We start from the raw sequence: 60,805 nt of genomic DNA, 5'->3' as shown, positions 1-60,805 counted from the left end.
TACAAGAAGAAAATAATTTAGAATTTATTTGTATTTAATAGTCCCTTTTATTATGAGTATTTGGAAGAGTAAGCCTCACCTGGCTGCTGCTGCTGCAGCTGCTGCCGCTGCCTCTTTATTACGCAGCTGGCGCATTATACGCAACATGCGACAAATCTGACGCAGTGTCATCTTCGGTGCATGGCAGACCAGATGTGGGGGAAGAGCCCCTCTGGGCCTTCGGTAACTGAAAAGGGATATGTAATCACCATCAGGCCCCCTCCCAAAGAGCTGAACACTGCCACTGCCATAGCAGGATGCAAACTGAAAGAAAAACAAGAACAAAGATAGAAAATAGTTTAGCTTGAAATCAACATTTGGAGATCTTTTATATCAATTAACCAGTTGATAACAAATATTTCCCAAGCTTCTGGTTTCAAACCAAGAACACGATTAATTAACTACATCCTAAGAAACCAAATTCTTTTTAACACACACACACACACACCGACTCTATACAACAAGCTTGAAGACACACAGATTGTTTTACTTGACACTTGATCGGCCCAAAGCACAGACACGATACATCCACACCAATAGCGTTGATAGAACATGACCCAGTCGAGAATAAAGATAGCTCCAACTAACTGAACTGAGAATAAGATTCATCATGTTAAGTGATCCAAGGCATGTCTTTTATTTCATTAGTATCACTACCCAAAACACTATTGTAATCAATAGCACACACAAAAAAAAATACCTTTTAACACCTAAAGCATCTTTTAAATTAATCTAAAATCTAAATCTGTCTTCCAAAATGATTTCAGGTGTGCAGCACAAGATGTTTCTTAAATTTGGACTATCTTTTATTGAACCCCAGCCATGTGTGAAGTCATCTTACGTCCTTAAAAGTGAATAATCATCAATTCATCTACAATACAAAAAAGCACTCTTAATCCCCGTAAACTCACCGGTACAACGGTTGCCATGGGAACCAACTCAGTTCAGGGTGTCAAAGGGATGCTGCAGAATTATGTGTAAAATTTTGCCCGGCTTAACCGAGCATTCAACCCTTATACCTGTTGTTTTCCCAGGTGCCACATGATGTGACCAATCACAGGCTCCCTGCGCTCCAGTTCCTCCCTCTGAACCTGACATCACCAAGTGATGTCACCCCTCCACTGCTTTAAACTGGACACAACAATGGCCAGAAGGCTGTCTCGCATTTCAAGGCCTCGGAAGCAGTTACATGCAGTTAATTATCAAGCTACCTTTTGTCTCTGGTGGGTAAATTTAGAATCTCGTAGGAGAGAACAAAGGAGCATTCTAGGAACAATGCATGCTCTGAATTGGTTGACGTGCTCCTGGGAGAAAAGCTTTGTGCCGCCTACAAGCAAAAATTAAAGCAACTCATGTTTTACTGACAATGACGCTGCTATACCATGAAAATGGGTCATGGGTTACGTGTGTGTTTATTAGTGTTTAGTTCATAGATGGGGATTTGAATTAAAGACAATTTGATAAAAACATGAAAATGATTAGGGGTTGATGAATGAATGGCGTTGGGACACAAAGAAATTTAAGCATAGGATTTTTCATAAGTGCAGTTTAAAACGCTTCCTGAAAGTATGAAAAATTCGAAAAAGAACACAACAACAATATTAATAATAATAATGATAAAAACAACAATCTATCAATTAATCCATCCATCAATCAATCAATCAATCAATAAACAAAAAACTTTCAGAAATTGGAACAGCAAATAAAAATGTAATACAGTGGCATAAAGCAGGCCTATATTAATCAGAAACAAAAAAAAAACCTACTTTTTTGTGGTAATATTCTGAGCTTGCTATTTTTTAGGAATGAATGGCTTTCTGAAAAATCAGCTTTGTATGAAGTAAGTAAAAAAAATAAATAAATAAAAGATTTAAAATTACTTATTAGTAGATTAGGATCACATTTTGACGGATGGTTAAAAAAAGAAAATGAAAGGAAAAGCAAACAAAAACAAACAAATAAATAAAAGTATGATATGATTTGGATCACATTTCGACAGACAGTCATTAAAAACAAATAAATGGGAAAGCAAATAAAAATGATCTTATTTTGAGCTATGAGCTCAATTTAATTGGTGAAATTTTACAGATTTGGGAGACATATTGGTTTTTAAAATGCAGGTTCACTTGCTCACAGCATGATTTTTTTTTTACATTGTATCATGTAAATAAATAAATGCAAAGATTTAAAACAATTTATTTAGTATTAGTGCATTGAGAACTTTAAAACCCAGTAAAAGAACCATGAATCAATCCTACTTACTGTACATGGTAACCATTTTAAATGAACTACAACAGAAATGTAACGAAGTAACAACTCGAAGTAACGAAACAATTTCTTGGCAGCCATCCACCAGTGAAAATGAGAAGTGATGTCTTAGACACAGTATTAGCAAGACTTAAAACTCAGTTCATTATATGACACAATCACAAACCCACACCACATCTGTGTTGGCATATGTTTGCGGGCACAATTGACACCCATGGCTTTTTTTGCGTTGTTTAACTGCCAGTAGTTTCATGAAAACTAATCATCACCTTCAAAAACCTCAAGACAGGCCTTACCAGCTTTGCAAGGCGTAGCTGCTCACCCAAAAACCAGAAGCCACTTTCATGTAATCAAACAAAAGCAGATCTGCAACCTTCAAAATGTGTGAGTGAAAAATATTGTTGAATCAGGCCTATACTGCAGAGATTATCATGATAATATTACCAACCCTACCATGATTTTAAATAAATTAAATAGAAAAAAAGTTTGGAATAGATATTCTTTTATATTTTGTTGTTACTTTTGTAAATTTTTTGATCATGCAATATAGAGCAGAACTCTCTGAACTCTACTCCTCTCTTTATCTTCTCCCAGGCTGTAAATTTGTATATGGTTTAGTGTCATAAAATATAGAGCTGCAATGCACCTCTCAGTAACCACCAGTGCAAATTTCAACAGCCACTAAATGTCCTTCCTGTTTCCTAACTCCTCCTTTTATTAAATCAGCCTTTATCATAATCTACAGTATATTGACTATCTTTACTGATATTGCCATACCTTAATTTCTGATTCCAATTATTAGCCTAATATATTAGATTTATAATTTGGGTAATTTTAGTACTATTTAAGATTGCTTTACATACAATATTAGATTAAATATATGTAAGATTTTCTATTAAATAATGCTTTTTCTGTAAAAACGTTCAATTTAGCGTAATGTAGGCCTATTTACTTAACGATACTGCCACCCAGAGACGAAACTGTGATGTCCTAAAAAAACAACAACAATGGAAGAGTTAAAATTCCTTCATTATTATTATTATTTTATTTTAGGTGTTATATGGTAACTTTACTGATGGTAAAATGCAAACCTAGGTTATTAAAGATTTTTAGATTATTCATAGGCTTACTACTTAATAATAGCCTATAATAATAATAATAATAAAATCTGAGTAGATCAATCAATTAATTAATCAATCACTGTTTTATACTTAAAACAGTGAATGATTATAATTGATATAAACTAATACTTTTTTAATTAGTTTATATTTCTGTTTGTTTGTTTAACTGGTGTGGCTCGTGGATGTGTTTTGCGTGGGTGAAGTAAACCTAAAAAATAAACAATCATATTTAAAAGGCATTCTGACTCATTTATATTCAATATTCCATCTTTATAAAGTACAGCAAATTAGAAATCTAATTATAAAACTGTCCTGATATTTAAAAACCAATCCAGTAGCCTATGGGAAACCAGCAGTGCTTTTTTTTTTTTTTTTTAGTCAAAGGCGGGTTATTTGCGTGTTAAGTTAATAAAAACCTAAAACAATCTCACCGATCGAGTCAGGTCTCACTTTGCCATAAAACGCTATTGAGCGCCTGTTTGAGTCGCGCCCTGTGTGCAAACACCGACAGGGTTATGACACCAAACAACGCCCACAAGGAGGAAGTACACTGAGCAAGCATCGATAGTTGTGTGAAGAGTTAACTTTTGGCATTAGTGTAATTTTTTTTTTTTTCAAAATAAAACAAAAAAATGAGCTTTTTATGTGAATTATAAACTAGAAAAACGACACAAACACAGCATGTACATATTTTTGCACGCTCGCTCAACAGGTGCTCGGATCAGCAGTGACTACGTCATGAATTATTCATGAGATGCATAATGAGCAGGCTGGTATGAACTGTGCTCGGGCTCGAAGTCGAAAGTCAGTAGTTGTAGTCCACGAGCGCTGGAGAAAGTCAGTGGGGGTCCCACCTGCGAGCCTACCCTTCTCTATTCGCCTTGTGGACACCCCTAAATTAATAATAAAATGTCGCCTTTGGTGTCCCCTCGCTTTTTTTCCGAAAAGGAGGTATCCAAACATTGCACCAAGGATTCGTGCTGGGTGTTGTTAGGGACGCGCGTCTACGATGTGACGGGGTTCCTCCGGATGCACCCGGGCGGAGAGGCGCTCATCCTCCGCCGCTCTGGCAAGGACGTCAGCCGGGAGATCGAAGGACCGCCACACCGGCACTCGGAGAACGCCCGGAGGTGGATGGAGCAGTACTACATTGGTAAACTCGACAAAAACAGCATAGATGAAGATACGGAGGTAATTCCCGAAATAGCAACATAAAGTCACTCAGTTAATCACACGCACTATTTTAAGGAAGTTTACAATAGCCTACGTGAGGTCATATCTTAAGACGTCAATCTTCAGGAACTGTTACTCCACACAGAGTCAGAAAGTTTTTTAAGAAATAAATTTGGTCCGTAAAGGTTTTAAATAGCTATGTCAGATTCAAGATGGAAATCAAAACCTTCTTCTGAGCTGCATCTTTTTAAGAAATCAGTGGAGTTTGTTCATGATTCGAACTGAATCGATCCGAGCGGTCCTTCAGTCACCGATTCACTGAATCGAGAAATAATAAAGCACTGTAAACAAGCTTGAGACTCAAGTGCATGCTTGCTTTATACGAATCAGACTTTTTCTGTGTCACGGAAATTAATTTTATTAGGATATTATGTAGTAAATGCAAATTATATTGTTCTAAACTCCATATAAAGTTTGACATTTGTCACAGATTCAGCTTCGAAACCCTTTAAAAGATCAATAACTATTGAGAAAAAAGCCTTGAAACATAACACACACTAAATCTCACCTCGTAAAAATATTGCAAATGTTACATATTTGAAAGAATAAAAGTAGTTGTAATAGTAATGTTATTAAGAAAAAATACGTTTTACATTTTGTGTAAAAACTATAATAAAATTAAATCCCAAATTAAATCCCAAGTGTGTTCTGTTAATACTGTAGGTCCTAAAATCTGCTTTCAGTTGGTTTTACTATCATAAGTGATGCAAAAGCAAAGATATTGAGATTCAGATGTGCTAATAAATTTGTATAAAATACATATAGCCTACTATTTTTTTCGAATATAGAACAACATTTAGTTTAACTATAGCACAAGGCATGCTATTGATTTTCAAAGAAAATACATACATTAATTGAACTTTAAATGCTGTGTTGTTAATGGTTTCCTTAAAAAAAATGCTTTGTTTTATTCACAAAACTATAGCACAAAATGTGTTATTGAAATTTTAAATTGCGAAAAATCTTGCAAAACCTTTTAAAGAGTGCTCATCTGCTTTCCTGGGCCTTTTATTAATAAACTGTATAGCAGATTTGGTCTTTTTATATGAATGTACTTTGTCTAATAGCCTACCTTAAGCATTTTCTTTATAATGGTTTTCTATGGGGGAGAAAAAGCTTAAAGATGTAGTTGATTAGCTTTTTTGGAAGTCTTGATTGTGTTTATGGGGTACAGTCTGTTCATGCGATTAAAAAAAAAAGTGTTCTTTTCACATTTTTTACCTTTATTCTGCACCGCTGTTTCTTTTCTTGTCAAAACAGTCTGTTGAGTTCCTGATTCCATGAAGCCCCTCCTTCAGAAATCAGATTGGTTAGCTGGCCCAGTGTGTTGTGATTCACTGACCATGTACGTGCATGTTGTCCGGACATGTCATGGCCTGTTACCATTAATGGTAGCTGCATGTTCCTGGGGGCAGGGTTTATGTAAATATCAGGGTTGGTGATGTCACAAACCCAGGAAGAAGCATGTTGTAGTCCCTACCAGCCTTTTTGTAGTCCTTAAACAGCGATTTCTTTAAAAGAAAAATATATCCCTTTGCATCGAACTTTGAGCGTTATAACTTTGGAAATATTGTTTATGCTCTAACAGCAACATTACACACTTAACTAAAGTTAAAAGGTGAAATCATAATCAACAACCCTTAAATGTGCACTAGCGCATTGCGTTCATATTCTGGGTTGTTCTGCCTGACTGTAAATAGAATTTCATTAACAGTAACATTATTAATATTAATAGTGTAGTAATAATACGGAGTTTGGTCTTCCAATGTTACTGTTGTAGTATATTAAGCCACATTTAGTTTTTCAGAATGTCCCAAAACAGTGCCTTGAACTAAACACTCACTGCATTTCTTTATACTTGAGTCCAAGTTCAAAATAAAACTCTACGTACCACTCCATTGTGAACGTATGGAGCTGAACCACAGCACTAGTTTTGCAAAAGAATGCAAATATCATTGCGAGGGGATATTGCAAGAGAATGTAAAAGATTTGAAGAAGACAAAAACCACTATCAACATTTTTTTTTAATAGAAAGACACTTCCTATTAACCATTATTTTATTTAATGGTTTAAATTTTAATAATACCCTTTTTTAAAAACAACCTTTTTTTGTCATAGAAAGCGGCCTACTGCGTCCTTTAGATTCAAGATGAAATGTTTGTAATTATTTTTTAAATTATGTAAAGATTGTATTAGTAGCAATATTAGGCTATAATAGTAATGACATATTTTGTGTACAGTATAGCTTATTTAAATAGCTTATTATATAAGTGAGCAGTGCTTGTGTGCGTATGTATTAAGAATACAGGGAAACTTTTTGCAGCAAAATAGTTGTCGAATATCCAACATCCAACATCATATGAACTTTATAACGGTGGTTCTAATGATTAAACAAAATAAACTGGGACTCATAAAACTACAATAAACATTATTATTAATACAGCCTATTAAAGAAAAAACAAATTATAAGTAATATGTGCTACATACTTTCTATATGCACAATTTAGAACAAATCACGAGCCACGCCGTTATATCACACATTATGACACAAGTCGTCAGGACGTAAAGGAGTCACCGAATTGATTTTTTAAATTAACGATTACCAAACTCGGTTTTCTTATCTCAGTTTTTTACCTGTGCAGGTTTTTTTTTAATTAGATTGGAAAACCAATCCATAAGAAACGCATCGATATTTGTGATAGATGTGATATTTGTGCATCGTGCTAGCAAGTAGACAATAATAGATAGATAGATAGATAGATAGATAGATAGAAAGACAGACAGACAGACATGCCTTCTGTCCCTGCTTGCCTCTCCTCTGTGACTCCGCAAAGGAAAAAGCCGGGGGGAAGGACCAGGTATCTAACCTTCCAGTTTCAGCTTTATGTATTATTTTCATTTTATTGTTAGCTTTATACATATCTAGTCATATTAACACAACTGCTAGGTATTGTCAGGCTTTTATTGCCATTATGCCTGTGATGAACATTTTGAAATGAGGCATGTACTGACTACAAGCTCAAAGTGCAGAAGAAGGGTGGATATTTTAGAATGTAGAAGGTATAAATGAGTGTGTGTGTGTGTGTGTGTGTGTGTGACAATCAAACCGGTCTGTCTTGTCTAAGCAGTGGTATATACTCCGGCTTGACCCACAACACACACAGAGTACTGTCAGTAGTCACATGAAAGGGTTAATATACAAAGTATCTTTATGCTATAATTACTTGTCACTTCATGCTTTCATATTAGTTTCTAACTTCATACTTTCATATTAGTTACTGACTGAAATCAAGCTTATTTGCTTGTATCTTGGCCCATTTTGACTATGTACAGTATGTGTATAAAATAAGGGAGTATTAGAAGTTGCATTGTTCTTTGTTGTGAGTTGTGATTGGTTAGAAAACGTGTACACTGACAAACAAAATTAGCATGCGTTCCAATTTGAATTTCTGCATTTTACTTCAAGGCTTTGAGTCAGCCGTCCTGAAGCAAGACATCTCTCAGCAGCTATGATTGCAGTGTAAACAGTCTGATCCTTTAACAGTGTGACGACTTGAATCTCCACCACTCAACACAAGAGCTTGGCCGGAGACATTGCTAATCTATATTTCCACATAGTTTCACAAGCACATTTTAACATCCTCAGGTGATAAATACTGCTGTAGTAAAAAGTATTGTATTATTATTTTTTAATGAGTCATAATGATTTCAAATTTTAAACTTATAATTTTTTTTTATAAAGTTGATGTTTAATTATTTAATATATTTAATTCAATGCAAAATTTCTACTACATTTCTCTCAAAGATTAAATGTGTATTTTTGTAATGGTTATTTGTAATTTTTAGACCTTTGATATCTGACATCAGAGTATGTTATACAAATTTAAATATAAAATTACTGTTAGTTATTTATTTATTTTTAGCAAATGTTTTTCTTTCAGTCCCAGTTCTTTCAGTGCGTAAGATATTTAATAGCAAAATATCAAAAATAGAAGCAAATTTTAGAAACAAGGATTTTTTACAAGGAATATTTACTCATATATTTAAGATAAAAAAAAATCTGTTTTAACAACATTTTCAACAAAACAACTCTTTTCAACATTGATAATAATCAGAAATGTTTCTTGAGCAGCCAATCAGAATATTAGAGTGATTTCTGAAGGATCATGTGACACTGAAGAATGGAGTTATGATGCTGAAAATTCAGCTTTGCATGACAGGAATAAATTGTATTTGAAAATATATTCAAATGGAAATCAGTCATTTTAAATGGTAAAAATAGTTCACAATATATATATTTTTTTACTGTCACATAAATTCAGCCTGGATAAGACATAACAAAAAATAAATAAATAAAAAGAAAGCCCTGTGCATTTCCACATCACGTTTGAATCATTACATACTCATTGATTGATCTTCATGGTAGAACATCTTAAATATTAAAGATTTATCAAAGAGAAGATAACCCTAAACCAGCACAATCTTCAAAAGTTCAGTAAAATTGTGTTATGTTTATCATTTTTTCTTACCAGTTTATTTACAAACAAGATCCTTCCTGAGAATGTGAGTCCATTGATTTCTGTTTGTTCTGAAAAAATCTGGCTAGACCTGCTATAAACTTATAAAATGGTCGAAAGTATTTGTAGTATTAATGGTTATGACATTGCAAGGACAAACTCAAAAGGCCTTAGTCAGGCAGCAAAACAAATGACCAAGAAATCTGGGGGCTAGTCTGTCTCTCTTTCTTATTGATCGCTCGTGAAACCAGCTGGACCTGTTGACAAGGTGCAAGGGCTGTAGTCCATCTACTCGCATCTAGTGAGGGTATTACAAGACAACGACTTGTTATGGGTGTGTTGACAAAATGGGATCAGGCGGTTCCACTTCTTGAACAAGCATGAATTTGAAAGAGGAGAACGAGATAAATGGCTGACTGAAGTGATGCATGAATGTTTAGGTAAACACCTGTTAGGGTTATGGATATATTGATTGTTCTTTATGAAACAACTGGCCTTGTGGCTGTTAGTTTCCTCGTAACTAGAATGGAAAGATCGTAATGCTCAGTATTGTAAAGCATGGCAGCACGTCAGTTCATAACTCTGTACAGAGGTGAAAGAACAAAGGCTTCTTTAGCACCTTTATTTACATCACTCAGATGTTTTTGCAGCATGTAATGGTGCCATCTCAAGTAACACCCACATTCCCACTCCCAAATGCTCTGACACATGCACATTTGAATGTATGACTTCAGATTGGATATTGGATATTTCAATATTATATTGATTATATTTGATATTTTGTCTGAATATATTACAAATGAAATAATAAAATCAATTATTAAAAATGCTAAACATACATTTAGGCATCACAACATTATATTGTACGGTGTGAAAAAAATGCATATTCATTTTAAGGTTAGCTAAAGATAACATTTAACAGTATTAAAACAGTTTGTTTAAGACTAAATAAGTTCTAGAGAATAGAAAAGATTTTAAATTGTAAATGTGCATGCTTCTTTCTTTTATTTTTTACAATTAAATATCCAAAATAAAAATGGGATACAGTAATTGAAATTGAACTAATATTGGCTTATGATACCAATTATTGGCCAATTCAACTGATGTCACTAAGGCCTCTTATGTTTCATCCAACCCCCTGCTGTATTTTCCGGCTAGTCTTACTCCGTGATTGACCACAAACTCTGGTCTGAAATTGTTCCATTTAATATATTTAAAAATATGTCTCAATACAAAACATATTAATATAATAGAAATACAATTTTAGGCTGTATTTTTTCTAGTCCATTGGAAACATTTGGTAAACATCTCACCAAGTCAGTTTGAATTGGTTTAGTTGCCAGTTAATTTTTAATAAGAACGTGTAAGGCAGAGGCATGGATCTCTGGAATGCATTCTCTCTGCGGATATTATCTAATTTCTCCTTCAATAGCCTTTTTGTTTTCCATGGCTTCAGCCACAAAGTAGCATGCCATGCCAACCCTCACCAAGGGCCACTTGGTTGTGAATGCTCAATAAAGTTAAAATGCACTGAAATTCCTTTCATAACATTGTCTCATGTTCGTGATGGAACCTCATACTGAATCAGTGTAGTTAATGCTATAATCTAAGTATGCCTATAACCACAAGACTATAGGATGAACAGGTATCCTCTGGTGGGAGAAGTGTTTACTACCGGCTGCTATGCTGACAGAGACGACCGCAGTACTTAGTTATCCAGTGTTATCAAACCTTTTCGCTTTGTAACACCCCATTGTCTTTCCCCAAGGAGACTGTGTTAGACTGGTGAATTACACCTTGGGAACACAAGGCATTTGGGAGCCAAAGGTATGATTGTACAAGATGCTTAAAAGTTCCCACTGATGGATTATAATGTAGGTCACTGATAGATTATATGCAGATGGTTCGGCCAACATCGGTCCCTAAGGTAACTAAGATTTGCTCGCTCATTAATTGCATCAAGCTACTGGACGGTCCCCAGGAGAGGAGCATGCTACAAAACTCATAAGCCTGGCGTCACAGGAGACACTTGTTGCCATGGCTCTGGATGGAACCCTGGGACCCGGAAAAGCTCTCAATGGTTAATGTAGCAAAATGCACAATATGGCTAAGGTTGGTTTTAAGGACCAACCAATTATTTTCCATAATGTAAAAGAGGAAAATGTACTCCGATAGGAAACTCTTGCACCGTTGCTTGACTGTGTCAGATTTCACACTGACACTCCCATGAGTCACACACATGGTTTCGACGCAACCAATTGAACTGCTTATAATACAATGCATAGAGAATCATTGTGCGAACTGAATGAGTGCGGTTCTTATAAATCCTATCCGATTTGTGGCTTCGCAAAGTAAAAGGGTGTATTGTTTCCAAGCAGACACCATAGAAGTTCAGCAAGGCCAACCTACACATTGATTATGTTGTTGTATGTAACATTGTAATTTTTTAATCATATGAATCACCTGTATCTTCATCCGTATGACGATCTTCTGTTTGAACTCCATTGCATCTGCTAGATCTCAGCTTGAAATCAAAACAGTGTGTCAGAAAGGCTCTCAAAGATACTTGGCAAAACAAGTTTAACCAGAGAAGGTTATATTTAAAACAATCAGGTGGTGTCTTTCTTAGAACTCAAATGATCTTTTGTGAAGTCTCATTATGACTTGGGTGCTTTTGTAACTTTGGTATTTGAAAGGTGGTTGACAGTGTGCTGATTCAGTTTTGAACAGTTTCGGCCAGTAGAGAAGAACCTGGATTGGTCAGCTTGTCAAAGTCTTCAAAAGAGATACAAATGAAGGAGACACGTCAAAATGGGAAAACTGTGTCCAGTATGATGTGTGTTACCCCTGTCCCCTATGTTTTCAAATGCATGTGCCACTGCCTTTCAGATTTTATGGAGCTCTTCTTATCTCAAAAGATACCTGCATCAGACAGTTTTTTATTGTAGAGAACCTGAAGCTGAGATGTTCCTCTTTGATGGAGAAGTTGACCCTTGTTTGCCTGCTTGGGGAATATTTGATGAGGATTAAACTTTAAACTACAGGCATTTATCACTATACCACATTTACAGTAGTCACTGGTATCAGAATTTCTCATTTTTGAAACCGATATCACAGAATGTGAATGAACACATTTGTGTATTATCAATATTAATGTAATATTAACAGATTGAGAATGAAGTGACAAATGCTTTTGAAGATTTTCAAAAATATTTAAATATAAATATTTTTTATTTTTGTATAATAAAATATTACAAACTAATTGCAGGCATTAGATACAAATTAGGTAAACGGTCATATTTTTTTGGTGTTGTTTCTAAATATTACTGAAACTGTGGAAAAGAGTGGTATTGTTACACCTTTTTATCAATTAACTTTGTACCAAAGTCCCAGTATTTTGACATTCATAAAGGCTTGACCGAACTCAAAATCACACAAATAATCTCAAAATGGGAAAAAAAGGTTTTGTTTTTTACCCTTTGCACTATGCAACTTTTACTGGTTTAAAATCGCATTTATTCTTAGATTAGAATTGAAATTGATAGGTTTCATGTCATATCATGCTGAAAATTCACAACAACCTTTGTCTGACTATACACACTTGCCCAGATATCTAATCTTTCTCAAATCTGCTAACCCCAAGATAATGAAACTGCTCATTGATGTTAAATGTGGCTTGACGATTGAGGAAAGGAATGAAGGAAAAGAGAAAAAGAGCGAGAAAATGCTTCGGAGGACTCCAAGTATCTGGCCCAGCAGGTTCCACCAGTTCTCTGGCTGATGTAGTTTACCAACCAACAACATCCCTGTTTATGGTAATGGTGAATGGAAATCAACCCTGCCTACCACTTTAAATTCCAGAACAACAGATCTGAGATCAGTTTCGGCACGAGTCATGAGCAAAGTAAAGCAAAAACAAAACAAAAAACAGCTGTGGAACGATGATTAAGAGGAGAGCATTAAGAAAGAGGCATTGATTTGAATGCAATGCTTAAGTTACAGATAACTCATTCAAAACATTAAAGGAATATTCTGTGTTTATGACATTACATGTTAAGCTGCGGTTAACAGCATTTGTGCCATATTGTTGATCGTCATAACAAAAAACTTACAATATGGTAGTAAATCCAGAAGATGACTTTAGTTCAAATAATGCATGTTTTAAAAGACGAATCAATGTAAGTGGATAAAAAAAAATTAACGAAATTCACATTCCTGCTTTGCATTCCTTAAAAAAAACTGTCCCTATTCACTTCCTTTGTAAGTAAACTCAGGTTTGCCTTTAAAGAAAAAAAAAGAAGAGACGAGTAAAATAAATTTTTTCAACCACATGGCAGAACTGGAAAACAGAGCACCAACAAGGACACACTTGTCAGTTAATGTCCAAGAGTGACACACAACAACCAGGCTTGTTATTTTACATGCATGCAGAAAGATGGTTCATAATCTTAGAACAGTGATGCATTCAGCAACCCTTCCCTCAGTACATTTGCGTTAACATACTTTTGCTTAGTCATTTACATATGTTGAACAAGAAGCCACATTCTAAAAAAATGCTGGGTTATTTTTTCTACCCAACTGCTGGTTTGAGCTTGTTGGGTCATATGTTGGGTTGTTTTTCCAGTGCTGGGTAGATTTAGTCACCCAGCCATTGAAATAGTGGCTGGGTCAATCTCACTGACCACTGGAACGATACACCCCTCCCCCTCCCTCTGACAAAACAACCTTACTTCAACCCAGCTGTTGAGTTACAGTCAGAGTGTGGGCTTTTGTGTCCTCAGGAAAGAGTGCTTCTCAGTGCCGCCGAACTGGTGCACTTCTTCAGTGAAATAAAGATTTGTATAAGTTTTATTTAATCTTTAATATCTTAACTGTGCTGTAAATCTTATTATTTTATGCAACACAACATACAGGGATGAGATGTCAGTCAGCGAAATGCGTCTGCAACTGTTGTTGCGCATGATGAAAACACCTACCCAACGCCTCTTGCCTTGCATAACATAAATAGATTTATTTGTTAAAATACTGCATTTTATTTATTTGGATGTTAGAATATGTTATTTAATCTCAGTATTGTTTGTTTATGGGTAGGTTATGGAGTCAGTTATGGCATGTTTCAGTAATGAGTGAAATGCGAGGCAGCAGTCTGAGGTTCACAGTTCCCCCACAGAACAACAACCCATCACCAGCTCAGATTTCAGCGACACACCGGCACTAGAATCAGCACTATTTTGCTGAAAAGGGATTACAAAGAACGGTTGAATACACTTGAATTAAAATATTAATTTTAATTATTATTTTTTTTTTAATTCTTGTTAAACAAGTTTAAATGTAACATTGTAAACTTTATTCACCCAAATAAGTTCAATTTGTCTTATATTTTACTATAAAACATTTAACCCAACCAGCTGGGTCAAAATAACCCAGCATGTGTTCTGTCCAACATTTACCCAGCACTGGGTTGCCAAAACCCCCCAGCAATGGTAGTTTTTAACCCAGCATTTTTTAGAGTGCAGTCTTTTTTGCTTGTATTAGAGGACTCTCCCATGCTTGCCCACATTGCGAATTGCTTCTCTTAACCGTGCTTGACATTTGGGGGGAAGTCGTGGTCTAGTGGTTAAAGAGTTTGACTACTATGCTAGGGTTGTGGGTTTGAATCTTGGGCCGGCAATACCATGACTAAGGTGCCCTTGAGCAAGGCACCGAACCCCCAACTGCTCCCTGGGCGCCGCAGCATAAATGGTTGCCCATTGCTCCAGGTGTGTGTTCATGGTTTGTGTGTGTGCACTTTGGATGGGCTAAATGCAGAGCACAAATTCTGAGTTGGGTCACCATACTTGGGTGAATGTCACTTCACTCACTCATAAAACCTAAACATCCTACATGGAGAATAAGAAAATCCTTCTACAGTTTTTACAACTAGTGTGTTTAGAGAGATATGTGGATTTGGGAATTGGACAGGTGGAGGAGGGATGTCTGCCTGCGAATTTCCATAAGTGTTGCTCTGAATAACACAAGCCAAATGTTTTACATCTGCCCCAAATCAGTGCCACCATGGCTGATGTTTCCGACAGCTTGGAGCAGTCCATCAGTTGCTGCCTCTTATCAGGATCAGTCTGTCCAATTGTGTATCCTGGCACCCATTGGATAATGGTTAATTATTGACTTGGAAGAACCCTCATGGGTCATGTAACCCTCTTGCACCTACCATTGTTGAAATGGTTGAGTTAATGCCGCATAGTTTTTTTTATTTAGCATCATTTTTGATCCCAAAGAACCACTGACTTTATCACTCATTTTGTAAGAACTTCTAGAATGATGCCTGATAACGTTTCATCAAGATTCTTCAGGGATCCAGTTTGATGATTTGTGTTTGATGACCAGCTGAGATGAATGAATGATTTTTAAGTTTTTTTTGTTTTTGTTTTGCAGATCAACAATCAATCTAAATCAGGGTTGTTTAATCCTGCTTCAGAAGGGCCAATAGTTTAGCTCCAGTCTGCCATAGCACACTTGCATGGAACTTCTTAGTAATTCTGATACCTGAGGTGTTCTTAATTTAGGTTGGAGCTAAACTCTGCAGGTCATTGCCACTGGCCTACATAGACCCCAATAATATAAGTCAGCTGTTCTCAATTCCAGTCCTTGTGCCCCACTGCTCTGCATATTTTGCACATCTCTCTTTGTTAACACACCTGATTCAGATAATCAGCTCATTGGAAAGAAGCTCCATTCATGAACTGTGTTCCCATTGTTCATTGTTTAAGTTTACCTTACTTCGGAACATTCCTTCACTGATTTGTGCTGTGCAGCGTCTTTACACATGGACAACAGTGACATCATATACCTCTGTAAATAAATACAATTTAAATTAATTTCTCACACACTTCGAACTGGAATCATGGCGGAATATCCTGTGATGTCCACTTCGCAGGCCACTTACTTTCGAATAGAACAAACATCTGAAGCTCTAAGATGAAATGTGAAGAGCAGTGGGGCGCGAGGACTGATATACCACTGATATAAGTCAATTACCATAGTACTTTTACCCTACTGGAAACCCCTTTTCGGCAAGACCACATGCTTGGCCAGCCAATGATACTTAAAGGTACAGGTTGTAGGACCTGCCACGAGAGGGCGCACTACCAAAACAGTAACAATCGCGTGGTTTGATGATGCTAACAAGGAGTATGGAATGATGAGATTTGTTGTCTTCTACCCAACCGCTGACGGCCATCAATCAGATGGAAAGATAAATCATGGATTTAATGGATGAGGTAAAGTTTTATAAATGTTGTGTTTGATATCATAATTTTCAAACGCGAGTTCAACGATTTGCGCAAGTAGATTACATGTCAATGCAAAGATGCGATCAGACTATGGATCAGACGCGTCCTCGCATCTAGAGACGCGATGCCCCACATTTCGCGTGTATGTCCCATAACACTAATCTTGTTGATCGTTATAATAGCATACGTTTTCTGTAAAGATACGAATCAAAACAACTCACCTGTCGATTGAAACAAGCGAGACTGGCATCTCTTTCTAGTTGAAGTTTGTCGCGAAGCTCTCTCCATCTCTCCAAAATGCTACACTGATATTAATCCTCGCTCTTTCTCTCCTCTTGTCCCAAACTCTTCTTGGGTCGTTTGATTGGCCTGTACGCTTACGTTTATGGGAGCTGTCCTTGTCGACAGAACCAGCGGCAGACGGTCATCCATAAATAAGTAACACAATCCACCATAAAACGTGCAAGAAAAAGTAAATAAGGATCTACTTCAAGCAAACTAGTGGTTTGCTGGACGCTAGACACTACTTCCGCATTTGTCCACGACAATGTTGTCATGTGCTTTCTACGTCAGCAAAGACGGTAACAAAGGGTAACTAACGTCATTGACAGGCGACTGCACTGCCCGTGTCACTGTTTAGAATGGGAATTTTCTCATGATTTACAAGTAGTTGAAAACATTAGAGGCATTGTTAGTAATCAGCTGGACAAAATATATAACAATAGCCTAGTGGTTTTTGGTATTTTAATGCAAATATCTTATATATTGTACCTTTAAATAAACATCTCGTTGTACAAACATTAGATAAGCAATGGTTTGGTTGGAAATATCCAAACTACTATCTGTGCTTGCACAAAGATGACCAAATATGCTCTCTTTCTGCACCTTTGTTAATGCTGAACTGATTTTGAATGTCTGCATTTTGTTCATGTTCTCTTACCAAGAACAATAGGGATGTGTTTTCCACTAGTTGGTATGTGGCTGCAATTGTTCCCACATCTTTATCTGGGGAATGTGGTGGGTTTGAGCAAATTGTGAAGAGCTCTGCCTACCATCACCATCAGCTGGGAGAGTTAAGCTAATTAGGGTTCTGCTAGGCCTTTTGAGTGTATGTGTCCGAGGCTATCAACCCCCAACTGTACACTTATCTCCACCCCAACACCATTCGACACACTGCCACCTCTGTTTGGATTGTACCAGCCTGAGCTCTCTTGCTCTGTCCTCCATGCTTTTGTTCTCACATTTCTTTCTGTATGTATGTGTGTCCCTGTTATTCAGTTTCCCAGAACCTCTACAGTGCCGGCCTCCTTCTTGCCCTCATCTTACCAAACACAAACGTTCTGCATTTCGCCACTGTAAATCTCGTTGATGACTATTACCAACACAAAATGTAGCAGGATCTGCCTGCTTCCCTGGAATCCAGATGGTCTGATGTATCTGGATTAATTGTCTTTAAAAGAACTCATGCTCCAAGGTCTGCCAAGTCCAAATTTAGGGTATCCTGACTACCGCAATGGGATAACCCTGAACACTTTTCACACCTTGTTCATGCAATATTATTTACATCTCTATGTAAACCACACTGACACTTGATTTTTTGTCTGCCAGCGCAGCTGTCGTAGCTTTAGTCTAATAGATATTTGCATACCGCACTGGAAAATGATGTCGTCTAGGTGTAATGACTTGTGGCTGTATTTTCATACATTCCACTCTGTTGGACTTCATGCAGAGCTTCACTCCTAATCACACCGTGCTTTTTGCTGAATGCTAAAAAAATTTTTCTCTCTCACACCAATAAGGAACATGCTGTACATTTGTGCTTTCTAGACTTTCTAGACCACAATAAATGATTACTATTCTCGTCCAGATTTACTTTATTCTCTCAATGTCCACTGAGAACAATTGGAAAGCCTCTCTTCTGTAAATAAGCATCCTTTTACAAGGTTAAATGATTTAATGTGGTATGGTACACACAAGATCGGTGGTAGGTTGCACTGTGTGCTTTTACAGAGAGACATAAGATCATGTATGCTTGATTTGATTGCATATTTGTTTAGGTTTAATTAACTGTAAAGGAATATAACAAAGGCATAGACCACAAAAATGGAAATGAAATGGAAATAGTAAGTGGGTTAGTTTTGCGGTGAATTATTATTTTTTGTTGTTTTTTTCTTTTAAAATTTCCATTGTGAGGGGAGTCTTCGTGTTATGGTTTTGTGGTACACATAAAGTGGTCTGACTAAATATGTCCTCCACTGTCTCTTAGGACAACAATACATCTCTGTGGCTATGTGACCTAAATTAGGTTGAACAAATCTACTGACTGTGGATCATTCGAAAAACATTTCCAGGTACATGAACTTAACCACATAACCACAAGCCATATTCACACGATTAGACACAATCTAACATTCTGTTCAGTTAAACTTTATGATCTTCATGCTTGCTCAGTGAAAACTGTGAAGCTTACAATTCATTCATTCACCGCTGCATACAATGAACTAACAAGTAAAATATAAAAAATATTTATACAACCTAAGATCGTGATGTTGAGTGAAATAATACAAGTACACGGATATGTCCAATAGCAACCTTATCATTGGAAGCAGAGTTTCATAGAATGAGGTTTAATATCTAGACACAATCTTTCCTTCACAGTTCTGTTGTGCTCAAACTCGAACTCTGAAAGACCCCCCAAAAGCCGCCTGAATTACGGGACGATTAAACCTTAACCAACTCTGCAGCTACTGTCTCTTTGGAAGATTTGCAACTTGTTATAACTATATTCCCAGTCTCTTATGTTTGTAACTAGACTCCAATTGGCCTTACCCTTCCCAAGCTTTTCCAGTTTCCAACTAATTTCCTTTCTTTTAATCCTGATATAACTGCACATTATTTTGCCTTACTTTAAAGGACTTTTGTACTTTACTAAACTGCATCTCACCGTGCTTTTCCTAAAGACTTCTTCACCTGATTTTCCTAAGCTTTTTGGCTGTAGGCATCCATCGCAAGAAGCTCCCAAAGTTGGCCAAATAACCTTCCAAGTGAAAACACATGACTGAACGGTCACGTCTCATATCACTAGCCAGTTCACACTTCAGCACCCTTATTCACCTCAACGAAAGGGCAGAACACATCTTGGATCACATTTGCTGCATGCACACACACACACACACACACACACACACTACAAGACTGAGTCATGGAGTTTATCAAGACTAGATAGTATTTTCATTTTGACTGTTTCTAGGTTTGGTACTTGGCTGCGAATTGTTCACTTGAAAGCATGTAATCAAGATGTCAACATGCGAGTACATGTCAGATTGAACCTCTGCTGTATAATCTGTCCTTTATTGTGCGAAAGGCCTGTCGTGCAGGTTTTCAGTGACTGCAGCGTTCTGAAAGTGACTGTATCTATAACGACAACTGTTTGTTTCTAGATGCAATCCCTTTTGTTTTGTCCTAGGCTCTAGTTTTGTGTTCATTTGTGTGTGCATTTGTGCTCGTCAGTGAATTGTTTCTTCAGGGTGTTAAAAATTCACCTAAAATGGGATTTTAGATATTTGCATTCTCCAGGTCTGTTGAATTAGTGTCACTAACAACCAATGAAGTTGACTCTTTTAAGTGTTAATTCCCCTATCCTCTTTCTGATCTTGGTTTGTGTGTATTTCTAAGCTAATGATTGGTGTGACTCATTGTAAACAGTGAAACACCCCAAAAGTCACGTATGTATAGTGCGTGCTAGGTGCAAAACATCGAAATGACCACTCGATGTGGTGCTATATTTCCTTTTTTTATAAATTGTTGAATGTGTTATTTAAATTATTGTAAGTCAAACGTTACAGTGGATGTTATCTTGAGTGTGCCGATAACACGGAGCGACTCTGAGTAAGCTTTAGCTGATGTCAGTGTCAACAAAAGTGCACCGAAAGATGGGTTTGCATTTGTGTATGATGTTTGGAATATCTGGCCAGACTCGTTTGCTTTTTAAAGGTCTGATGCGTTCACCACAAAACGAATATGGCTTAGTTTGTTGCAGTTTTTATCGTTTCTTACAGAATTATGTTTTTGTAGTCCGCTATCAATTCACTTCGAATTTATTTGATCAATGGTGAGCATAAGAGACTTATTTCAATGTATAGAAATACATGACATACATGATATATTATTTAGCTATTTTTCAAGTTTATTAGTTATAGTGAAGGGTGGAAGGGGTCCTACTATAATAAATTCTATTTCATTATATCTAACTGATTCAGTGGGAAGTGGTGCAGGAAAAATTATGATTTTGTAAGTGATACGCAGAAACAGATTATGGGAAGTGGGTAAAAGACTCAATGAGAGAAAAAGAGAAGGAACACAATGAAAAAAACAAGATGGAGCATGTGGTCAGGTTACCAATAGTTGCTTGGTCTTCAGCAAAACTCAAACTGAAGCTCATGTAAACTATTTACACACTCACTTATTTACGATTCTGTTCTAATACAAATATCATTACTTGCATTAGCACATTAAATGTTCATATTCTTTTAACTGCACCAGTTCACTTGATGTTTTGTACAGTGGAAATAGCCAAATGACATTGCAAGACAAGACTACCAATAAAATAAGCATATATGCACTGGGGGAAAAAAAGTTGCCAAGCACATGAAATGACACGATCATTCTATCAAAGTTCCCGCCCCTTTAAAAAGTGACATCATTGATGGAGATTTTCCAGACCACAGTTTTTTCTTTTTAAAACACAAGTAGTTTTCCCATGTGTCGTTGACACTCATTGATGATATTTCATAAGAATTCATAAGAGTGAATTATTATACGTATATTCACTAAGAGTGCGACTTACGAAAAGGTCACTAGGTAGCGTTTTATAAAAGAACGCAAGAAATCAAGTGAAGTCAAGCCACCTTTATTTATATAGCACTTTATACAATACTGGTTGTGTCAAAGCGGCATTACAGAGTCAAACAGGAAAATAGTTTTTCAATGGCGCAAGAAGAAAATAACAGTGTAATCTTTCAGCTAAAGTCAGTTCATGTATGATTCAGTGATCTGAAATGGAAGAAATGGGAAATCTACAGACCGTTATGCATGTCTTTAATGTATGTTTGAATTTTGTTGAAATGTATTGTACTGAAATTGCATGCAGGTCTGGATACAATTGCATAAATCTCATTCAAAACCATGTTAACCTCTAAGTTTGCGCTGTTTAAATAACTCAGGGAGCCTCGGGCATGCGTAAACATCAACCATACAACCGTCATCCTCTAACTTGTTAAGGTTCTTCTGACACTGTTCTGTGGCAGAGTGTATGGAAGTGTGAAGGGAGCCAGGGTTAATCACCTCTTTAACTTTAGAATGGTATGGTTTAATTCTTACCTTTCACACCTTACTAGCCATCTGTGAAGGTTGTGTTTGAGTGTGATCCTATGGAGAAAAGAGAACCACTTCCGTCCTGCAGGATGAGGGATGACGTAATGTGTGCAGTGATGTGTGTATCATGTGAATAAGGCGTTGTGTACTTTGTGTGGTGGTATGATGATGATGAGGCTAGGTGTAGCTTATTTGTCATTTATGATCACAATTGTCTGCACCATATTGTTGGAATTTCTATTGTTAGATTTGATTGATTTTATTGAAAGTATTTAGTGCTTTGTTTTTGTTAGGATTTATTTGATTGATTTAGGTTTTTGTACAACAGCTGATCTGACTTTACAGAACTTCATTTTTTCGGCTTTATCCAGAAATATTTTAGAATGTTGATGTTGATATTTGTTTAATTGAGCGCACATTTACATTTTTGGTATATTTGTTGACAAATTAAATGGCTTTAAGTATTTCTATGTAAATATTGCGAGTTTTTCAAATACTTATTCAAGTGAAATATCAGTAATAATGATCAAATTTAATAAGAGTAGGTTACATATTATTAACATTACAAATCTACTAAATTTTTTCCTAATTAAAATACATTTCAATACCTTTTTACATTAAAAAAGATGGCTTTAAAGTTTCTTTTTACACAAAGCAGGTCACCTCATGTTAGGGTCACATGACCAGTCAGATGTTATTTACTGCAGCTCGGTATTTCCTCATGATGTCATACAGATTCATATCTCAAATCAGGCCATGGATCAAATATACAAACAAATTCATAACAAATGCTGACACACACTGAACACGGATGAATGTCATCTCATCAAATATGATCATGAGGATCAAGTTTTTTCTGAACCGTTCCTGTTCTTCTCTCCTAGACTCTGAGACGGAGGAAAAGGATCCCTGAAAGCACCACAGAAGAAGAAGAAGAAGAAGAAATTTCGGCCGTCAATAAGTGCAGCAAAGTCGATGAAGAAACGGTATGCGAAAGTAAAACACACTGATGTTACAGGCATATTCCTTATTAAAATACAAGCTGGAAGATAAGTCACAAAAAATGCTTTCTCCCGGTTTGTCAAACAAATACAATTATTATTACAATCATACAAAGACTGCACGATAGACTTCCGTTTCAAGTGCATTTCTGAGCATGTTTCTTTGGCACAAATAAGGATGAGACGGGATGTTAGATTAGCCATCTATCTGATTAGTGAGGTCAACTAGCTTATCTAGCGTTTTAGTTGTAGCTAAGTTAATATTTTGCACTGTAGTGCTACACGTCCTGTGTGAAAGGCCCATGAGAAACGCATCTGATCGATGTGCGATAGACCTAACGCTAAACCAGTTTAAATGTATATTATTTCCTGAAGACATTACGAAAACATAGTTTTACACATTCATAGGCTTAAAATGGCTTTTTCTGTGGTAATCAACAACATGCCACAGATGCTGATGATTGAGCTGAGTTTGCATTTAACCCAGAACAGCCGTTTAATCGCTGTATCGCACATTCGACACTTTGTTTGACATCTGGAAGTGAAGCTTTAGTTCATATGACAGGAAACCACAAGCAACCATTCCTCTTTTTGCTTGAATTGACAGCGAAACACAAAGAGAGCAGGTGACTTTCTGTTGCTCTGTCTTTCTTGCACAGCGATTCTCTTTTAAGACTTATTTCCTTAAGACTTCATTTTCTTGTGGTTGAATGATGCCAAAAGCTGGATGAAGCGAAAATAGTTTAGTGCTTTCCTGAGACTGAAAAGATATGCGAGAAATGCTTGTGTATACACTCCTCTCACTCTCTTTGTGCGTGTGAATGTCCCGTGTCCTCTATCAGAGGCATACAAGTCTTTCACAAGCATCGATTGTTTTGGGAATTTGACAGATGGGGTCATTGATTTAGAGAACACTGACCCCGAGCCGCGCTGTACCATTCATTACCACTTCTAGTAATAAATATGTGCATGCGTGGAGTCGGAGAAGTGTTTCCTTATTTACTAGTAATTTAAAAAATAAAAAAATAAATGTGACTTAGCTTAAAGAAAGTGAATGAAAAAAAAGTTAAAATATGAATTTATAAACGAGGATGTCAGAATGAAGTTAATTTTAATATGTAGAAATTATTATTAAATTCTTAATATAAAATTTGTAATAATGCATTATTACTTCACGTTTATTTAGAAAATGTTTTACTTTTTTTAAATATAATTTTCCATTATATATGACAGAATTTGTAAATTAATATATATTTGTTAAAATATTTAATATTTGTTAAAAGTATTTTGTGTGTATAAATATATTTAAAATAAAAATAATATTATATTTTATTATAACTATATAAATTATAATAATTATTCTATAAAAAAAATAAAAAAATGTACAGTAAAAATATGGCCCACCCACTTTTCATATTTAGATTTGCTTGTGAATTGTTCTAACTCTGTCATTCTTACTCTGTGTTACACATAACATCATAACATAACCTGTGCATCAGGCTTAGGCATAACAACCAACACCGTAATAAACGACGTAATGAAACTCGTAAGCCAGTCCAGACCAGATTTCTGGGTACATTACAGCAGGAATGTGGTCTCGGCACCAGTTTATTGCCGCACTCTCATTCATTCCAGCGTTGCTGTAAAGCGAAAGCCATTCATTCATCCTAACACGTCAGCCTATTAATGATGTGACAGACATTTTCTAGAATTTAACCTGAATACATTGTTCTGTCTTCCTCCTCATTCCAGAAAACAAGTCAAGTGGGTGGTTACAGTTAAGCTGTTCTTCGTATTCCATCAAGCAATAATAATTCAAAATAACACTGAATAAATCAGAGCTATAATGATGAAGCTTTTTTTTATTGGCCCACCAGATAGTGTCATTGACTTGCAATGTCGTTCAGGCATAATTTGCATAGGCCTACATCGTGACTCTGGAGAGGTGTTAATATGCTTATGATTGTCAGTTTGTGGTTTCATATATTACACGCACAGAGCCATGCATAGACAGGAGTCTGTTGCCTCAGGTTAAGTCCACCTTGAGGTCAAGGCCTTTTTTATTGTTATACTGCCCCCTAACGGAGAACGTAGGGAAAGGCTAGTGGACGTAGGGAAAGCATCTGGTCAAAGTTTGCACCATAAACAAGGAAGTCAAATGATTTAGCAAACTAACATCATTGATAGCCAACATTCCCGGTGCGCAGTACTTCCTGAACTCGGTTAACTTTTACATAATGGCAGGAAAATGAACAGAATATTTGATAAGATGGAAATGTAACTTACATGACGTCGTTAGTATGAAGTGAATTTTTTGTGTGATTGTTGAAACAATTAAAAACTAAAAATATACAAGTAATTCAAAATACTTTAATAGCATATAAATAATATTATCGGTTATAGATAATATTTATTAATATTAGAAGTATTATTATAAAAATATTTATTAAATATAAAATAAAAATTTGTTTTTTTTCCGTTGTCCACACAGGATCTGGTAGACTGGAGGAAGCCCCTGGCCTGGCAGGTGGGATACCTCGGAGAGAAATATGACACGTGGGTCCATCAGCCTGTGGACAGACCGATCAGGCTGTTCGAGAACGACTTTTTCGAGGCCAACACAAAGACTTACTGGTAAGAGAAATCACATTACATGATTTCCTGCTGGTGTTTGTTTAGTTCAACATTCTACATAAGTAATAGTGTTGTGTGTGGGGGGTACTTGAGCTTTGTTATGTGTGTGTTTTTGCAGGTACATGGTGCCAATTGTATGGATGCCTTTGGTGATCTATCTGAGCTGGTACTGCTATTCGTTTCTGGCACAAGAGAGGACAAGACTATTTATTACATCAGGTGTGTGTGAAAAGTGTGTTTTAAGACATTCTTAGTTGATTAACTTAGTTATTTTTACTTTACTAGTATTTATAAACTATTATAGTATTTATGAATATTTTGAATTGCAGCTTTTTAAGAATTGTTTACGGTACCTTTTTTATATGTATATATTTTTTTCTACATAGCTTTAATTTAATACAGATTTCTGTTTGTTTTATTTTTAAACCTAATTATTTCAGTTAGTTGCCGAGGCAAAATTTATTATTTAGTTTAAGTTAAGGTTTTTGCATCTGATATTTATTTCATTTTATTTTTTTTACCTTTATTCCAATTACTGAAAACATTTTTAATAGTTTTAGTTAACATTAAGAACACAGGCAGAAACACCCTCCTGAAATAAGTGACACAGTTAAGTAAGTTGATCTTAGTGGAGGATCATAGATCGGTGGATTACTATTTTGCTAATTTTCTTTTCAGACTACTCCATTCTGGTCCACAAGTACAGTTTTCCGTTAATTTTCATGCTTGGCATGTTCCTGTGGTCGTTCATGGAGTACTGCATCCATCGCTTCGTCTTCCACATGCGCCCACCCGCCCACAATTATTACCTTATCACACTGCACTTCCTGTTGCATGGTCAGCACCACAAGGTGTGTGTGATTTTGTTCATACTTGAGATTCATGAATAATTAATCGAGAAGATGAATGTACAGAATTGATTAGATATTTACGAACTTCTACCTAACTCTTTCCTTACCCATCAGTCTCCGTTTGACGGCTCTCGTCTGGTGTTTCCTCCGAGTCTGGCCGCCATCGTCATTGGTGCTTTTTACCTGACACTCATGCAGCTGTTCTCTGAGGGTCTGGGGTTGTCCCTGTTCGTCGGGGGTCTGTGTGGATACGTGGTCTACGACATGATCCACTACTACCTGCACTACGGCTCGCCACGGAAGGGCTCCTACTTGTACGGGCTGAAAGCGTACCACGTCAAACACCACTTTGAACACCAAAGGGCAGGTGAGGACATGAGATCGGAGATTCTTTCTTTATTACTTGTATCATTATTTTAAAATATGTATACATTTTAAATAATAATTATTTACTGTGCACTTAGAAAATACATTGTTGTATAGAAAAAAGTCATTTAAAGAGTTTATTACTTGGGGGGGGGGGGCTTGGGGGGTTGGTTGTTAAATAGTTAAAATAAAACATTGTATTACAATATACAATGTTTACATTTTATATATAAAAAAGTTCATTTAATGTTAAGTTTATGTTATTAATTCAATTAATATAAAAATCTATTATTTTATTGTTAATATTAAATATATATAATGTAATATTATTGATTGAAATAATAGTTAAAAAAGTGTATTTGTATTATTAAAATTGTGTGTGTGTGTGTGTGTGTATATATATATATATATATGTCTGTGTGTGTGTGTGTCTTCAGGGCTATGACATTTAAAAAAGGTTCATATTAAAAAATAATTTAATTTATAAATTTAATATGAAAATATTTTACAAAAATGTTGAATTTTATTTATTAATTAGATTTAACCTGTTGTTTGCACTGTTTTCGTTTTGTCTGCTTTTTAAAGCCTTCTGTTCACTCTGTATTTTTTCCAGGTTTTGGGATCACCACCAGATTCTGGGACCACCCCTTTAAAACAGTCATCCCTGAGCAGACGTTTTAGAAGACCTTTTTTTTTTATGCCACAATGACCAAATCAAAATCCCCCATAAGGCTCTCTCTTTTGCATTCTCCCTTTAGCACTGGGTTAGGTTCAGTGTCAGGACCAGCTATTATCGCCTTAGGTTCACCATCATCATCATCGTCGTCGCCATCAGTTTTTTAGAGAAGGGGGTGGGGGGGGGCTGGGGGGTCCTGAAAAAAAAAACAGAGTGACAGATTGTCAAGCTATGTAACTATTTATATAATATGTATGAATGTACTGACGAATCAAACGTTGGATGAAATCTGTCTTTTATTAGAAGCACAGCAATATCAAACTCAGTTTTCATGTAAAATAAAGAGATGTTTAGACTGGGGGACGATGTGTGAAGGTGCGAGTGGAAATGAATTCTTAGTCGTAGTGTTAAAAAGCTGAAGGCTAGCAGAAGTAGGTCCTTTCGGTGGCCACGTGTGCTATTGAAAACTCAGGAAAGTCTTTAACTGTTCTCAGTGTTGATGCTGCAGCCGCTTACGGATCATTGCTTTGCCCGAGCCCGAGCTGTCTTTCCGAACTGTGCTCCGCCTGTTTCATTCTGCTCTGGTGGTTTTTCTTTCCTTTCTCATCTCGCCCACTTCGAGGTGTTTTTTGCCAATCGACTTATTAATATCCTGATCCGGAGGACGTCAAAAGTAGCTGCTCCTCGAGTAATATGTTACATATCCAGTGAGATATTAAGTTATTGAGGACTGAAGCTTGGTTTTGGTTCTCCTGGCTAACACATGGGGACATTAAGCACTTTGAGCTCAAGGTGAGGGCGTGAAGCGGGGTGCACGGGCCTCTCCTGCCGGTGAGGGTTGCCAGCTGTCGATATCTGTCATAGGGTGATGGGTCTGTAGAAATCCTCTGTCGTCATCAATGTCGATCTATCCGGCGCAAGCCTTCCATCAAGTGTGACGAACTGTTGCATCTGACCAGGCGTCAGGAGAGCGACAACATCCTCGGCTGATTTCTTAACCATTCTTACGGCAGATTTGTTCACTCGTCCGACACTTTTGTGTTGTTTCCTGCTCGTTTTAACTCCTGCCTTTGTTTTGACTCTGGTTCAATGATGTTGGAATTCTGGGAAATATCCTAGAAAAGCTGTGACCACATGTAACTGTTTCATACAGTCATTATGAGCATAATTAATGCTTAAGACGAAATATACATAATAATATGATATTTAAGTAAAAATTATCTTTGATGTGCCTTAGGGGCATTGCCTACCTTCCTGCTCCTTCCAAGCCAATGAGATTGCATAACTGTTTGGGCGTTTCAGCCAAAGACATGGAAGGACATTTGAATAGAGCTTTTCTTCATACCGTGATTCTGTGGCACAATGAAACTAATAAAATGCAATGGACACTGTAATGATTTTTGATTATTTTGTAACTGTGACACCATCCTGGACAGATCCCATGTCATGGGAGAATGCTTTCAAATGAGGCAAGTCAACAGAGCAATATACCGTATTTTTTGGACTATAAGTCACACCTGAGTATAAGTGGCATCAGTCCAAAAATACGTCATGATGAGGAAAAAAAATATATAAAAGTCGCACTGGACTATAAGTCGCATTTATTTAGAACCAAGAACCAAGAGAAAGCATTACCGTCTCCAGCCCCGAGAGGGCGCTATATGTCTTCAGTGTAGACTACAGAAGCACTGAGCAGCATAGAGCGCCCTCTCGCGGCTGTAGACAGTAATGTTTTCTCTTGGTTCATTTCTCTCGGCTCATGTCAAATTAATTTTGATAAATAAGTCGCACCTGACTATAAGTCGCAGGACCAGACCAACTATGAAAAAGTGCGACTTATAGTCCCGAAAATACGGTATTTATCTGTTTACTTTTGAAGTGAAGTGAAGTGACATTCAGCCAAGTATGGTGACCCATACTCAGAATTTGTGCTCTGCATTTAACCCATCCGAAGTGCACACACACAGAGTAGTGAACACACACACACACACACACTGTGAGCACACACCCGGAGCAGTGGGCAGCCATTTATGCTGCGGCGCCCGGGGAGCAGTTGGGGGTTCAATGCCTTGCTCAAGGGCACCTAAGTCGTGGTATTGAAGGTAGAGAGAGAACTGTACATGCACTCCCATGCACTGTTTAATCACATTGGAAGGTTTTTAATTCAGATAAAATTTTCAGCTATAGATGCCTATGATAAATCTGTTTACTATGTATTTTTATTTTGGAATTTAAAATTTCTATGCAAATGCAATTGTATTTGTAAATAAACTGTATATTTCTGAGAAAATCTTGTTGTGTTTTTTAATTTATTATTTAAGAAAAAGACAAAAGCAAGTAAACAACAAAAAAGTGTGAAAGACTGTATCATTCAAAAGTATGAAGTTTGTGTATTTTTGAAAGAAGTCTCTTATGCTCACCAATGGGGCATTTGATCTAAAATAAAATCAAAAAAATTAATATTGTATATTACAAATTAAAATGACTTCTTTATTTAAATATATTTTAAAATATAATTTATTCCTGATGCAAAGCTGAATTTTCAGCAGTCATTACTATAGTCTTCAGTGTCACATATGATCCTTCAGAAATCATTTTAATATGCTGACTTGCTGCTCAAGAAGCTTTACTTATCAATGCTGAAAACAGCTGTGCTACATAATATTTAAATATATATATATATATATATATATATATATATATATATATATATATATATATATATATATATATATATATATATAAAATGAACAGAACAAAATAAGGGCATTTATTCAATTTTTTTAAATAAATATATAAATAAAATGTTTTTACTGTCATTTTTGCCTTTGCTCAACTAAAAACATCAATTTATTTCAAATTAAATTGTACTGACCCCAAACTTTTTAACAATAATTATTATTGATATGAGCAGCACACACAGTTTATGTACATAAAGGCATGCCTATGGGTTTCTTTAGAGGAACACAAGCTCTTCTGGTCATGTGCATGAACGTATTTACAACGCCAACAATCCTGTTCATCCACCTTAATGTCTCCACCCTCTCAGTGGTTTTAATAGCAAAATAATAATAATAATGGAATGGAAACTGCCTAATAATTGACAAGTTAGCTTAGATATGCACATTTACAAGATATGAGAAGTATAATCATTTGTAGAATAAAAATGTAAATATGTAACTAGTGTAGTGTGTCATTCGGTTTCTTTAAAAAGAAAGTGAATTAATGTGGATGTTACAGTAAATATTCTAGCAGTAAATAAAGAAAAATTAATTACCACAAATTAATTTTAGTTTTGTTTAATATTTTATAAGACATATTTATAATGTATAATTATCTATAAATGATAATAATATACTTATAATACATTTTAAAATTATATAACAAAAGTTTGCATATTATTTATCATAAAAACATTTAAATTAGTTAAAAGTATTATTTTTTTGCAGTTAAAAAAACTAAATGTAGAAAAATAAAGCTAAAGCTTAACTAAAGCTAATAGGCATAGAGTGAAGTGTTATAAATAGAAACAAATTTACTCCTTTTAGTCCATTGCAAATGCTCACTCATAATACTCTGTTATATGGCATATATAATATGGTTATATTGCATGTCATATATGGCATATACTGTTGTATATGCCTTATCCTAATTGTAAAGTATCTTACATAGCCTTATGCTATTTTCAAAAACAAACATTGCAGGCAATAGGACCCTGATGTGCTCAAACTGCAGAAGAACATCCACCATCAGGAAAAACAAATTAAAAGTCCTCCCACACCCTAAAGACTGGGAGGAGAGACTTTCAGCTGCATTCCTCTTCTGTCAAAGTAAACCAGCGACTGGATTGGCTCTGAACAAGTGAGTGTGGTAAGCAACCCATCCCAGAAGTGTGTCGTACACGCTGACTGTGAGTTTTCAATTTGTTTACAACAGCACACTGGAGGGGGTGGGAACATCATCAAAACTCAAGCGCTCTGACAGAACAAGGTCCCTGGCTTTGACAGGTAGCCTGCAGAACCGTTTCCTTTCCATCTACTTTCCATATCTCTCTCGTTCTGTAACTCGCTCACATCCTGTTTATGTTTTAGTTTCACTCTCATTTGAGTTTAAAGTAAACTTATGTCATTTGGAGAATTTAAACAAAGGCTGTTACCAGAGGGTGCGGCCTTATTTAACAGCACTTTATGCATGCTATTTTTCTCTCAAGAGCCTGAAGCTCTCTGCATTAGCTTGAATTATGTAGTTCAGTACTTGATGTTTGTGTGCACACTTGTAAAAGCATCTTTTGTTTGGTATGAGCTTGTCTGTTTTTTTCAAACTCACTCACATGTTTGCATTTACCGGAGGTGATTTGAATGAACTGTTGATGTCTAATTTGTTTCCATTCGCCTCTTTATTTGCCTATTTTATACAGTTTTGACTTTAATCTTGCAGGTTAATTTTTATAGACAATTTTTATCGAGCGGAATTGCAGAGGCACACATTTTTTTATGAAAACTATTACTGTATTAATAAACCGAAATAGTTCACTATTTTTAACACCAATAACATGGCGTGAAAAGTAGTACAATATATATATATATATAATTAACATGTTATTATTAAATATTTGTAAATATTTTTTGACAATCTGATCATGTGAGGGGCTCCGTAGAAATCTATCAATGGAAAAAAAATTATATATATATATATAATAATAATATATAATAATAATATACTATATATATTATAGTATTTTATAATAATAATTAATATTATTTATTAAGACATTTCATAATAAATAATTAAAATAATAATTAAAAACATTTCAAGCTCTATTAAGTACTTGACTCTTGGAAAGTGTTGACTATTATGAAATGAACAGTAAAATTAGGAACACACTGAGATGCTCATAAAAAAATAAAAAGCATATACATACTCTCTCATGGGTTACAGGTTCACAGGGACATCATGACGTCCCAGGGGGAACCTCAGGAGGGACTTTCAACCCTGACCAAGGTGACAGGACCCAGCTCCTGGTCCCGGGTCAGTTGCCCCTGCTGTGTCTCCAGCCATATAGAACCTCTGGTTCTGATCCAGCTGGCTGAGAATGTCCAGCCCATCACCAAACAGTGGATCATGTCCATGATATCTGCACCTGTGAAGGCTGGAGGTAAGAATAGTAATATGAATAATCTAACTATTAGTAGTAATAATATTAAATATACTTTTAAATCTCAGTATCCTTCTTCTCTGCTGTGTTTAGGGGCTCAATTGTTGGTTCACCCTGGTGAGGACATGAAAGGGGACATGATAGTTGTGGCGGCCCCTCGCTGTACCCTTCTCAGGGTGACTGAAGACCTGGGCCTCTGCAAAACCTACCAGGACGGAAACATGATGGCCTTCTCCTTCGAGGACCGGCACAACTTTTGCAACATTGGTGAATTTTTGATAAATGAAATAATAGATTGTGCCTGCATCTAAATTAGCATATTTCTACTAGGCACTAAAACTATGTACTTCACTGGTGACTATGTGGTAAGACAATACACCAGTATCGTGACATAACAACAAATCAAAAACTATGTTTTGAAACATTTTACAGAGTGTTCATGTTAGCATGTAAACTTCAACATCCGGTTAATGTTATTAGCTTAAAATTCATTGTTATTTCACTGTTTCTGCAGACAACATGCAGCAGTTCCTGACGCTGGCCGAGAGGCAGTACATCGTTAAACATGAATTGGATTCCATGAGAGCCATGGAGGACCAGCGTATCCCAGGAATCCCAGCACCCAAAGGGAAGTTAAAAGCCAGAGAGAGCATCTGTGAGTATCTGTATGTAGCATTTTTAACACCTTCTGGACTTATTTGACTGGACTGACACAATTTGAAAATTTTGCATTAAATATGATCAAATTTAAAGATAATTATATTTATGGCTATGTTCAAATTAGCATATCATACTACCCATACTATTTTGCAGCTTATGCATTGGAAATGTTTTTTTGAACTTTTAAGGTTACACATAGTTTTTAAAATTGTGCTTTTATAAAATAGCAGGCATTATACAGTGCATTATAAACACTATGCAGTAAACAGTTTTCCAGTACACTATTTAGATCATGCAGTTCCTTGAGTAGCCACTAGGCTCCACTCTCCTCTCTCTCTCTGAACTGCTTTGGGAATACCGACTCCCAACGGTATTCCCAAAGTAAAACCTAATATGGTAATGTCCTGTCCCTCTATCTATCTATCTATCTATCTATCTATCTATCTATCTATCTATCTATCTATCTATCTGTTTCTCTCTCTGTGCTGCAGTGCAGAAGCTGGAGAAAGCAGGCGTGATCCGTAACATCACTCCTCTTCATGACCAGAAGCTGCTGTCGGCTCTGGGGAAGCAGTGGTACTCTCACAAGAGTCTGTGGGGACAGCCTTTAGGTACAAACACACACACAAACACACTCTCATCACTCAACTACACTGACATTAAGTGACTCTAGTATGGCTCCCCATCAGATTTTAAATTATGCACAATTATCTTTTGTTCAGGACCATTTAATTCATTTTAATGGCCATCATGGAGGCACTAATAAAACTTTCTGAAGTAATTTGACTAAAACTCATAAATGTATTATATAATTATAATTCATTTCACAGTCTCATATGCCACGCTGTGAAGCTAAAATGTATTCTGTACAGCTGGGGGTCTTCATTCTTTTTAGTCCTAACTTTATATACATATACATAACGTTATATCCATATATCCCAACTAATGCTGTAAACTAACTTACGTTCACTCTTTCATTTGGTAACCTACCACAAAAATATTATATTCAAATATATTTTCTAAATATAATAAATCACACTCAAATCTTCATGACAGATTTATTTAAACATGCATAACAGTAAATTATTTTCCTCTAGTGTTTTTATAGCTAACTTGACTGTTAACCAGCTGTGAACACTAGATAACTTTTCTGAGGTAAATGCATCGTTCAGTGACATTGTTTACAAGCTGTTTCATTTGACATCTTTCTTTCGGTTGAAACGCTAATTGAGTGATTAGCAGAGACATTTCGGTAATATCTTACAACTTACCTTTTGATTTTCCTTTATGTTCTTTTTTGCGCGATAACTTGTACAGTACTGAAAGAAACTCGCGATCTGCGCTGAAGTTTGAACTGGAACTACGGGTGATTCATAGGGTCAAACAGAACCAGCATTAACGGCGTTATCACTTTAACTTGGACAGCGAGAAATTTGACACAAGAAACAATCGGCGAATCATAATGCAAATAATTGCTTTTATCGTCTGATACCGATTATTGGCTATACATATATACATATATACATATATATATATATATATATATATATATATATATATATATATATATATATATATATATATATATATATATATATATATATATATATACATATATATATTAAATATATATATATTTATTTATTTATAAATAACTTTAGTATATGCAAAGCCGTTAAGTAGCAATGGATGTAAACTTAATATTGTATTGTTATATTTAAATTTTTTAACAAAAATCCCTGACAATATGAAAAATTTTCTTACTTTCATATTTTTTTAATATATATATATATAACTGAATTAAATATTATATTAAATTATTTAATTGTTATTACACTAATAAATCATTATTTCTCTCTACAGACTCCATCCACGCTTATTTTGGTGGCACTATAGCCTATTATTTCAGCTTCCTGGATTTCTACACTTTGTCATTATTTCCTCCAGCCATCCTAGGCCTCTTCATCACCTTTTTCCTCCCTAGTGCAAACTTCTCCAATGGAAATAAAACTGAGAGCAAGCCAACACTGCTGAAGCAGCACCATGGCCAGCCTTCAGTCAGCTCCTACATGGTTCAGGCAGTCTTCAGCATGCTGTGGTCCACAGTGTTCATGGAGCTGTGGAAGAGGAGGAGCGCGGCTTTATCCTATCACTGGGGCACTTTCAAATTAGCTGAACAATTTCAAGAGCCACGACCGGGTTTCCATGGAGAACTCAGCACCAATCCGGTCACGGGCAGACTGGAGCCACTGTTTCCTGAATGGAAGAGGAGGGTTAGGATAGGTCTGGTGTCAGTGCCCGTGGTTGGGGTGTTTTTGGGTCTAGTGGTCATGGGGATGGCAGGTTTCTACTTCTTTGAACGCCTGGTCTCAGGCTGGCACAAAGCATCTGGTTCACACTTCACAGTAGTCCTGCTGTATCTTCCTTCTATAGCCCATATTCTCTACACCAATGTGCTTGGGAATATATATCGCAATGTGGCCTTGAAGCTAACAGAAGCAGGTAAGAAAAAGATCAGGCAAAAATACCAAATACCAAAGTGTATTTTTTTACTTATTTTACAAAATTAAATTGTGAATTTTAATTTCAAATGGCTTATTATTATAATTTTTACTGTGATTATATATAATAATATAACACATTATTATACATAATTATAATATAAATATGATATATTGATGATATTGCTTTTCATATTTTGCAAATTATTCTGTTAATAATAAAAATAAAGAAATAAAATAATAAAAATAAAATATATATTTTTCAATAAAATAGAAAAAATATATAAATTATGATGTTATCGCAATAATAATTGGAATATGCAATAACAATTTTACTAAATCAGTTATTTTATTACAAATATATAACATGTTTTAAATGTTTCTAATAATAATTATTTCTAATAATAATTAAATAACAGTTTTATAAATCAGAAAACACACACATATTAAAGTTATACTATGTTAAAAATAACCAACTCTCTCGTCTTTCAGAAAATCATAGGGAGGAATCATCTTTTGACTATCATCATACCACCAAAGTCCTTGTGGTGAGTTTTATAATTCCCTTCATATCCATATCCTTTTTTTTTTTTTTTTTTTTTTTACCTCATTTTCTCAATGACCTGTTAGTGTGTGCTTCATAGCAGGTTTTTTACCTCAGAGATCTCAAGTGTATTTTAAATCCTGATAGCTGTATATGTCTAGACCTGAATGTTCTGCATGGCTCTTTTATAATACTAAATTAAAATGTCTCATTTTCCATATCTATCTCTTTTTCTCATTCAGTTCACCTTTTTCAATAACTTTGCTGTGCTGTTCCACATTGCCTTCTTCAAGGAGGACTTGCCTCTTCTGCGCAAGGTGGGAATTTTCTCAGAAACCGTTCTCGCATATAATCCTAAAATTTCCATTCACACAGTATCAGTGATTTCCTCCACAGAGACTTTCCTCTCTTTTGATCGTGACCCAAGTGGTGAATCAGTTCACTGAGGTGGTGGTCCCTTTCCTGGTGGACCGTTTCCTCACATCTGCAGACAGGAACCTGAAGGAAGATGATCCAGAGGTGGACCACCTCCAGGCTCAGGGCAGTCTGCCAGCTTTCCCAGTGAGGAGCAATCAAATGAGCTCAAATATCAAGAACACAGGAATTGTATTTTCCTAAAATTCTCAATCTTGTTCTCTTCAGGGCCTGTTTGCTGAATACATCGAGCTTCTGGTTCAGTTTGGCTACTTGAGTCTTTTCTCTTGTGTCTATCCTCTAACTGCGCCTCTGTTACTGCTCAACAACCTCACAGAGATCCGCACAGATGCCTACAAGCTCTGCAAGCTCTTCAACAAGCCATTTTCTGCCCCTGTGGCCAACATGGGCGTTTGGCAGGTCACACTTAAATTTGAACTGTATACATATATGGATGTTTTAAATGCTTTATGATACTGTGAGTCCTAATGTGTGTCTTTGTCTTCTTTTATAGCCGGCATTTGAGGTTCTGAGTTTCATCTCGGTCATGTCTAACTGTTGGCTCCTGCTTCTGTCCCCACATGTGAAGGAACTCACAGAGGACGCCGGTCTCAGCAGCAGCAAAGTTCTCGTCATTGCCGTCATTGTGGAGGTTAGAGAAGATTTTGGTATAGCCTGGGAAAAGCAGATGAAAAAAGTGACCACATGCTTAATTTGAGACAAAAATGTCAAGATTTGCCTTTTGTGTAACAGATAATATCAGCGTAGAGATTTGGAACATACGGAGCCCCGCAGATGCCATGCAAGAAAAAATAAATAAATTGTGTGCACGATTTGTTCCTTCAATGTACTAAAAGTGCACACGATTACTACTGTGGTCCTTCGATTTGCTTAATCGTGCACACAATTTAGCAAATTGAGGGAATCCAATAGTTATCGTGTGCACGTTTTAGCCTACTATTTTTTCCTGCAGGTCATGTGCGGGCTCCGTAGGAACAAAATGAGAGTAGAAAAAAAGATTTTCATTTTTGGTAAACTGTCTCTTTAATTCAGTGTGACTAATGGTGCATTCAAGTAGTGTTGGAAAGATTGTTTACTGTGCGAACACACATGGACACCATCACAAAGTTGTAATTAAAAGTATGCTCCCCATGCTCACAAAATACTAAAGCGAAGCTGTTCTGAAAAAGTTACTTTTTTTTAATGCTGGTTGGGTCCTCTAGCATGTCCTGATCATGGTGAAGATGATTTTGGCCTTCATGATACCTGATGAACCGGACTGGGTCCGAATCAAGAGAGAACAAATTGAGTATCACTCCATGCAAGCACTTAAGAAACAGGTAAATTGATCTACTAATGTTAACTGTTAGCATTTTAGCATGCTAGTGTTTTGTTTATTTATATACAAAGGTGAGGAAAAAAAGTGTTGCAGTATTAATGCTAGATTTAGCTGTTAGCATATAGTTAGCCATAAAGAACTGGCCTGTCATTTTTAACTATTTTCCAACTTTGATAATAATGCTGGTAGAATGTAATCTGTTTTTTAATACTTTATTATGAAATGTAATCCCTTTTCTCTTGGCTTATCAAAGACTGAAGTCCTCATGTGATTAACCAACCAATTATTTAAAATCTCATGTACGTTATTGACTGTTTACATAACCGGAAATTTCTGTCTCACAGAGGATCATGCTCTCTTGTGTGGATGATAAACTCCCTTCGAAGGCCTAAATGGAAAAGTGACCAACGACTATTTCCATAGAGACAACCACAAGAAGGGAGGCACTTGGCTATAAAGCCATATTTAGCTTGCCAATGTACCATATGGCTCAGTGTACCAAAGATAGCTTCTTCAGTTTACAGGGTTTTTAAGCCTTTTAAGAGTTATTAATTGTTTGCATTCATGTTATCTTTCTGAAAACTACTGAAAAGAGATTATTAAGGTCAAGGAAGATGATATGATAGTGGGTAAACTCGGAGACATATCGTGCTGTATTAATGATTTAAAAAAAAAAGGTTCACCACAATCACTATAGAATAGCTCATTTATATTTTTTCTTGATTGTTTTGTTTATTTGCTTTTACTTGATTTTTTTGTTAATATATTGTGATGATTTTAACCTTTGTATTTTTACATTTCATCAAAAGTGACTGTATTATTATGGCTGAGTTTGCTGGTATAAATTACTATACCCAATGCGTGCTTCACTGAATATGTTATGTGAAAGTTTAGTGATGTAAGTGGGCTTGACGAAACTGAGAAAACCACATACAATAAATAACCATACATGAAGTTCACTAGGGAGTTGTGCTCTTATAAATTAAAAAAATAAAATAAAATAAAAAACCACAACACAAGAGGCAGTTTAATCAGTTTTAATAAATAAATATAAAAATAAATTAATCTCATTGAGTCATAGTTTAGTAAGGGTCAATGGGACTATAGACAAACCCAAATCCAACTTTCGCTGTAAAGCGATTACAGATGTTTGATGGATTGAGACCCATGTCAAATGAGAAACTTCAAAATAAGTAGAAAATAAAATGCTGATTATGAAAATATAGTGCATGTCTAGCTTTACATCATTCTGCCCTCTGATTGGTCCAGAAGGTTGTACTTACAAATCATGCCGGGTCAGGATGGCTGTTTCTTGATTAAACATAGTGAGGGAATGAAAATTCAAATTTCAGAACTTACTGAGATGTAATTTGTCTATATTTCTTGCTATCTCTCCCCAAAGCACCGCTAACATTCTTGTGCATTCTTGTGCATTTGGTCAAGCTTATTTGTGGTCCATGATATTGCAACAAAAATAAGTGTATTTGACATTTGCACTTTCATTATCTACATGTGACCAAAAAATGTAATTCACCGTGACAGGTGCGCAGAAACTTATGAACATGTGAAGTGACTGAATTGCTTTGAGTACCAAAGTAACAGTAACCACAGTCACATTTGCTATCTACATTTTTAAGATGTGTTTAGGCTGTTTAGGAAGTGAAAACAACAGTAACCGCTAGCTTCACTCATACCATTGTATCATATGAAGGCTGGATTTTCAATGTACATTTTAAGATACTCAGCTACGCTATTTAGCGTTAAGTTTGCACAACTTTTCAAATGTATTTACAACTATGACACAAGAAACTATATGACCTTTTTGTCAGTCAACTATTGTCATCAAACTGCTACGTTCACTGAATAAGATCTAAAATAAAGGGTTGAAATGCTTGGTATGTATATGGTGCAAGGGTCAAAATACAACATCATACCAATATGTCCAAAAGATTATATACACTGTACATGACTGGATGTTTCAAACAGCTTATAACCTTACAATGTATGTTAAAGATGCACCCAGAGGCAGACAATAAAAAAAACCCCAGAATGTTATATAATAATTCTCCTTCTATTATCTTATGTAAAAAAAAAAAAAAGAAAGAAAAGGAAAAAATGTATGTCACCATCTCTTAAAAAAAAACCTTGATAACTCTCTAATACTTGAGAAAAGCTTCGTAATATTAATCCATATTAAAAGAATTAGCAGTTTTAAAACAAACCCTAAAATATAGCTCCAGGAAGACCAGTCTTCTGTTTTGTGTCCATTTCACAAAAAAGTCTCTTGTCATAACCTCTCAGAATAATCTCTGTTTGATCCCTCTTCTTGTTTTTTTTTGTGAAAATAATATATCACAGATATATTTAGCATCTTTCCTTTTGCAGTCCCCTGCTCACAAAATACTAATGCTACGCTAAGCTGTTCTGATTAAGCATGCTCTCATAACCATGCTCCCAAACTGTCACTGTATCAATGTGGCGATGAGTTCTGCTTCCCGCCCCACTGCCTGAGGGTACAGATGCTAGCAAACATGCTAGCATGAGACAGTGGTGTGGGAACAACGTAAACAATGCCACAGCATGCAACTTCTTAAAAGTTCAGAGCAAGACCACTGCCTCGCAGTTGCCTGCAAAAACAAACCAAATGAAAAAACTTGTCAGGACTACTAAATCAACGGCTAGTTCTTGAATCTAAACATCCACTGTTGTGATTGTTTATCATATGTTTATGTGTTGGCTTCTTATGTGTTGTTCTGAAGCATGGTCTTCATCAACTCGCTTAGCGATACGACTAAACTCAGTGGGACTCTTATTGTGGTAAAGATATTACAGTGCAAAATTATAAGTTATTGAATTAAAGCTCCTACGCTAGCAAGACATATGCTATTTCTAATAAAAGTCTCTGAGATAGCACAGAATATAGTGAGCAGTGTCAGTAGATACAGGTGTTCATACACACAGCATTGCCAAGAGGATAACTGTTATACAAGAAAGCAGCAAGGAATGCCGGGTAGGGAAAGAAAATAAAGATATAGAATAAGTAGATTGTGTGGAAAAGCACCTCTGAGGTTACAGTATGAGGTGAGAACACAGGTTTTTTTGTCTGAACAACTCCAGAGAGTTGCAGGGTTGTAGAGGTCGGATGGTTTCTGTTGACATCAGTTTGTTCCTTGATCTCGGATTACAACCTCTACAACACATGGCAGCAGTTGTACTGTGCAAATGGAAGAAGCTTCTCTTTAGAGGTGGGCTGAATGTTGAAGGACAAGGCTTTCTCACAGAGTGGGAACTGCAGCAGACATTCTCGCAAGTTTACGTTCTTAACCTTGCTGGGATCAGCCCGGACAGCAGGGTCAATATTTGTGTCCCTGGTTCCCTGGAGGCCTTTCTGAGGTTTAGGTTGTACCTCCTCAGGTTTTTCAACTTCACCTGCATTCTTACGCATCTCCACCCCATCAGGACCCAGGTCCACACAGTGGTTCCTTGGCAGGGACCTTGGGGAATCACAAGCAGTTGACACAACCCCAACTTCAAGCAGTCGAGATTTGGCTAAGGTGTTATTGTTGTTTTCTAGAGTGTCCTTTGAAGGTTCACGCTGTGCCCAGCAGCACTGTACAACATCCATTCTGGAAGGTGGTGAAAGTTCATCTATATTTGGACCTTGAATCTGTTCTCCTTCTTGCTCAACTAAAGACAAGCTAGGGTGTGGGAAAACACTCTTGTCCTTTCCTCTACTTGGTTGCTCTGTGTGGTTTAACTCTTCCACATGGGCTTCAGTGTTTGTGGGCATCTGTACTTGATGTTCCATGGTGCCAGAAGTGACATTAGACACTGAATCCAAAGGCTTCTTCTGCTCTTCTGTGATTCCTGACCCTTCCTCAAGTTCCTCCTCCTCAGCCAGAGTTTCACAGTTTCTCAGCACTTTACAAGACGGCTTCCCTGTTCTCTTCTGAATCTCTGATTGCGAAGATGTTCTAGAAGGTTTTAAGAGGAGATCTGTTGAAGGAAGAGGATCCAATTTACCTGGTGCCACCTCAAGCTTCACTTCATCCCTGTTCTGCTCATTTTCATCATCCTCATCCTCTTCTTCCTCACAGATCTGCTGTAAGGCTCCAAGGCTCTTGACAGTAGGTTGGTCCGGAGGGCGCAGATTGAGGCTCGAGCATGGAGCCATGCTGCAAAAGTCACTGAAGGAGTTGTCATGACGGTTGGGTTTGGGAGCAAGCAAGTCCCCAGACTCACTTACACCACGTCGTACATAGCTGGAAGACACAGAACCGAGAGGAGCTAAGGGACCTAGAGGTGTTCCTTTTAGTGTATCAGTCTGGGGCACTTGGCTTACCAAGTCCAGTGGTTCTGACATGGGTCTCCTGTAACATAGCCAATAACAATATTAAGTACAATGTATTAGGAAAATGTATGCACCAAGGGTTATGTGGTAAGATACTGTAAGTTCTACAACATAAAATGATAAAATACCTTCAGATCCAAAATTATATATATGTTTAAGATTACAGTAACTTACTGTGTATGTCTTTGTTCAGGAGAGAGACCTGGCTGCTCTTGCTTTTCTCGAAGGAGTCGTTCTCCTAGCAAGTAATACGTAGCTGTGATGTGGTTGTATTTGTCAGCCTCCAGTGCTCTATCACAAAATACAAATTTGTATTATTAACTTACATAATGCTACTCTGAAGAGGCTAGGCTATTCTGAGACCAAAATAAATTATCTAAAAAGAATTAAGAGATACCCACTCCTGGATGGCATCTCGGTCAGCAATGCTGCCACTGATCATGGCCTGCAGTATGAACTCATGCTCCTCAGGTAACAAGCTGCGGTGGGAGGTAAGCGGTGCAGCTGTGTACCCAGCAGGCGAAGGGTCAACACCCTGCAACCAAGGGTGACCCTCTATCTCTGTGAGAGATGCCCGTTTAGCAGGATCTCTCTGCAGCATATGTGAAATCAAACTGAGGAAAAAAGGAAAATAAGAAGGAGAGAATGATGAAAGATTGTTATTGCTTTTTTACCAAAGCAGAATGAGAACATCAGACATGACCTTCTGTCAGGGGGAAAAGAAAAAAAAATCCCATCTTCTCAAACAGACTTGATTTTGTCACCCTTCATCACTCGTGCCTCCATCTCACTTAATTTCAGTCTCACTCTACTTGCAATTTCAATACTTTTCTTTTCTAGCAATCTTAATAAATATTCTCTGCCTAGCTGACAGGCGATGATTGCACAGGCGCATCTTGCCGTCAGAGGAGACGGAATGCTTATCTTTCTGTTGATTAATATTCATGAGCACCTGTAGAGAATGGTTGCTTCAGTGAGGCAAATGGAAAGAATACGAATTTGGTTGGTACTCTTACGATCCAAGCTTGCATGTGTATGTATGAATGCACTGCACCCAGCTTGTTTATTCAAGGCATTTGAGTGTTTATTTCACTGCGGCACTGCTACACATTTATGAAACGTGCATCTCACATAGATGACCAGCAGGGGAAGATGTTTTCCCTTTCAAAGCGTGTTATTTTTTTAGGTCTCTGGGTGTTTGTGTTTATAATCCCACATGCTCCATTGCCCTTGAGCATCAGCAGAGTCTCTTGGTGTGTTTAACCTCAAGACCTTAAATAGCCGTGAGGATGAAGGTTGGGGGGAAAAAAAGCGAACTACAGATGAACAGCAAGATGAAAGTATGCCTGAAGACACAAGTGTTCTCCTCTAAGAAAACCCTTCCCATTAAAGGAAGCTTTTGATTGTGGTTAAGGTCATGGGACCCAGTCACTATGTTTGGCTGTGCAGCCAAGCCGAGATGTCTAACACACACTTGTACACACACTCATGCACAATTGACTGATTCATACCTAAACTCAAGCCTGAGAGCTGTTGCTCTGGGGATGTTCTGACTACAAATAGCCTGGAATAAACCCACTTAAAAATAACTTCACTCTGACAAAAGGCAGCCTTGTGTAAAAATCTGGTCACTATCGAGCTACAGTGAACCCAATTAAAATCAGACTTGTGCACCATTTAGATATTTAATATGTTATCAATTTTGTGGTTCTTAAATGTAAAATCTATTATAAAATACTGAACAAATTTTAGAGAAATAAATCTCGTCATCTGAGCACAAAAGTTTTCTATATAAGAGAATTAATAGTCGTAATTAGTCAACATTTAATTAAGTAATTATGTATTGTAGCAAACATTTGTGTGACTTAATTTCAATCATCCCCAACCCTTCATAAGAGCATTACAATGTTATGATTCAAATAATATGCTAAAGCTTAGTTAAGAATTGAAGTGCATCTAAATGAGCTGGAAAATCTAGTTAAAGTTCTTATATAGTTCTTATATATATTTATACATATATATATATATATATATATATATATATATATATATATATATATATATATATATATATATATATATATATATATATATAAAAATAGGGAGTTGTCTTGACCTGTTAGTTTCAATATCCATCACCTGGTCCAAGGATGGAAATTCTGTGTGTCTTTTCTTTGCTCATTCAAAAAGAAGCCTAGTTGGCTTGCTTAAGCATGATTTAGAGAGCCACAACCTGTGATTGGCTGGTACAAGTAGGTGTAAACCGATAAAGTACAGTATGTTCAGATGAACTCCGGTCTACACATAGTTATGAAGTTTGGCGTGCTAGTGATACAGACTGTAGTGCAAGGGTGTGGTGTTTGAGAGACCTTGAGAGACTACATCCTGCCAGTTCTCAGAGAGAAACAACAACAATGGCACACAGCTGTCAAGGACATCTTAAAAACTAGTCTTCAAGTACTCAAGCATGTTTTTGTGGGCATGCATCAGATCAGCATGCAAGATCTTAGTGGAAAGGGTTTTACCAGGGTCATATCCTTAGTAATACTGCTTTCCAGAAATAGTGAACTCGACAGCACCAGCATGGAAACAAAAGACTATTGATATATGACATCTGCTGACCCTGAAGAAAACACTAAGCAGATTTAATAAAACTTGTTACATAATGGCTAACTACTATCACGGCGAAAAGAAGATGATTGAGATTTCAACACAATGCAAAAACATATTTTCCAGTGAAAACATTAAAACAAGTTTCATTTATATCAGAAGCAAAATTGCTTCTAATCAAAATTGCTTGCTAATCAAAAAATTATTATTTGTTTTCAAAGAATACAAATCTTAAATTATATTCATACCCCAAATTTTTTTTCTTGTTTTATGCATAAATGTAATGAGGTTTATGCTTTAAAGAAGAAAATAACAAATGCCAGTGGCGTAAAAAAAAATGAACTAATAAAGCGCATGTTGTAGGAAAAACAATCTTTATATGTAATGCAATTTTGCTTCAAGTAAAAAGTACAAAAATACGGATAAAGAGGGCTTTTTATTTACTTATTTTTGCAGTGCATAAATAAATACATAATAACCTCCAGCCTTCTGGATTAAATCTAAGAAATCTATTTCTTAGTTGGTTGTGTGTCTGAGAAAAATCTAAGCTCAGATGACATACGTACTCTTTGCATTCTGGAGAGATGTGGTTTGGCACATTGTAGCGACAGTCCATGATCATGATGAGGGTCTCGCTGTCATTGGTCTCTTGAAAGGGTGGGTGTCCACACACTAGCATATAGAGGATCACACCCAGTGACCAGATATCTGAAAGACACACAATAACATCTCAAACTTCATCTAAAATATTTCTTAGTTATTCACAACATTAGTTTGTGTAAAATAGTGCAAAAAATTTTAAGTAGGCCTTTATATAAAAATATCCATCAAATTAAAATTAGTTTTGTCAGCATACTTTAGAAAAAAATATCCATCACTATGATTTGAAGATGCAATCATAACCAAATCAAACTGTTGTCAGAGTAAATATTTACACAAATATTTTCAGAAAAGAGGACACAGAACAACACAGAAGTCCTCATGTGACACACGCTCACACTATCAAAACCAACCAATACACAAAGAGAGCTTAAGCAAAGCTGAAACGCAAATAAAACCAGCCTTAACCTTTTCAGAGTCAATGTATGTCCTCAGACAATAATTAACTTAACCAATCATTAATCGTCAATCGCTGGGACCCTATAGACATGTTTTTCTGACTGAATTGTCCCTGAAACTGTTTCTCCATCCAACTGTGTGTCAACCAAGGATCCCAGGAAGTTTTACAGAACATCATGAATCCAAGAAAAAGAGAAAAAAGTAAGAGAGGGGGAGTGTTAGTCCCACAAGGGATGTGTTTGCTTTAGTGGCGTACTTTTCCACAGTGGCGTTCCAAGAAAACAAGCTTCCTCTTTTAATTTTTTTCAGCTGTATGACATGCACAGAGCATGTGAAAAAAAAAAAAACTTATAAATATGGGTGAGAGGTCTAGGTTTTCCTCTTTTAAGTGAAATGATTTAGTAGGATCAGTTTAGATTTTCTCAGATAGATCACTTATTTCATATTCATAACATTTCATTTAACCTTTGATTACAAAGTGAAAGAGTACTGAGAATGTGCTCATTCATAATTTTGGTCTAGTAGCACTGACCTGACCGGCAGTTAAATATGGCTGTGGTATTCTTGGAGCTCCATTACGGCGTTTATAGAAATTCAGAAAAGGCCAGAGGATGAATGCAAACATTACATCCCACTGAAGTTAGTTTTTTTTGGGTTGATTTATTTTAGTGCTTCAATCTAAAATAAAATATATAAAAAAAACTTTAATAATTTTCACTTAGTTTATTATTATTTTTTAAAGGTTTAATTTTATTTAAGGAAAATAACCTTATCTTAGATCCCATATTACCCACTTTGTCCCACCTAGTATTAAAAAAAAGTAATTCACCCAAAAAAGCCTTTAAAGTAAATCCATCTGTGTGTTATTCCATTTAATCAACAGCTTAAAATCTGGCATACTGGTTTCAGTGTGTGTGTGTGTGTGTGTGTGTGCACGCGAGAGAGTACAAATTTTGTGTGAAAGAGCATGAATCAGAGCAAAGGATCAGCCTGAGAGACAGTCCAGAGAAACAGCATTGTCCAAACAGTGTCTTTAACTGTTCTAACAATAAGCCCTCTCTTCTGCATGTTCCTCCACAGATACAGACAGACAAACATGAGCGCTATGTCTCGCACTGGCACACGCATACATACAGCACGTGATTTAATGTCTATATTGAAAGGCACAAATTAGATTTTTTTTTTTTTGAGCACACTCAAAAGCTCTTAATATAAATATGGCCAGACATAGAACATGACACCAAAGGGCTGTCGGCTTTAAACTGCATAAAAATCATGATATCCTTTATATCCTATATCCTAAAATTTTAGTATTCAACTTGTTCTCTCAATTAAACTTTAATCTTTAGCATTAATTCATCACACATATAAGATATGCAGTTGTTTCTTAGGTTTGTTCTTAATAAGAAAACATCTGCCTTGACAAATAATGTTATGTGTGGAGGTGGCAGAAATAATGAGTTATTGTAAGTTTTTCTTATCTTGTTGTATCTTGTTAAAGTACAATTAGTCACAGAAAGACTCTTAGAGGCCCAGAGCGAGGATCAGTACAGTTTTAAGTGTAGCACACCTCTTGTGTGTTAGTGCCATGTGACTGTAGTTTACACAGTACACATTACACACAATGAAGGCTACCAAGGAACTGCTGTGTGTTGATCTGCATTGAGATTACATAATGTGACAACTGTGTGTGAAACAGAATGTCTCTGGACTTGAGGTCTTGAACAGATTCTAATTATGTCTATATAAAATCTATAGTAGAGATGCACTGTTTTGAATCACTGTCTTGAATCTAATCTTTAGAATGTTTAAAAATCACTGAAAATCTGGAATCTGGAATCACCCAATCCCTTTTAAGAGCGAGATGTGCCGCTCGCACCATGGCGGATCGCTATTTACATGGCAGAATTTGTTGGCGGAAAAGCTGAAAGCTTCTCAAAGCGAAGAACGCGCCCTTTAAATAACAAAAAAATATTGCGCCATTGACTTTAGACTTAAGACCAGGATTGAGGTGGTCTATGGTGCAGTCGTTTTTCAGCTCCTTTAGCATTGCGCCAGCATTGCACCTGAACACACCTCTTTTGTTAAGAGCACACCATGGGAGACTTAGGTCTCTGCAGAGCAAAAGTGGGCGTTTAACACCATATGGGTGTTTTGAAACTGTTGGGTGTTTCTGAATCATGCAATCTAAATGATCCCCCTTACCCAACCCCACCCCTAAACCTAACTATTACATCAACTAATCAGGTATCATGGTGTAAAAACACCTTGATCTCGTAACTCCCATTACTATCCTGCATAGACCTCTACTTGCACCATGGGCGCACAAATGGGCGTAAATGCATTTGCTAATTAAACGACGTGGTGCTGGATTGGGAAATGTGAACGGCGCCAGACTGAAACTAGCAAACACACTTGCGCTGTGCCTTGCGTCGCATTGCGCTGGGTGTATGATAGGGCCCTGAGTGTGTGTGTGAGTTTGTGAGTTGTTACTGAGTCAGTCTCTCCCAGCTTATCTATCTCAGAACATCTCTGATCAGCAACCTGAATACTGATGACACTGAGCTGCTTCACACACACACACACACAGATAGAGAGATAGATGATGGGGGGGGGGGGATTTTAAGTCATAGTGTTGATTTTCCGTTGATTTCTATTGTTTTAGAAACAGATATATTTTCTAGCCCTAACCCGAAACCTTCATGCATACAGTACATTATTTTAATTAATATATATAACGAGCCATTTTCCTCATGAAATGCAACATTTGATACCTACAAAACCTGTATGCATTCAAATGTTGTTTGTTGCATTGAGTGGCAATTACAGCTTACACAGAGAGAGCTGGCACTGAGTGACTGAACTCTTGTGAGTGGATTAGAGCTGAGCAGCTGATTACTGACTATGGATAAAACCTCTCACTGAGCTAATGAATATTCAGCCATGCACAAACATAGACCGGCTCAAAAAAATATGAAATAAAATATTGCACATGAACATACAGTGAAAACAGACCATTTTCTGTTCACAAGTTCAAACTATAGATCTGCTTCCCAGAAAGGAGTTCTACTCTCCCATCTCTCTCTCCTGCTACTGGTGTTAATGGCATCAGCTTGACCTAGAACTGCTAGAGAAGAAAGCTTTCCAGATGAGGTTTCAGATGCCAACCTGTGCCCAGCAAACTTCAGTAGCCGATTAATCAACCAGGCAGTGGGCCACAGGGTCATCCGATGGGCACTGCCGTCCTGATGATGGATTGAACAGACTAGTACATGAAATACAAACCACTGCTCAACACATCCAGATCTCTTATGTTATTAGATTTCTATTTTTGGTGCTAATAAAATGTAAATAAGCACTTCAAGTACAAAAATTCTTTAAAATGAAAATAAAGAATACTATGAAGTGCACATTTATATTGTTAGCTCATTTGCATTTTATAATAGAAAATAAAGTATCAAAAGGGAGGATAAAAAGCTTTTCATATCTGTAGTCATGGATGTCAAAGACATAGACCTATTATTATTAATATGTGTGTAATATTAATAATAGGTTTATTTTACACTGCAACATATAAATACAATACAATACTATTATTTACCGCTTTCTTATAAATTTCTTCATTTTCAAAAATGCTTTTATTTTGACTGAAAAACCACAGGAAGACCTTGAAGCTTCTCTTTTGCTGACAACAGCCAATGCCAGTTTATAAGCATTTCTCAGTTGATTCAGGAATTTTAGGAAGATGGTTGCCACATGTTGTGCTCCCAAATACACACACTATAAGGTATTTAAAGCAGATGCATCTAAAGTTTGTGTGAAGCAGCATTTACTGTGAACCAAGAAACTATAAACTGGACATCACGAGTTGCCATTCTTCACTCTGAAACATGCTGTGCATATAATTATAGCACTCGAAAGCAAAATTATGCTATAGCTTTAGCTTAGTTAGTGCTATGATTTATTTTGATTAATTGTTTAGCCCTACAAAGGTTATGAGTCCAATTCTACAGTATTTTACCGTAAATGCACCTGTGAACTTGGTAGAAGCTAGCTAAATTAGCCAGATGCTAACATGGGCAGGTTCTGAGACATGCTCTCAACTTCAAAAACCATGAATTAGGAACCACTAAGAGTGAGATGAGCCTGTGTCATCCGAATTGCTCAATGTATTCGGGTTAATATGCTAACTGTCAAACTACAGCTATAGGAAAGCTTCACCATTGTGTTTATATGCGTGTTTACTGTTCATTCTGACTGGCCCAGTAAGTTAAACATTTATAAATCATGACTACTCAGCCCTTATCTACCTGTTCTAGTTCTACCATGGATAGATTTTGCTTGGAGAGAGGTGAGACAAGCCATCAGGTTCACACGCTTTTAGCATCCTAGCATGTATGTGTGAGTATAGCCTCCTTTGCACGCTTTGCTGGGTCTCGGCAGAGACTGACCCAGTTTGTGCAGATCTAATCCTGGCACATGCAGCCACAGTTAGAATTACTGTCCCTCCATCACATGACACTCTGGCAGAAAATATCATACAAATATGATATTAATAATGTTAGAGCAGAGGAGCGGAAGGGTACACATGGCAGCTCAGCACACATCTGTGCTTTCGAAATCCCTAGTGAACTGGAACGAGAGGAAGACAGCAAGAGAGACAGACAGGTTCAGTGTCAGTCCTGTTAGTCTTCATCCTCCTGTCTGTGTCACAACGTGAAACTTAAGTGTCCTCTAATGTCTGTCTGTTTCTTTGGCTCTTCACTTGTCATACACTAAGTCTTCAGCTTCATGACATTTTTTCAGCGTTTGTCGTGAGTGTTGCATTTTTAAGACAGTGTGTCAAGCTAAAAATAGTCCAACTTCCAAAACACATCCCTAGATCCCTATGTTCTGTTCTATTCTGTTGCACTACAACTATTTTTGAATACAATAACTTGATTTGTATGAATGCACCCTAAGAAACACATCAGATCAAGATAATGAAGACGGAATAGTCAGTAGTCATTTGGGCAACCTAATGACTAGAATATTTTTTAAATATGTAGTTTTTACACGTCTACTATTTGAAACTATGAATCTACAGAATACTTGAATCCATTTAAAATCTATAAAATTATCTTTCGAATCTTTAAAACTATACATTTTTAAACCTATTGGAATCTCATAATCTATGAAAATTTACAACTACACATCTCTATGAACTTTCAATCTATTTAGAATCTATAAATCTTTAGAATTTTTAAATCTGTAAATCTTTAAAACTATGAATCCTTATAAAATCTATTCCAAATTTATGAAGCTTTTTGAAACTACATTTTTGTAATCTTCAGAATTTTTAAATCTATTTTTAAACAGTGAATCTTCAGATAATTCAAGTCTTTTAAATCATTTGAATCTTCAAGATCTGTGAATCTATACATAATTCATTCTTTGAAACTGAATTTTTCCTAATTTTGTTATCTTCAAAAATTTACAATCTTGGAATTCTAAAGATTCTTTGGAATATTTGGAATAACTGGCATTCTAGGATCTTCAGAACCTAATAATCTTTAGAATTGTTTGAATCTTAGAATCTCAGAGCAGTGAAATGGAAAAGTACACACTGTAGTTTAAAGTCTGTTTTTATCTTAAATCTGTGCTCTAGAAAGCTCTGTTGAACTGGATCAAGACAAGTAACAGGAAAGAGAAAGAGAGACAGAACTATTTGTTGTTGGTCCTGTTGCACTTCATCCTCCTGTCTGAGTCAATGTTACTGTCCTCTAAATTCTGTCTCTCTTCTTGCCTCAGTCTCGCTCTCATTGAATCTGTCTCTCTCTCTCCATACACATCACTCTCTCTCTCTCTCTCTCTCTCTAAATTTGCTTTCTTTTCATTTCTCCTCCTCCCTTTGCAATACAACGAGTCTCTAGAGCTTAATAAGGTGACTGGGTTTGAACAATGGAATGGATGATGGATAGAAGGAACGTGAGTTCACGGCTAGCCACATTCATCCTCCAAACAATTTTCAAAGACACAACATTATAGCACATACTGCACAAGATAGTCCCAGATCAAAGCACTACCTGACACAACAGAAAAATATACAACAGACAGCAAAAACATTCTATACATCACTGTGGCTAGATGATATGGATTTTAATGGTCTTTTGTCAATGTCAAAAGTAAACAGTGTTTGGAATCCATTTCACTACCCTTAATTTTGCCAGTTTACTGCAGGGATTCTGAATGCATTCTGACCTGACACAAATCTCCTAGCTTGACCCCTGCTAGAGCACAGATTTGCTGTTCATTCAGTAGAAGATTTCTGCTTGGCAAAACAGCGATTAAACTCAGAACAGACACGTGGGGAGAGGGGAGGATCAACGACGAGAGAAAAGCGAACCATCCCGGTGTTCCTGCGCCCTTCACAATTTAATCCCTTGGTGGATTAGTTTGACTGCGCATGCAAATTAAGAGTCTGAAAGGACAGAATTTAGCATCTACTGAAGAATGATTGACTGAATAAAATGACATACAGATAGAAGAGAAACTTTCAATCTTTGAAATCGTAAAACCTACGAATCTTTGAAACTATGAATCTTTAGAATCTCTTTTGAATCCATGAATCTTTCAAATGTTTTTTTTTCAATTATTAGAATCTTAAATTCACGAACCTTTCAATATTTGAAATCTTACAATATATGAATCTTCTAAAGATAAAAAAATGAATCTATGAGTCTTTAGAACTATGAACCTTCAGAATCTATGAATCTTGCAATCTCTTGCAATTCTTTCTAAATGCAGAATAAAAGAGAGTTTTATCACTTACCCACTGCTGGAGCATCATACTCTTCACCCAGCAGTATTTCTGGGGCAGAGTATGCCAGTGAACCACAGCTGGTCATCAACATGGTCCCAGGCTGAAAGTGGTTACTGAAGCCGAAATCTGTCAGCTTCACCGTCCCCTGCTGTCTGAAGAACACCACATTCTCCGGCTTTAAATCTCTGTGGACAACGTGCAGACGATGGCAGTAGGCTATTGCTCGTATGATCTGCGCAAAGTGCACTTTCGCCGTGTCTTCGGCCACCCCTCCTTCATGACGTAAGATGTAATCGTACATGTCACCTCCGTCGCCCAGCTCTAGGATGAGGTACAGCTTGGTCTGCGTATCGATGACCTCATACAGTCGCACTACATTGGGGTGCTGGACGAGTTTCATGCAGCGGACTTCTTGAAGCAAGTGGCCAGTCGCCAAGTCATCAAGCTTTGTCTTGTCGATGACTTTGACTGCTACTAACTGGCCTGTGAATACATGACGGGCTAGTTTGACCACAGCGAAATGGCCTTTGCCTAAGGTGCGGTCTAGGTCATATAGGCCGGCTATCTTGCCCTCGTAACCGCTTTTGGTGGCAGCCATTTTGGATCAAGTAGAGGAGGTACAGTTGGAGGACTAGGCTCTCTTACCAGAGGGAGCAGAAGGAAACTGGAGCTCTACTGAGACATCACCTGTGGAAAAACAAAAAAAAGAAATAATGACACATGTAAACAGCGACCATAAACATATTAATTGATAATGATATTTTATGTCATGTATGGGGAAAACTGATTGGTGATTGGTGATGCGAAATACTTGAAAACTCACTGCAACATACAGTCAACCACTCAGAAAACCTGGCAATGCCACTCCAACCATCCATAGCTTTAGTGACCCTAGCAACCGCACAGCAGCATTAACAATCACATAGCAACATCCTGGAAACCATTTATAATATCCTTGAAACCCCACAGCAACATGCTAACCAATCAAAACACCTTATCTACAGTATAGCATTGGCCTGGTAAACATCCTTTATAGCAACGCCATAGCAAGGTGTCAACTACCAGTCAAAATACCATTCTAAATGACATCTAACTATATGAGATACCTTAGCAACAACATAGCCAATAATAGCCTGGAGATATCCCATAACACCCTAACAACCTAGCAACTATAGGAATTTGCTAACAACCATAAACCAGCACTCTCACTTGTGGTACAGCTTAATAGAACTTTCAAAGGTTTTCATATGGCATCAGGCTGGAAAACCCTTTTAGGCACGTTTAAGTGGAGGGGATGTAGTGCTCTTTGTGTTGAAACAGACAGTGTTACATTTAGATGTGAACTGCACTTGCTTTCAGATTCACAGTGTTATTGAAGAGAGGAAGATGAGTGTTTGGAGGGAGTACAATGCAAGCTGTCTAACAGGTTTTTATACTGATCCTATGCATTTGCTCAAGAGAAGTCAAGTACTGTTGGTATTTGCCTATAAGAATGCCAGACACTGAACTTAAATCTTTCAAAAAAACAATTAACCAATTGTCTCAGAAACAAATGATTATTATAGCCACACCAGGCTTACTTCACTGTACAGCAGTTACTTAGCAAGAGTAGTTACTAATACTATTACTAAGAAATTCAAATAAATCCACCCTATTACTTAACAGTGAACTCCTGTACTATCAGACTTATAGGGAGTGACAATAACTTCATGCCCAAGCACGAGTGTGGCTGTATACTACAATTTCAGCCGAACCTGGAGGTGACGTCTTAATGCGTGCTAAGACAAAACCCATTCAATACTGCGATTGCAGACAGTGACATTCATTTTCAGGTCATCTATATTGTATTACACAAATCGTTTGCAATTACGTTGTTTCATTCAACTGATGAACATTTGTGAGTAAGAAAATTTTTATTCAGTTTTAACATTTGGTGTACATGCAAATGTAAGAATTTAAGGGACTTTACATCATAAATTAGTTTAAACCCAAGCAAAACAAAATTAAACAAAAACCAGACCCAAACAAAACACCAAAAAGCACCACAGCACAAAAAAAACAAACAAACAAAAGTAAACAAACAAAACAGCACCAAAAAAATTCTTAAAAATCAAATTAAATGAAATATTTTCAAAGAGAGATAATTGATGGAACCTAATTTTTTTTATATATATATATAAATATGCTCTAATGTACTGGATACAAAAAGAAGAGTGGAAAAAGAGAGGAGTGAGAGGAGAAGAATGCATTTTTGGATCTAGCGTCAGAGGAGTCGGGTGACAGAGGCATAGAACAAATGGTGTAGATCAATACCTGTAATGCTATATCATTATTAGTGTGTGTGTGTGTGTGTGTGTGTGTTTGTGTGTGGTTTGATGAAAGTAGCTGAATAGTTAATGACCTGTGATAGAGGCTGAACAAGACACTAATGGTATGATGCCTGTCTAAGATGCCAATGTTATTGTTAACTAGAACCAAAACTAATTAAAAAAAGTTTTTGTTCACTGAGATACAACTGAAATAAAATCTATATAAATATTAGGTGAAATGCTGCCTTGGCAACTAACTGAAAATAAAATTAAAATGAAACAAATAAGGACTATGACAAAAACAGAAAAGCTAAATGCAAGTATATTTCAAAAAAAGTATATAAAATTACTAAAACTAAAATAACAATTCAGATTATTAATAGATATTATAATAGTACATAAACAATACTACAATGATGCATGCTCACACACAAGAACATGCTAAAAAAATGAAGTATACTCGAGAGCTTTTCTTGTCTGTTGAAATCAATGCTGCTAATATTAAGCTGCCCTTTGTCTGACGGACCGAGTGTTTTGTGGTGGATCGGAACAAAATTACACATGAAAAGTTTTTATTACTCACCAACATCTCACCAAAAGCTGCATTTATGAATGATATGTTGTGTTTTCAAAGGAACAGTTCACTGAAAAATTAGAACTTTCATTGTTCGGACATTCACTGAGTGAATATTCTTCATAACATTTCCTTTTGCTTTCTCAAATGCCATGAGGGTGATTTCAATGACTGAATTATTCCATTGACAGAAGAGAATTCAATCTGTTTCAGTTTGTTTCTAAGTCAGAGCTTCCTGCCTCTAACACACTGGTGAGCAAAAACTTTTAGGTTTTGTTGCCTTGTGTGAGATGTATTTATTTAGTGGTTAAGACCGAAAGTAAAACAGAGCCAGATGAAAGAAGAATGAAAGAGCAAAAACAGTACAAGGATGTAACAAAGACCAGTTGGCCTCCATATTGAGGAAGGATAGGGCTGTCCACCCTTTCCACATTCAGCTCTATCATTTATAAAACAGGGAGTATTTCCTAAAGCTAGAGGGGAGCAGACATGGTGCTTCCTCCTGATAGCTGTTAGGCAGAAACCCAGCATCCGCAGTTAAAGATAACTCTCAGTTACACAAGACGCATACATGCTAACATACACAGACATGGCACTTCCTGCATTTCCTTGCCTTCCTGCAAGCGAGGAACTCGCACGTCGAGGCGTTGGGAATCAACCAGGCTCAGCGTTTCTGTGAGAAAATGTCCGCTGCCTGAGATGCTGGGGTCCTTTGTCACCCTCTGCATGAGTGTCAAAGGCAAGAAAACAGACCCGACTCATTTGTGCGCCGATACGAAAAACACAAACCCGTACGTGGGGCTGTCAAGAGGCTCGCGGTCTGACAGGAGGCACCAGGGGAGAGGTGTGAAAGAATGAGTCATCCCGCTCTCCCTTTTGGAGGAGGGAGGGCTGATGGACGAGCAGAGTGAAGAGATGTGAAAGAGATGCAGAGTTGGGAAGAATATAATGGGGCTGCCTTTAGATATGATCTCATCGCTCCATTTTCCCATCATGCAACATTGAAGGTGATGAGGTCAGCATGGCATAGTGGGAGCTTGCGTGTCTGCTATTTGAAGTGCATTAACGTGTGCACTCACAAAAACGGAAAAACTTTTGGTAAAATTTATATAGTACTTGCAGAAAGATGCAAACATTTTCACGAAAAATAAACATGATTTCAAATTTTTTTTTTTTAAATAATTATTGTTTAATTTAAAAAATATATTGTAAATTAAGAAAACATTTACACCACACATATGGAAAAAAACATATTCTGGGTGGCTTTACAATTATGGTACATTAAGATTAAATTTTATATATAGATATTTAGATCTTTAGAGAGTGACAGTTTGCTAATAGTCACTAAAAGTAGTAAATGAAAGGTTCTTCAGAAAGCTCTTACATGGAAATGGTTTGGGTGGGTTTTATGCAAATGACTAACCTCTGGTCATGTGGTCGCTCATTTAGAATAATGAGGTTAAGAACAAATTCTTGTGCATTCATAGGTGTTGTGAATTGGGCCGAATGAGATCCAGTGTTGCAAATCCTAGTAAGCTGCCTACTGAGGGAAACTTAAGGGCAAACTCCTGACTGTTCTAAAAAGATGCTTCCCAAATTACCAAATTTAGTCCAAATTCAAAGGAAGTGTGCAATCTGGGAGAATGTTATCCCAGAATACATTGCTATTACCAGTAGCTTCAAGATAGAGGACATATATTTTGAGTATATTTAATTCCAAATATACCCAATGGCCTTTCACACAAAACACATTTTTGCATTCCACTGTTCTACTTTTCTATGAAAACATGACTAAATGGTCACATTTGACCGCTGAGCTGGGCTTTCCATGAGCTGCTATAATTAAAAGTTAATCTTTTGTTTTTTCCAATTATTTATAATGATCCTATTTACAATATAATTATGAAGAAAATTATTTGTAAAAAAATATATTTTACCTAATATTTGTGGACAGTGCTTAGAATATAGTGTTTAGCTTTGCTAATGCCGAACTCCATTGAAAAAAAGGCAAGTTAAGCTCATAGTGTGCTATTTGTTGCTGATGTAGACTGTTGCAAATGTATCCCTTATGAGGTTTCATGACTAATAAAATGTTATCTTAGAATGTATACAGTGAGGTAGCTGGCTTCATTTTGATACAAAGTTCATGTGGAGAATTTATTATACACTCTTTTTATTTCTTGTCTATCTCTTTCCACTTGGTTTTAAATTTTAAAACTAAATCCTTAAACTTAACCCATAACCCAAGTTTCCAATGACATGCAGTTTGTCTGTAAACACAAATCTGCTTCGCAGCATGACAAAACAACAGCCAGTTGGAAGACATTTGGTCCCTAAATTGTAGGTGAAACTTGATCTGGGTGACCTGCGTTCCCCTCTTGTCCCAATTTCCTCAGGCCTGCCTTGTGATGGAGCTGAAGTGTCTTAGGACATTACTGTGACATACACACGCACTCGTCTTATCCTTTTTAATCCGAGGCACAAAAGAATCACTGTGTAACCCACAAACTTGGTAGCTTGCCAGAAGGAGCATACACCATGTTCTAGCACATATGCTCACACACATGCATGTGCACACAAACAAACACACTGCTGAGTCTAGGACTTTGGCTGCATGCTATATATACACACTCAAGTATCTACTGTAATGCAGAACATAGAAGACCGTATACATAACAGTCTAATGACTTTATCCAGCATCCTTTGGATCGTATTACTGAGAATCTCTCCTAGTATTTCTAGTATTCCATTTCCAAATTCCAGAAAACATCTTACAATGCATCTCTCTTATTTTAGTTTTCATTGCTACAGGATTCTCACACTAATTAAAAAAATTCTAACTCATTACATTTTTTATAATAATAATATATATATATATTCAATATTTTACTAGCTCATTAAATTTTCATGCAATTTAGATCATGAATGCAAAAAAAAGCAAATCAAAGTTTTCTTATATTTAAATATTTCATGAACTAGAAATCTATAATTGTATGTACAGTATTACAGCAAACACACACACACACATAAATACAAATATACAGTGAATTGTAAATATACAATAAATATAATATTTCATGAGCTAGGAAATGCTCTTTGCGAGTGAAAAATCATGGACATTTTTCTTAACTTTCCATGACCACAGGAACAGTTTTCTATTTTTTTTATGTGTTTTATTGGCATGACAAATCTTTGTACATTCGTATTGCCAAAGCATTTGCAATTTCTCTGCATCCAATAAAACTTTGCAAAACTAAAACAGACTGTACATAAATTAAGAAAGATAAAAATAAAAACCTGACCCCTTCTCATTCTCTATCCTTGTCTCTGTCTCTTTGTCTTGTTTTCTTTCTCTTACCTGCTGTGTGCCATGCTGTCAGATGCCCCTGGATGTCTCCAGGGCTAGGAATACACAGAGAGGAGGATAGGGTGACTTCCATGCTGTGTGTGTGTGTGTGTGTGTGTGTGTGTGTGAAGGAGAGAGAGAACAGAAATGCAGGCCAGCACAATGCAAAGCCTCTGACACAATGTTTGTCTGCCAACCACATCTTCCAACTCACCTTTAATAATTCATTCTCTTTAATAGCAAAATACCTGCTAGCTATATGAAATGACACATATAAAACAATAACTACATACATACATAATAATTAAAATCACCATTATGAACCATAACACAAACAATAACATCAAACTATTACACTCTGGCACGCTTTCAACGACCTCAATGGTATTAAACCCTTATTTTATGATATCCTACATATAAATCACTAAGGACGACTTCAGTATTCAATTCAACAAATAGTTAAACACGCCAAACGCATTTGTATTCTATAATAACTTACCATTTAAAGTGGTACGCAGCGTTTCAGACGTCTATGTGTAAACGAAGATTCGTTGGAAATATTCTCAGCTTCCCTCGAGTATTCTGCTGGAGGCTACACACAAGAAAATCGCTTCTTTACGGCTTCAAACATCCGCTCACTGTTGTTTTTATCAATAAATGATGCCCGCTGTCCGACCAGGACGAGGCAGTGGTGCGCGCGTCGCTCCGCAGTGCTCGCGCGCTCACTTCTTCTCTAGCGCTCGAGCGCTCTCCCTCTTCTGACGTCAATGCATTCCAGCTTACCCGGACTTGAGCGAGTGAAGGAGAGAGAGAGAGAGTTGAGGCAGGGCCACATGAAATGTTTCTGAAGTCTCAAGAACACTATTATGCAACTGGCTAATTAGGTGAAGGGACCGTGTGGAAAAACAGCACTTGGACTGACATTCCGCTCATTTATGTGAGGTCTGAATGGATCACTTTAATGTCAGAATGTATAAGCAAATAAGATGACTCACTTGTGGCAATCTGAACATTCTTACAAGCTCTGTAATAAGCATACAAAGAATAGAGAGAGCAACTGACTAATGAGATACACTTAAAATAGTCTTTGTTAAATTTACAGTGAAAATATTGCTGTTGAAAGTTTGTCACTAAACTATAAAATGTCACAAACGGTTTCTGTTTCAAATAAACGCTGTTATTTCTATTCATCAGTGAATGCATCACAAAAATGTAGCATATTACCATTTCCACAAAAATATGTAGACAGCAAAACAATTATTTTCACTGAAAATAGTAATAAATGCTTATTGAGCACTAATGTCATGGAATTATTTCTAATGGATCATGTGATGAGATTGGAGTTATGGAGGCTGAACATTCAGTTTTGCCATCACAGGAATAAATTATAATTATAAATATGTTATACATTATTTTTTAATGTATTAAAATAGAAAAAAGGTCATTTTAAATTGTATTAATATATCATAATATTACTGTTTTTACTGTATATTTGAACAAATAAATGCAGGCTTGGTAAGAATAAGATACAACAACATAACCCCCTCCCCCATACTTGTTTAATGTTGTGTAAGGTTACTTACAGTTAACTGGTACTTTTGCATTCTTGTTTGTTAAAATTAGTATTTTTACAGTGCAAATTGCTTTATGGAAAACTCATTGTGTCAGGTTTGCCTTGTGGTACAGAAGTACATGCCAACTTTTTGTGACACAACAAAGTTTAAAGCTTCAATAACAGCAGGTGAATGGGATTTTATGAGGTCAGAGTACTAT

At 36.5% G+C, this 60,805-nt stretch overlaps 3 protein-coding genes across 4 annotated transcripts; 2 read left to right on the top strand and 1 right to left on the bottom strand.

Moving 5' to 3' along the window:
* Positions 1–4,203: 4,203 nt before the first annotated feature.
* LOC127947104 (fatty acid 2-hydroxylase) lies at positions 4,204–29,658 on the top strand. The gene is made up of 7 exons (XM_052544065.1): positions 4,204–4,619; positions 22,725–22,826; positions 25,333–25,475; positions 25,594–25,694; positions 26,154–26,326; positions 26,441–26,693; positions 27,306–29,658. The coding sequence occupies exons 1-7, from the start codon at positions 4,338–4,340 to the stop codon at positions 27,371–27,373; spliced, it is 1,122 nt and encodes a 373-aa protein (XP_052400025.1). The 5' UTR covers positions 4,204–4,337; the 3' UTR covers positions 27,374–29,658.
* Positions 29,659–30,952: 1,294 nt separating this feature from the next.
* Positions 30,953–38,940, top strand: LOC127946968 (anoctamin-10). 2 transcript variants are annotated; one of them, XM_052543819.1, is made up of 14 exons: positions 30,954–31,229; positions 31,305–31,375; positions 32,307–32,523; positions 32,617–32,790; positions 33,038–33,178; positions 33,675–33,794; positions 35,047–35,685; positions 36,177–36,232; positions 36,471–36,545; positions 36,625–36,789; positions 36,871–37,062; positions 37,157–37,294; positions 37,866–37,982; positions 38,326–38,940. In XM_052543819.1, the coding sequence occupies exons 3-14, from the start codon at positions 32,322–32,324 to the stop codon at positions 38,371–38,373; spliced, it is 2,067 nt and encodes a 688-aa protein (XP_052399779.1). In that variant the 5' UTR covers positions 30,954–31,229; positions 31,305–31,375; positions 32,307–32,321; the 3' UTR covers positions 38,374–38,940. The 2 variants fall into 2 exon arrangements, with proteins under 2 accessions (XP_052399780.1, XP_052399779.1); XM_052543820.1 differs by having other exon boundaries at positions 30,953–31,375.
* A 63-nt stretch (positions 38,941–39,003) lies between these two features.
* LOC127946967 (SNF-related serine/threonine-protein kinase) lies at positions 39,004–59,804 on the bottom strand. Its single transcript, XM_052543817.1, has 6 exons — positions 59,532–59,804; positions 52,813–53,490; positions 45,509–45,650; positions 42,734–42,946; positions 42,507–42,623; positions 39,004–42,351 (listed from the first exon to the last, which is right to left on the bottom strand). Exons 2-6 carry the CDS (start codon positions 53,399–53,401, stop codon positions 41,172–41,174), a joined length of 2,241 nt encoding a protein of 746 aa, XP_052399777.1. The 5' UTR covers positions 53,402–53,490; positions 59,532–59,804; the 3' UTR covers positions 39,004–41,171.
* Between the last annotated feature and the right edge of the window lie 1,001 nt (positions 59,805–60,805).

This window comes from Carassius gibelio, chromosome A25 (genome assembly GCF_023724105.1).
Source record: "Carassius gibelio isolate Cgi1373 ecotype wild population from Czech Republic chromosome A25, carGib1.2-hapl.c, whole genome shotgun sequence".
NCBI lineage: Eukaryota > Metazoa > Chordata > Actinopteri > Cypriniformes > Cyprinidae > Carassius > Carassius gibelio.
This window is presented reverse-complemented; position numbering and strand designations above follow the sequence as displayed.

Excerpts from the sequence above, each read along its gene's own strand:
- LOC127947104 (XM_052544065.1), top strand. The coding sequence starts at position 4,338 with ATGTCGCCTTTGGTGTCCCCTCGCTTTTTTTCCGAAAAGGAGGTATCC. Across the intron at positions 4,620-22,724 it reads GCATAGATGAAGATACGGAG|ACTCTGAGACGGAGGAAAAG; the intron begins GTAATTCCCGAA and ends CTTCTCTCCTAG. Across the intron at positions 25,695-26,153 it reads AAGACTATTTATTACATCAG|ACTACTCCATTCTGGTCCAC; the intron begins GTGTGTGTGAAA and ends TTTTCTTTTCAG.
- LOC127946968 (XM_052543820.1), top strand. The coding sequence starts at position 32,322 with ATGACGTCCCAGGGGGAACCTCAGGAGGGACTTTCAACCCTGACCAAG. Across the intron at positions 35,686-36,176 it reads CTTGAAGCTAACAGAAGCAG|AAAATCATAGGGAGGAATCA; the intron begins GTAAGAAAAAGA and ends CTCGTCTTTCAG. Across the intron at positions 36,546-36,624 it reads ACTTGCCTCTTCTGCGCAAG|AGACTTTCCTCTCTTTTGAT; the intron begins GTGGGAATTTTC and ends TTTCCTCCACAG.
- LOC127946967 (XM_052543817.1), bottom strand. The coding sequence starts at position 53,401 with ATGGCTGCCACCAAAAGCGGTTACGAGGGCAAGATAGCCGGCCTATAT. Across the intron at positions 45,651-52,812 it reads GTATGATGCTCCAGCAGTGG|ATATCTGGTCACTGGGTGTG; the intron begins GTAAGTGATAAA and ends TGTGTCTTTCAG. Across the intron at positions 42,947-45,508 it reads ATCTCTCCAGAATGCAAAGA|TTTGATTTCACATATGCTGC; the intron begins GTACGTATGTCA and ends TTTTTTCCTCAG.